This window comes from Saccostrea echinata, unplaced genomic scaffold (assembly GCF_033153115.1).
Source record: "Saccostrea echinata isolate AGI-Se365-2 ecotype Australia unplaced genomic scaffold, CSIRO_AGI_Sech_v1 ptg000003l, whole genome shotgun sequence".
Lineage (NCBI taxonomy): Eukaryota > Metazoa > Mollusca > Bivalvia > Ostreida > Ostreidae > Saccostrea > Saccostrea echinata.
Window position 1 is genome coordinate 2,384,209 of NW_026889752.1, and position 72,089 is coordinate 2,456,297.

Consider the following 72,089-nt stretch of genomic DNA (forward strand, 5'->3'; position numbering starts at 1 on the left):
TCCAGTATACATATGTTAAACCAAATTCAATTTGACTGGAATATTAAAAATATTTAAAACTGACAAATGATTTTAAAGAATTTCCTCTTCTTTCCGGAGTAAGGAGTTGATGTTGTTTAACGTCCCTCTCGAGAATTTTTCACTCATATGGATGTAAGGAGTTGATCATTACGTCATAGGTTCGAATCCACTGCGGGATATTGAGACAAGTCCTTTGGATGAGACTGTATAAATAGGGGTCCCGTGTCGCAGTAGGTGTTGGCACGAAAAAGATCCCTCACTTCTCAATGGCATGTGCAGAGAAATTTGCAGCCCTCCACCGTCAAGTGGTTTTGTCTCCATATGAGTGAAAGATTATCGAGAGGGACGTTAAATAACATACAAACAAAAAACTTCGAAATAAAACTATCATGTGGTTATTTTTTAATTTACTAGTTGGAGTTAATTCAAAATTTACAACATGATAATACTACAGCCACAATCCACCAAATAAAAAAAAAATGATCTGAATACCCTTACTCCAGATTAATTTCTAAATGGTCTACATGTGGCCCGTCTAATTTGTATCCTTATTTGCTTTAAAAGGACAGTGTCATTTTTTTCTTGTGAATTATTGTATAAATTTCTACTAAATGTCGTAAATTTTGTCATAGACGTAGACGTAAACGTAGACTTTACGACTGAATTTACGTGTGCGTAGATAGCGTTTTACTAAAGGTCGTATCTGCGCCCGTAAACGTAGTCCCGCATGTAAAGTTTCTCGTAACTTACGACAGGAACTCTTCAGTAAAAGGTAGAAAAACTAACCTAGTAACGGAAGCTACGCATGCGTATTAACTACTTTCGATTACATTGCGAGTCGTCTGCAAGATAATGGATAGAACGAAAGCGAGGAAGCCGAATTGGACGGACATCGAAATGGATGTGCTCATTGAGGCATATTGTAACTCCATAAGGATTATTCGAGGTAAATTCTCTCCATCTATTACCTCTGATGCTAAGAAAAGAGCAAGGGATGAGATAACAGAGAGGTTAGTTCTTATTTTGATATTTATTTAGGCCCCATGTTTATTTTTTGCATGTATCTGATTCTATTCTATACATTAAATTTGCAACAATGCAAAGAAATAAATTTATAAACGGCATAAAAAAGATTCCTACTACATGAATTCAATTGATTAATTATTCAAAAGACACTTCTGTGAGTGAAGACATGTCTATATTAATATATCACACTGTATGCATTAGGCCTAAATCTTTGAAATCGTGTAATGGAAACGTTCCATCAACTGACCAAGCCGTCATAAAATATCATTGAGATTTCACAGTTTTAATTTATTCTCAATAAGAGTTGATGTACATAATCCGCCACAATTAGATCCGCAGATTCATTTCAAATAGAAAGCGAAAGTAAACAAAAGGCGATAGTGGGCTAGTGAATCGAAGATGGAGAGAAACCCATAATTTATGTATGTTCTCTTATAAAAAATGTATCCATTTAGTATATTCTGATAATGATGATGAGAAATAATGTAATGCCTTTACATGCCCCTTCTTTCAGGTTGAACAATGTGCGCGTCACAGTACCGACTTTAGCATATGACACCCCCTGTTTGTAATGCATGTATGGATTAATACAGGGCGTACTATTTGTCAGTTTGAATATGAATCCTTATCCATGTTTTATCACCATTTCATACAACAAAACAAATATCGTGGATTTCAAAATTATGACGCACTGTAATTAACAAATACGAATAAAAAAATAAACAGCAATACCACGATTCATGGCAACCATGAATACTAAAGACGTATACACTGGTATACTGTATACCGGTACTAAATACATGTACATGTTATATGCCTGTATGCATCCTTGGCAGTGCAAAATTATTCACTGTATTTACAGTATATATATATATATATATATATATATATATATATATATATATATATATATATATATATATATATATATGACATATGGCTTTAGGAGACCAAGGAGGATATATTTTCTGGCTTAGGGAGACCACTGGATTAAGGCGACCTTTTTCGGTCTCCCTATTATTTTGACCTCATCAGTATTGCAAATGTCTTTTTATAGATAAATAAACAGTCTGCCATTAAATATTATTAATCTTTAACTCTGTTATTTAACATTCAAAAGTTGTCTAATTCCTATCATCTTCCCTAAAAAAGAAAAGAATGTATAACCTACGTATAATTTCAAAGGATAATTTTTCTGCATTTTGGAGACCATGAAAAACATGCAATTAAACAAAAAATCTAGCATATATATTTTTTCCGCTTTTGATATGTTCAAATGAGTGTTTCTTTAACTTAGTTTTCCACTTTTTATGTTAAAAACCTAAAAAGGAAAAATATTGTAAATTTATGGACCATGTTTTGAATTCTTAGCAAGTGCTTTCCGTCATTTGTTCCGAATGCCATCGGAATGCCTCTTCAGTTTTCAGAAAATGACCTCTGAACACCATGAATGTTGAGAAATTTGGGTAAGTAACTAAAATGATACAGTAATAAGTTGTAATTAAGAATACGCAAGACAAACATTCGTGTTTTTTTTGTTTTGTTTTTGTTTTTTGTTTTTTTTTGCCTAGTAATTTAGCTTTTAAGAGAAAAAGTATGATTTTAAATAATCATTAGACTATAGTTCGGTATATAAAATCCTGAAGGAAATTCGAAATAAAGTTAAATGATAGGCCCCTATATTTTTAATTCTTTTATGCAAGTCCACAAACAAATTGCAGAAAATATTTAAAGATTAGGCCGAACGTAGAAAAAAATAGTCTCGCAAGTTGACGCAGCTACATGTGTATGTCGAGCTTAAAAATTTAAAGTAAACTTTCTGTAAACATCATGCAGGACATGATCATCATGATATAGTATAAATGAAACAGACCCTGTAAGAAAAAAATAGCTGTAATTTAATAATTATTTATTAATATAATGTGGTCCTCTGCTGTTAAAATACATATGCAGTAAAAAAAGGGTGAAGCAGATTTGATACAATACATGGCTGAAGGAACGTACGAAATGAAATTTAGGTATACTATAGAAAACATTGCTCCTTTATGTTTGGACCCCCTCAATAATAACCTCTGATGATCTATTTTTTACTTTTGCTTTTGGCCCCCCTAAAAAATAACCTCTGGTAATGTATTTTTCTTTTGCTTATTAAGAAATTTTTAGTTTGTAGCCTCCCCCAACCTGAAACTGAAAAATGTTGTTTGGTTGTGCTCACCCCCCCCCCCCCCCTCTCCAACTAAATTACGTACGGGCCTATTCTCCATCCCTGAGGTTTTCTTTCACCAAAGAAAGATTAATTGGTAACAGTTCAGATATATAGCAATATTTACGGAAGGGAATATTCTCGTTTAATTATGAAGATGTGACAGTAACTAAATGTTACACAGTGAGTGTAACATTTATTTAATATTATTGTAACAGTTAATGTTTACAAATAGTGAAATACTGATACTATGAAATTTTAATGGATATATAGAAAATATACAAGTACAACCATTATTGTAAACCACATACACGAAAAGCTTTTTTTTTCCAAGCAATTGGAAATTCTTTACAAATCATTATCGCAGCCTAGTTCCCTTCATTATTTTCAGCAGTTCAGTGACTGAGATAAAATGATCATTTGGGGTTTATACCCCCCCCCCCCCACCAAATGAAACTAAAAAATGTTTGGTTTTGGTCCCCTTCAACTGAAATTGATTCCTACTTACCATGCTTACAGGCTTAACTATGAAGATGTGACAGGGAGTGTAAAAACAATAATTGTTCAGACGGATACATAAGTTGATATAAATATCAAATTTTAATGGATAGATAGAAATTAATATACAATTACAACCATTTATTATAAACTACATAAAGATAATTTTTCAAGCAATTTGAAATTCTTCATTTTTTAAGATAATATTGTATTTCGTATATATATGTTTATAGGTTTATTCGTATCAACAAATCTGTGTACGAGTTAATAACGCACCCTGGGTTCCCTGCATTTTCAGTGACAGAGAACCAGATATAAGAATGCAGGGAAACAAGCCTTGTTACAAGGTTTGAGGTTTGTTTATTTTATATTTTAATTTACACTTTTTTAAAATTATTATGCAAAACTCTGTGTGCAGATGAATATTTACATTTTAATGTTATAAGTCGTTTTGTGGTTCATTTATTTGCGGTGACTGTCCCACGTGTGTTTACCTGTTTACATTCACCTACTGACCTAGAGTCTTCAAAATATACCTTCTGTAATCATGACTGTTGTAATCTTGTTTTTATGTTAGTTTACCATATGTAACTTGACTGTTGTATAGATTTATAGCGATCACTGCAAGCTTTTAATATTTATGTGAAGAGAAATTTCAGACTATCAATCACAGGCACTTGTTTCATATACGGTGCACCCCTACTTATTTTTACCACAAGGTATCTAACTCAATTTTAGGCACCCTGCTTTAAGCTCGTATTTTGTTCATATATCAATCATTAACCTACTTTAAAATGACATTGTTCGCTTCATGAGACTTTTTTCTTGTCAAATAAATCGTTTCAGACGTCTCTGGTCGAGACTCTTTATTGTAAACCACTCATTTATTCCTCGAAAATTACCTCGATACATTGTTAAATTTAAGACTTTAGATGGGATACAACTTCCAGTTGGGGTAGAATAAAACCAGAGACTTCCAAGTATTCCATTCCGAGGTCTCTGGTTTTATCCTTCATTTATAACCCCAACCGCAAATTTGTTTTGAAAATTACCTTGATACATCTTAAGACTTTAGATGATACAAATTTCATTTTTTTCACAGGTCACAGGGTTTCAACTTAAAAAATAAAAATTCTCACCGTTAAGATATCTTGGAAATTTTAGCGTGATATGTTGATAATTTGCCAAATTATTATGTAATAAAAGGGACTTTATATGATCACCCGGCGCTGTCACTTTAGTTCAGTCTTCACAACAATTCTTTTTCAGCACATGCCCTTCGGGCATGTAGACCTATCATTTTTACCCAGCGCATTCAAATTTGTACATGCCCTACTCAAAATTCTTACATTTACCAGTATTGTGCTACAAAAAAAAAACATTAGGTATAAAGGTTTTATATTAATTTTTTCAGCATTGTATTTCTCCGTGACTGTACCACGTGTGTTTATTCACCGTGATTGCCATTTTCTAAAGCGTTTTTGTTCATTAATAACTTTTGAGTTGCATGCTGGTCATTTGTTGGCCGGTTTAGCTGAACTGAATTTCAGAAATGGGATCATGACTGTAGTGCCACAGTATGTGGCATCGATGAACGTCTCGTAATTTAGCAAGAAACTTCGAGAAAACAAATAGGTTAAACTAAACACTTCAATGATTAGATTGACAATCATTTGACAGGTCGTATCGAGAATGTAGACAGGCAATCCATCTAAGACATTACATATAGCAACGTTTACGGGAATAATGGGGGTAGGACAGAATAAATGGCAAGTAAAGATCGTACAATGAAAGAAGATTCACATATGCCCTCTTCGGACATGTAATTTGACAATTTTTACATGCCCAGCTGCAAATTTAACAGGTCCCTGGCATTGGACTCCCGGGTTATTTGGAAGACTGTTAGTTTAGTTTCATGAGGTCCGACAACATTGTTTCTCAATGTCTGCTCCCTCTACCCCATACACTTATCTTGATAAAATTATATAAATTATATTATTAATTACTCTGGTATATAAATTGTATAAACCGGTCTTGTTATAAATTATATAAACTGGTCTTGTTTATGTAATTTTACAATGTCATAAACAGCTGCTTAAGTGCATATAATATTGTATTAAATGGATTTATATATAGGATTAGGGAAAGATCCTCACTTGATTATGCCAGCATATTTTGCTCGTAGGAGTTTATTATCTACCACACATGATCAATGTCACTTTTGGACGTGAATGACTTTTGACACCCTAACTTCAGTTCAAATCAACGTTAACTTTATGTGACGTCTTTCTGAATCTTTTTTGGCATGTAACTTGGGTAAAAACAATTAAAGTACTCTCGATGCATTTGATTTCTCTTAGCCCGTTTAAACATTTCCTAGGTCTATACCAGTTTTTGCAGGGGCGAAACTATATAGAAGTTGGAAAAGAAACCTATCCCCTTTTTGACGTATTTGGTTTTCAAGGGGTGAAAATTTTCAATGTTACACTCAACTACATGCAACATTTATTATATTATACTGAATGTTTTATACAAATACAAATAATAGTGAACCTTGAGCGCATAAATCTGCGCAGTCACTATTTTTTGGAATATCACCCGTCGTCAAGCAATGTTGACTGTTGCGACACTGGAGGGCGTGGCTTCATTATTCAGTGGGTAATAGTGCTTTTTAACAAATGTTTCTTGACGAATCAGATTGATTCATTTAATATACCTGAAAGTACAATATTAATTAATTGTCATCATTTTCCTATATTAGCTTTTTACTGGTAATGGTTTTGAAATGATAGGAACATGCACTGTTCAAAAAGTCTTAAAATGTTGTTTTGGCTCAATTTCTTTGTTAGATTACTGTGTTGAACTAAGGCAGGTCAATTAAAGTAACATGATCCAATAGATTCCATGTACATTTAGTACTGTAAAGTAGACAAATTTATTGTTCTCACAAATATTTCTCAAATATTGATTTAAGTTGGTCTCCTGAAGGATGTATTAATGCAATTGGTCTGCTTAAGGTATAATATAGACATGCATATTTTATTTTGAATTTGTATTATGTCAATCATTAGAAATATATGGATCTTAATTAAAAAACATTGTTTTTATTAGAATTTAAGATATGTATAATAGGCATATATTCTTCATGCTTTTCCATAATTAAGTCCTTTTTTACAGGGTCTCTGCTAGAATCATGTGGACCCCAGTGTAACACATCTATGGAAAGAGAGAAAATCTCAGCTCAAGGGTCAACATGTCTTTATTCCAAGAAAGGTAAATTGATAATTTTTTTCTGCTAAAATACTCTTTTATAAATTATAATATCAATGCAAAAGAATGAACAAACAACATACCTAACAACATTTTGAAAATGAAAGTGCAATAACAGTTAATAATTATGATCAATTGAATGTATGTTAATAATCCAATCAAAGTCCTTGTTGTATATCATTTTTGCTAGGGCTGTGTATTGAGCAAAAAAAAAGAAGAAGACATTTTTTAATGCGATATGCAATATATTGGATTCTTTCACAATTCTGTCAAAAAGTCTTATAAATCATTATGCATGAATTTTATAAAAATAATAATTGTTTTGCAACTCATTTTTAATTTTTTGTCTCACTGTCTTTAAAAATTACACTTCAAATTCAAACTTTTCTTGACTGTAAAATCAACATGCTAAGTAAAGTTGTCTATGTATTTTTATGATTTTGTAATAATCATCTAAGATGTGCTACCTCCTTAACGATTATATCATTTTTGATCAGTTTTAATTCAAAACAGTTAAATATAATCTTTGGTGATTGAAATTCCCAACTTTTTCACAGAATTACATAAAAAAACTGCCTGCCCAAAATGTATTGGAATTAAGTTATTTTTTGGATACGATATATTCATTAATCTAGATATGTATCAATATATTTGGTGCAGCCCTAATTATTGCTGGTTCATAAATAACTAAAAAATAAACAAATGCCAAATGTTGGCATGGTTGGCATTGCAACTGTATCTTACACATTCAAATCAGGCCATTCTTACAAGTTTTGAAACATGTTGGATTCTTCACTAGTGCCGCTACTACAGAGAAGACAGCTTGTTTATAAACTGTGTCATTCAAAGTTTCAGTATATATATGAGAAACACAACAAATCTGAATGCTTAGCCATTACACTAAATGATGAATCTACTTTATTGTGTTATTTATTGACATTTGACAATCATGATTTATAAATCATTTTGAAATTTTTAAAAACAAATTAAAGCAATTCCCATCAATTCCTCCCTAGACAAATATATTAATGATAATTTTTACAGCAATACCTTGCTGTAAATTTCAATTCAAGTGATTTGATTTTTGATTTTTTTTTTGTTTGTTTGTTTGTACATTTATGGTTAATTTATCCTTAGAAAAAAATTAATAAGAAAGTAATTTTATTAAAATTTTATAACTTAAATAATGTCTAGATTCATGTATTGAATCATAAAATTGTTTTGAGAGATGTATCGTATCATAATGTCTGTGTATTATTCAAACCCAATATACCTACATATCACGATGTATCATTTCAGCATTTATTTGTTAGTGTTGTTTGATTTGTTTTGTATATGCCCTTTCCTGCTCAGAAAGCAGAAAGCAGAAGTTCTTGCTTCATAATTGTCACTCAAGACCTGAAACTGTATTAGAAATCTGTATGACGTGTGAAATTTCATATCTGTTTTGACATAGTTGTTAATTTGTATAACAAAATGCAATAATACAACACAATTGATTTAATAGCATTAATTTTTGTATCAGCAAAAAAAAAAAAAAAAAATATTTTCCCTACCTACTGACCCAAGTGTTTAAAGACTCAATCGGCAATGCCAAACCAACAATTTTTTAACTGTGGCCTTATCCACTGATATTTCTTTTGTTCTGATTCTTAGGTTCTTTTGTTCTGATTTTTTGTTCATTGAAAAAAATTAACGCCTTTTCTTTGATTCCTTAATTTTCAAGTTGAAGAGTGCATCCCGACAATCAGTTATGATGTTACAGTGTCCACTGTCCAATCCGACAACTGTGCAATCCAGCACACTGGACTTTCCGACCATTAAAACTTAAATATTTTATTCCCAAAAATTTCTTTATAATATATATAGAATAAAACACTGTATATTCCGACCACTGTACATTCCGAATTCTGGTGCTTTTTGTCGACAAGACTAGATAATTACCTTATGATTTTACCTGGGTAATTCGACATAATTATACATTTGTACCATAATTAGTCGCTAGTTCCATTTGGGCACAAGCTTGGTCTACTTAGTAGTTAATTACATGTATTAGTTTGATGGTGTTTATATAAACAATAAATGAACTGTGTTTGAATTTAAAAATTAGGCAATCAGTACTCTTCGTTGTTATCAATTTTATTCTCGCATTGACAAAATAGCATCCACGCGATAGAAAATAAAAAGGAGTACCTGATATTTAGATTGCCTTTACCTAACAGAATAAATAAGATTTTTTGCTTGAAATTGAAATCAAACATGCAGTCAGAGTCCTTTAAAGTCATGTCTCCCTAAAAAATGAGTACAGCAAACTACTGTATAACATGTAGACAACACACAATTTGAAGACAGCATCTCGTCTAATAGAAAATGTTTCATTTCCGGGTTAATATACACTGAATTAAGTGAGACTGTGCACATGAAAGATTTGCAGGAAGCAAAAAACTTCCACTTTAAGTAGACCCATTAAATTTTAAAATGTTAATGTTGTTTGATAAAAATTAAATCGCAATAACAATGTTTTAGAGGTACGTCCCATTTATTTGAAAAGTCACGAGAGGGTATTAATAGCACAGTCTATCTTGAGAAGTTAACAATGCAGAAAAAATCAGAGAGAAATGTAGTGTAGAAAAAAAAATAAAACCACTGTTTACAGAAGGTAGACAAAATATTTAATATCTACTGTTAGTAAGTAAAATGCTAAAAATTAAATTGCAACAACTCGAAGTGATTGGCAGTTCCATCTGTTTTGCACGTTTAAAAGAAATTATCGTATATTACTACAGAGTTTACTAGTGCTGTAACAAATGATGTGTCTCAAAGAAATGTTAATCAGCCGAAGGTATATTTTATACAACAAAGAAACACACACACACACATACTTTGACAATTAAATACACATGTACTCTAAACCTAACGAAAAATGTTTTTTTTTTTCTGTATGAAGTCACCTGACATTTATCATAATGCTCAGAAATATTCAACACTGGGTAATCCGACACACTGTCTAATCTGACATTGATTTTATTCCCCTTCAACATGTTGGATAAGACAGGTTTCACAGTATATCAATGACGTAATGTATGCAATATATAAATAACTGTCCCACCTGCCTGCTAATGTGGAAACAAAACTTCCCTCCATAACAAAAGAGTGCACCAATGGAGATCATTCGGCAAACCTCGGCTGATTCCGTCACCTTCATCAAACGTTTGATGAGGTACGAATCGGCCGAGGTGTGCCGAGTGCAATGGAGATAATCTCGAAACTTGTGTAGTAAGATCAACTCCTAACAATGCACCACTTTTCAGCATTTATATTCAGTGCTTAAGGGTTTATTCTTACTAATGAAATAAGTTGTGGTGATGCCTATATTTACTGTAAGACATTTGTAATAATGAAGCATTTGTGAGATGTACCCTTTATCAGTTATTTACAAACAAGGCATTTGAAGAGGATGAGCACAGTGCATTTTTTTTATCTGAAGTTAAGGTGATTTTAAGCAAAAAACATTTCTTGTCCATATTTAGAAAGCAAAATATTTTGACTTAGTTTAAAGTTTTATAAACCCATTAAACTTGTTAAAAAATTAAGTATGTAAACTTAATTTTGAATAAAGAGTTGGTCCTCTGTGTAAAACTTGCTCTGTGAGCAAGTTGGAATTACAATGCCTTTCACGATTCCTTCACATTAAATGGGGTGAAGACCCACAATATTAATAAATGTAGATTAAACATCCTATTTATGTCAGTTATTGTATTAAATGAGCTTTCAACCATTTTATGCTTTATGGTTTTAAATAATATTTTATATTTCATAAATTAGACAGTGAAATTTGCAAAAAAAAAAAAATTATTGATTTTTAAACTGTTGTTACATTTAGGAATGTGGGTATATGTACATATCCTGTTCAAGTCTTTGTGTATCACATTATATCATGATATACTTCAGACAAATTAGTACACCCGTAGTCTTGAATACAATTCATACATTGATTTCATTTGCCGCAATGGTCTCTTTAATATTGCAATAATGCATTTGGTCTTCCTAATGCATGTATAATGCAGGTACTGTATATACTCTATGTCCAACTTATAGGTGAGTCATAAAAAGATTAGTATTTTGAAACCAGGTTAAAACATCAGAGCATTGATTTGAAATTGTCAATTGATTCTGGCAAAAAGTTGTACCGATTTATAAGCGGGTCAATAGCAAATCCCTCCAAAATAACCTCAAAAAATACAACTGATTTATAGGCAGACCACCTTATAGGCGAGTATATACAGTATAGTTTTTGTTGAATTTTGCTAACAGCAAAACACTATGAATAATGAATTTTGGAAAAAAAGATTATTAAGTTTAATGATGCATGTATGTAGTATAGAAATATTGTTCATATGCCTGTACATGGTACAAATATGCATTTTACAGAGTGTACATATGCCAGAATCATATGGACCGCAGACTGGCCCTGGTGATTCCGTTAAGAAAAAAGAGGAAAAATCAGTGTTTGTGCTCATTGGTCATTGGACAAAGGTAAATAGATTTATTTCATGAAACTAAACATGTAAATTACTAGGATATTAAAATATCACAATTAAAATACATGTACTGATTTATATATATATGGATATCAGTTGTTCTCCTTGATGCAGTTATATGCATTTGTTATCCCTTTTAAGTGGATCTTTTAAATATTATGCAGTTTATTTAGAAGCTCTTTATTATCTGCACTGTTCACTTTTACAGGGTGTATGCCAGAATTTTTTGAAGAACAGTCTGAATCTGACATGGAAAAAATGAAGAAAAACAGCCTTCCTGTTTATAAATCTACATTCTGACAAAGGGTAATTTTGTTTAGTTCAATTAGAAGTGCACATTTAATTTCAGTTGCTTTCCTTAATGATATATTATAGCATTTTTATTCCCTTATGAACAATATGTATACTTGTAAAGCATGTATCACAAAATCTTCTGCAAACAAAGTTTTGGGTGTATATTGCTTGTTGCTTAACGTCCCTCTTGAGAATTTTTCACTCATATGGAGACGCCACCACTTGCTGGTGGAGAGCTGCAAATTTTTGTCCTATACTCAGCACTTACGGCCATTGAGCATTGAGGGATCTTTATCGAGCCAGCACCTACTGTGACATGGGACCTCAGTTAATACGTCTGTCTCATCTGAAGAACGGGTCTCCACATTCCACAGTGGGATTAAAACTCGCTATGTAAGGATCAGCTTCTTTCTCCGCGACTCTAGAGTAGACGCTCTAACCACTGCATCTGCTCTACTTTGGCAACTTTGGGTGTATATAAGCATGGTTGTATATAAGCATAGGAATCATCATGTCCATCTGTCTGTTCATGTGTTTGGCCACTTGTGTGACTAGCTTTTTTGTTCCAATTCTGGCTGAGATAAATTGATTTAGGTCATCTAAATACAAACAAATTAAGGGAAATTACTATGGTATTGGGATGAACATTTTGGAATACTGTCTCATTGTTCCATTGTAGTTGGTCTCTTTAATGTTGTAATAATGCATCTGGTCTTCCTAATGTATGGCATACACTGTATGCATGTATAATGTTGTTAAAGTTGGATGAATGTAAAACAGTTCTTGCGTGATGACAAAGGTAAATAGATTTAGTTCATGTAACTAAACATGTAAATTACTAGGGTATTAAAATCTCTCGTTTTGAATACTGATTTACATGTGGAGAGTAGTTGGTCTCCTTAATGCAGTAATAATACATTTGATCTTCCTTATGCATACTGCATATTTATTTTTATATAAATTTAATGGCTGACATGTATGAGGGTTGATCCAAAAGTTTGTTGAATTTCTTCATATTTTATTTATTTATTAGTGAAAGAGGTTGAATACTGATTTAGATGTGGATAGTAGTTGGTCTCCTTAATGCAGTAATAATACAGTTGGTCTTCCTTATGCATACTGTATATTATATAAATTTAATGACTGACATGTACGAGGGTTGATCCAAAAGTTCGAGGAATTTCTTCATATTTTTAGGTCACCTGAGTAACTCAGGTGACCTATTGCTATCCGTTTTCGTCCGTCGTCGTGCGACGTACATTAACATTTGAACATTTTTAGCTTCTTCTCTGAAACCGCTCAACCAATTTCAACCAAATTTGGTATATAGCATCTTTGGGTGAAGGGAGAGGGCAAACAAACATTATTTTAAAGATTGCCTTAGCATGTCGTTTATTCTGTGCATTTATGGCAATTAATATTAAAATCGTCCAGACCTGTTAAAACCCATGGATGTCCACAAAAATGTTACTCAAATCAAATTTCATGTTAAAATTCGAAGTAAATATAAATACCTGTGTAATTGTATAATGGTGTAACAAATGTTTAAGAATGCCATATTTAAATTTCAAAAATTGCTCTAAATGTGCATGAGATAAATATCTAAATGCTGTGAAGAAGCACTGTGCTACAATTACCATATTAAAGAAGTGATTTTAATGAAATCTTGTTTCTAAAAAACCTGTAGAAAATTTAAAGAAAATTAGAAATCACGATTCTTACCCCAAAACCATCAGATGGTATGAAAGCCTTCAAACAATGTGTTTTACATAATTCGCATTTCCAAAAACTGTGATCATTAATTTGCCGACCTATTATTGTATGTTCTAATGAAGGAGAATTCATGTGCAAACTTCTACATGAGAAGAATAAAAGTATTGCCGTGTCCTGCAAGAAAACAAAATCACATTATATTATCAATTGCAGATGGTGTCTACGTCTTTCAACTAATTTTGCAACGGCAAGAGTATCTTCTATGTAGTAACTGTTTTGAACCAAGACATCCTACTGACAACTAAGTCCATGATACAGAGCTTTCTACTGCCTTGTTTAGAATTTTACATGTCGAGAAATTTATGGTCAGTGTAATGACCTTGTTTGCAAATCTAAATCTTCATTACGTCGAGTTTAGACTTTCATGTGAATTTCATGGTCCCTGTCCCCCTGGGGCCTGAGGGGCGGGGCTAAAACCACCAAAAATAATGCAATCTTTAAAAATCTTCTTCTTTACTCCTGGACATCAAGCAGTCAAACTGTTCGCATCATTGTAATAAGCATTGAGCCCTCTACCAAAATTTTGAAATTCATGGCCCCAGGATCAGGGGTTCTGGTGCTAGGATGGGGCAATATAGATCATATAGTGAAAGTGCATTATTTCTTTGAAAATCTTATTCTCTGCTCCTGGGTATTAAATAAAGTAACTAAGTACATAGTTATGAAAAGCAAGACTGCCTCTTCCAAAATTGTGAATTTCATGGCCCCAGGGTCAGGGGTTCTGGTGTTAGGGCGGGGCTCTATTGATTATATAGTGAAAATGCATTAATTCTTTGAAAATCTTCTTCTCTGCTCCTGGGTATTAAATAAAGTAACTAAGTACATAGTTATGATGAGGAAGAGGGCCTCTTCCAAAATTTTGAATTTCATGGCTCCAGGGTCAGGGGTTCTGGTGTTAGGGCGGGGCTCTATTGATTATATAGTGAAAATGCATTAATTCTTTGAAAATCTCCTTCTCTGCTCCTGGGTATTAAATAAAGTAACTAAGTACATAGTTATGATGAGGAAGAGGGCCTCTTCCAAAATTGTGAATTTCATGGCCCCAGGGTCAGGGGTTCTGGTGTTAGGGCGGGGCTATATTGATTATATAGTGAAAATGCATTAATTCTTTGAAAATCTTCTTCTCTGCCCCTGGGTATTATTTAAACAAACTAAGTACATTGTTTTGATATTCAAGATTGCCTCTTCCAAAATTGTGAATTTCATAGCCCCAGGGTCAAGGGTTATGGTGAAAAAGGGTCAGGGGCTCTATTGATTATATAGTGAAAAAGCAAAATTTCTTTGAAAATACTCTTTTCTGCTTCTGGTTAAAAAGCAAAGAAGCTAAGCATATAGTTATGATGAGCATGATTGCTTCTTCCAGAGTAGTGAATTGCATGACCCCTGGGTCAGATGTGCTGGTGTAATGGTGGGGCTCTTGATGATATAGTGAAAATGCATTAATTCTGTTAAATAATCCTGTCTGCTCCTTAGTGTTAATCAGATAAACAAAGTGATTACTTACATGTATGATGAGCAAACTTCTGGTCCCAGGGTGAGAGGCTCTGGTGTTTCTAGGTGGGGGGGGGGGGGGGGGGGGGCTCTATTGATAATATAGTGAATCTGTAGTAAAAAATGCATTATTTCTTTGAAAATCTTCTCTGCACCTGGGCATATCAGAGGCAAAACAAGTAAAAGTTTTCATAAAGATTTTTGAACATCTGGCTTCGGGGCCACCAACGTATAAAATCTCAGCTCAAATCTCAACCTCAAATCTTAGATTTCTGCCTCAGCTGAGATTTTCCTAAAACATCATGCCACCAACATCTCTGAGATTCGATCATCTCACGTAAGCTGAGATTTGAGAAAAATCTTGGACTTATTCTCGTTGTTATATACGACCTTTTTTTCTGAAAATGCATGAATTTGTTGAATCAATGATTGAATTTACCTTTTAGTCAGTTATTTATGCAATATTTTAGTGAATATCACGAAAAAACACATCCCACACTTCCTTCGTCTTTTATTTGTTGTTTCGAGTCATTCAACAAAGAGGATTCCATTTCGACATTTGCGACAATAAATTTTCATTGAACCCCCCGTAAAAAATCCCTACAGAAGAATAACACAAAAACATATCTAAACTTTGTAGTCTTGGTTCGTCTGTCGACATAAACACACAAAAACATACACCGAGGCGTCACTTCCACCATTGTGACGTTACATGTAGCAGGTAGGCGGATCAAGACTATATTCCCCAGACTGATTAAAAGAAATCATTTTTCTTTGTTTGTTATATATGTTAGATATATCTGTATAATTCTTAATTCTCCATAGCAAAAAAAAAAAAAAAAAAATATGAGTCATAGGGACTATTTAAATTTAGAATAAACCTGAGTGAATTTTTTTTCTAGCAGATCCACACAAAAAAAATGCTCAGTAGGCTTATATCATGTAAATTTCTCACATGCTGTAATAAATTTTGCGAGTATACCATAATTGTGGAAAAACAGCAAACATATCCAGGAGCAGGTAACATACGCATGCTTAGTTTTACAGGATTTAATTTATCAAGGAAATTTCTCGAGGAACTGTTTAATTGTCGGTGAATTTCAGCTCATATCCCCCCAGAAGGAAGAAAAACCGGCTGAAATTTGAACTAAGGGCATGTATAGGGAAGCGGCAAACTAACACATCGCATTTTTCTACGATCCCCTGTGACAAAATGTCTCGGAAAGTCTTCTTTTTTTTTTTTTAGATAAATAATAAACAACGAATATAGCACCACTTGACAAATAATCATCGTTACATTGAAAACCAGAATCAATCTCGCATACGCTCATTGAGTAATGAGAAACTGATTAATTTCTAATTGTATCGTAAATAAAAGTTTCACTGCGTAATGATGTAATTTTAAAAAAAAAAAAAAGAACCTACGGATCATACTTTTTTGCTTCAAAATGTAAGTTGTCGTACTAAAAAATACTGTTTGTTAAAAAAGAATCTATTCTTGCAAGTACTATAGCTAGCAAGTACATTTGAATAGATGCAGTCCTTCTTGTGATTTATACATGTATTTCAGAATGGTCATAAGTCAAGTTTATTCTTATAAATAATATAAATGGTCAAGGATTTAAGTACGCACAATACATTGTGAGTATAAAGTCGATCCAAATTCTCAATCAAGAATTTTATAGATTTAATTAAGAACCAAATTAGACAGACTGCTATCATCTGTAATAAATAAATGGCGATTTACATATTATTTCGAAAGAACAGAAGAATTTGTACATGAAATTCTAGACACTATCAGATTTCTTTTAATATTTCGTATAATATTTACCTTAATAAATAGTAAAATATAACTTCCTGGGAAAAAAAATACGGGACCGAGGAGTTTTGATATTTTATCTAATCATATTTCCTTTTCTGATATACATGAACATTGTGAATTACATGTAATAAAAATGTCTTGTCACAAATAGCTCATTTAAATATGAATTAAATTAATTATATTAATTCCTGTACGAATGAAGATATAAATGTTATGTACGAACGTGCCACTAGAATATTCTATTCTTTATTTTTTCTTTATTTATTTTTTTCTTTTGGTAAAGTTTAAAGTGCTTGATTCCATGCGTGGACAATATTAATATAATAAGAATATTTACATGCGCGTAATTACCCCCCCCCCCCTTCACAGGGTAATCAAGTTTTGGGAGAAATTAACATCCTTTCTGTGCTTGTATGTTAATTTCGTGTATTTATTGATTAAAATGTGCACTGTCACAACATTTGCGATCATTTTACCATAAAAAAAAAAATTGTGAGATTTTGTTTGAGACTGGTATACATCAATCTCAAGATTTTCTGAGAAATCTCAGAATTTTTTCTCAGCTGAGTCGGAAAAAACGGTGGTGGCACGCATGTTTGAGAAAAATCTCAGACGTGAGAATCACTGTAAATAATGTACTTGAAAGGTTAATAGTATAAGAGAATTATGCAAGGTTTTTTATCATATAATACAAAAAGTACTTTCATAGTTTTAATGATCAGGTAGACTTGTAAGTAATAGATGAATAAAATTGAGACAAAAATAACTTGTCTTATTCAATGTTCATCAAAGACCAAAAGAGTCCAATGTAAGAGATTTTCAACAAGGAATTAAAATACCGGGTAGTACAGAAGCACTAATAGTTTGTTAATAACTGTATGGTGATAGTGATAAATGGGGAACAGATTAGAACCTAATTTATGAACTGTTCATGAACACTAGACTAATTATTTTGTTGATCCTGATCACCCTATTTTTCTTGCTTTTGGGCAACAAAGCTTCACCTTTCAGTTCATTTTATACTCTGTGGATCCTCTTAATTGTTGTATTATAATCAGATGACCGTTAAGGCCCTTGGGCCTCTTGTATTTATTTATTAGTGAAATTGGTTGAATACTGATTTACATGTGGAGAGTAGTTGGTCTCCTTAATGCAGTAATAATACATTTGGTCTTCCTTATGCATACTGCATATTATATAAATTTAATGACTGACATGTATGAGGGTTGATCCAAAAGTTTGTTGAATTTCTTCATATTTTATTTATTTATTAGTGAAAGTGGTTAAATACTGATTTACGTGTGGATAGTAGTTGGTCTCCTTAATGCAGTAATAATACATTTGGTCTCCCTTATGCATACTGTATATTAATATAAATTTAATGACTGACATGTACGAGGGTTGATCCGAAAGTTCATGGAATTTCTTCATTTTTTATTTATTTATTAGTGTAAGTGGTTGAAAATTACAAATAAGAATTATATAGACACTTGTTGAATTTTTTTAATAAACAATATTTTAAATATTTATGATAGGAACTCTATGGCAGTTGCCATAGCAAAGGATGTTTTAAAATGCAGGGGAGACATTTACTCGTTCATTATCATTTTAATTGAACAGTCAGGTAATCACTGCCCCCCAGGACCTGACATGCCTTGTTACTTGATTCTTTTCACACATACGGTCATCATGACCTTTCCTTGTTGCCAGCTTTACAATAGACAACAGCTGCATAATTTTCATTACATTTATTAAAGACTTGAACAAAAACATATACAATCTTGCATTACTCATAACTGTGATGGACATAAGGGAATTGGCATTAAATGGCCGCATTGCATAAATGTACAATCAAAAAATAGGGTCCAGGAGGGATAGCTGGCATACCGACTAATAAGTACCGGGCAAAACCAGTGGCCCTGTGTTGGTCACAGATGCCCGAGATCCCAAATTTAGGTACTAGACATTAGGGACCGAGAGATTTGCGAGCACATCTGTATACCCTGCTTCCGGAGATTGCTTCTGGTCAGCAGTACTTTTACACCCAAGTACTCCAGCACTAAGCCTCCCCTCCTGTTACAAGAGGTGGAGGGGGCCCCAGGCCTGCAGACTTGGCTACGACCCCAATCGAAAACTTTTTACTTGACTTTTTACTTGACTTTTATTACACATTGCCATAGGTTGGATACTTTGTAGACAACCTGTCTACCCAACAATGTGCCCACCAACTTGTCTGATGGCTGGGCAGGGAAACAACGAGCCAGATGTGTTCGCAACCCTCCCACTCATCCCTCCGGACCCGCCCCCCTTAAATACAATGCGACAAGGGTTTTGAAAAAGTCTTATAATATTGTAAATAGACTATAGATAGATGTGTTAACCACTGTCACTATAAGTTAGTTTAATCACAAGTCTTGAATCACTGTTCCGGACTAGTTTTTGTGCACAATATTGGATTGGCTGTCCTTTCTCCGCATCAATCCCTATGAGCTGGATTTCCTGCCGGTACCTGTTTGTTGTTGAATATCTGAAAAAAGCAAAAGATCTGACAGCAGATTACTGCAATTTGGTGACATTTTCATTAGCCAATGATTGCATTGGCTAATGACGGATAACTCTTTCATATTGATAATAGGTTTGGATATTTTGGTAGAATTTTCTTAAAGTTTTAGGGAATATATGAGATGGCATAAGGGAATGTACGAATCAAATAGTATGAAATTACATGTATATAAAAAAGGGGACGGGTGGGTGGGTAATTTTGATGTGGATCTCCTGCCTCACCCTGTTGCTGGATGGCGGGAAAAGGAAGTGCCATCAATTAATCAACTCGTACCAATACCAGTCTTTTGCCTTTTGGATTATAACCAATTCATTCCACTATTAGTTTTAACGACATTGTAATGTGCTTCCGTCAATTAAATGAGATTAATTTGGTATAAGGGCAAATTAATCTGCCTTAATTGAACAGTCAGGTAATCACTGCCCCCCAGGACCTGACATGCCTTGTTACTTGATTCTTTTCACACATACGGTCATCATGACCTTTCCTTGTTGCCAGCTTTACAATAGACAACAGCTGCATAATTTTCATTACATTTATTAAAGACTTGAACAAAAACATATACAATCTTGCATTACTCATAACTGTGATGGACATAAGGGAATTGGCATTAAATGGCCGCATTGCATAAATGTACAATCAAAAAATAGGGTCCAGGAGGGATAGCTGGCATACCGACTAATAAGTACCGGGCAAAACCAGTGGCCCTGTGTTGGTCACAGATGCCCGAGATCCCAAATTTAGGTACTAGACATTAGGGACCGAGAGATTTGCGAGCACATCTGTATACCCTGCTTCCGGAGATTGCTTCTGGTCAGCAGTACTTTTACACCCAAGTACTCCAGCACTAAGCCTCCCCTCCTGTTACAAGAGGTGGAGGGGGCCCCAGGCCTGCAGACTTGGCTACGACCCCAATCGAAAACTTTTTACTTGACTTTTTACTTGACTTTTATTACACATTGCCATAGGTTGGATACTTTGTAGACAACCTGTCTACCCAACAATGTGCCCACCAACTTGTCTGATGGCTGGGCAGGGAAACAACGAGCCAGATGTGTTCGCAACCCTCCCACTCATCCCTCCGGACCCGCCACAGACATCGATATGATGTTCCTCCATTACTTTACATTAAGGGATACTTTTCCCTTCCCTTGAATGAGGGACCACAATCCACTTTTTATGTTATTTAAGAAAGTTCTGTTGCCAAGCTCAGAGAGGTGTGTACCATCAAATCTAAACAATTCCGGATTAGCAACGGATATGTTTGCATGTGAAATTACACCCCCACCCATTTCTGTGACAAATTTTGAGATATTTTTGTTAATTCTTTTACGTTTCTTGTCTATCTTTTTTCCACTGTTCAATGGAGCTCCATGCCAATAACGGCATGGTAGAATGTGTGACCACACCAGTTTAGTATTTGGGAGAAGAGCATTATATCGCAGGAAGCTGCATTGAATCTCTTGTATGAATTTTTTGCTAGTTAAGTTTGGAGTTACCAAATCGTTGGATCCTAGATGAATTACTAAGTAATTTGGGGGTACTTCATGCTTGATGAGCTGTAGGATTTGTGGGTCTAATTCCTGCCAGTGCATCCCCCTGCGTGATCTCCATAGCAGTGTGGCAGGGAGGTTCAGGCTTTGTCCCCCTGGGCAGTGTTTGGCTGCTTCCCCTGCCCAAAAAGGAATGGATGATCCTATGATCCATACTTTTAGACCTGCAATGCTTTGGGTTGGTTAGTTTTGGATTTTAAATGGACTATACACATGTCCAAATATCCCCCCCCCCCCCCCCCCCCCGGCATCGATGGGTAGATGTCTGTAGTCCTAGTAGGCATGGGAATGTTGTTGTGAACCAAGTTACATGATCCTTATGTATTTAAGAAAAGCTACTGATTTCCATCTACCAAACTTCTGAATTTCAGAATCGGATGTGCCCTGTAATGCAAGGTCTGTTGCCCTCCCAATTCGAAAGCTGTGTGTGCCAAAATGGCCTGGTGTTGGTATTATGTTTTCAATAGCCTTTTGAAGGACTGCGTTGAATTGGTATCTCGTCAATGGTTTTGTATTAAGATGAATTAGAAAACTGTGGTTAACAGGGGTATGGGGCCTACGCTCGATAAAATCCAAGGTAGCTTTAACTGGGCACAGGGTAGCAAGTGGCTGGCTATGGATAATAAAGGTGGTATTCTTACCCACCTGGTCAGTTTTGGAGTGTGGTATGGTTAACCTTAAATAGGGCTTGTGTGGATGTGCTTGAATGTGTTTGAGTTGTATGCAATGGGATGAATTCGGTGTGTTTGAGTTGACTAAAGTGAATTCCCCTACACGAAGTAATGCAAAGTATGCTAATGAAAAAGCACATGTGAACAGTTTGACCTCGTAAGTGGAGCAACACACTGACTGTAGTGATATAACGAGCTTTTCCAAAATTGGTAGGGTTATTGGGAGGCGGCTGTCTGGAACAACTCTGTTGTTGCGCTTTAAGCCTTGAAGTGCTTTGTTAATTTGGAAGGACTTGGTAGGGTCAGGAAGATGGTTTATTTTGTGGAAGTATGACAATGCACTAATGTAAAGGGACACTGAATTGGCTGACATTTTTTGGATGGATAGGTAGGCTATAAAATATAGTAATATGTTGCTGTGCAGGGGCCAGGTTTGCTGTAAGCCATAAATGTTTAAAAATGATTGGAATTTATTCAGTGCAGCCCGGTAAGCTTTGTAGGTGTTTTGTGACAAGGAGCTATGAATAAGGCGTTTGGACTCAGCAATTAGATTTCCCATATCTGCTTGGGGAGCTGTGTGGGCCACATCTCTGCCTCTGGAGCCAGGTTGCGAAACTTTCCCCACTGTGAACGAGAAATACTGTCAGCTATTTTGTTCAGTTTTGTTGGGATGTGTTGGGCTTTAATTGTAATGTTATGTTGCAAAGTGAGGAGAACAAGTTTTCTGACAGTGTTCATTACCCTTGTTGACTTAGATGTCAATGTGTTAATGACTTGTACAACTGCCATGTTGTCAATGTGGAAAAGTATGCGTTTGTTTGATAACCATGGGTGCCATAACAGGAGTGAAACATATACTGGAAATAGTTCTAAGAATGTCATGTCACGAATAACGTCAGAAAACACCCAGTGGGTAGGCCATTTTGAGTGAGCCCAGCGGCCAGCAAAAAAGATTCCAAACCCCCCATTAAACCCCCCTGCACTATCTGTGAATAGCTGTAGACTGTTATCTGATGACCAAATACCGGAGCATATGACTGTGACCCCATTAAAGTGTTTCAAAAATTGCTGCCATACTGCAAGGTCTGCTTTCATACCTTGATTAACTCTTATCATGTGATATGATTTTTTGATGCCAATAGTGGCATCAACTAGTCGCCTGCAAAAGGCTCTGCCAGGTGCTACTGTTTTGCAGGCAAAATTGAGGAAGCCAATCAGTGATTGTAAGGCCTTTAAGGAGACCTTTTTACTTATCATGACTGTTTGAATGCTTTGTCGGAGAGAAACTAACTTGTCTTGCGGAAGTCGCATTACCATGTGGATTGTGTCAAATTCAATTCCTAGAAAAATTATTGTTGTGCTAGGCTCAGTGGTTTTGTCAAGAGCTATTGGTATTCCGATATGGCTACAGATATTTTTGAAAAGGTCGAGGGTAGATTGGCACTGATTAGAATTTGGTGGTCCTGCGAAGAGAAAATCATCTAAATAGTGTAGAATATGGGGGTTACGTGAGCTAGATTGAATGATCCAATGTAATGCAGTTGCGAACTTCTCCCAGATTGCGCAGCTAATGGATGCACCGAATGGCATCATTTTGTCAAAAAAGTATTTACCCTGGAATTTAAACCCCAATAGATCAAAATCATTTTTGGCCACAGGAATGAGCCGGAATGCAGATTTTATGTCGGATTTAGCCAATAAAGTACCTGCCCCCAGTGTCGAGATGATGGCTGCTGCGTCGTCCACTGATGCGTAGTGTACTGAACATGCAGCTGGATCTATAAAGGAATTGATCGATTGATGTTCTGGGAAGGACAGGTGATGGATGAGTCTAAAATCTCCATCTTTTTTGGGGACAAGTTCTAATGGTGAAATTTGAAGGGATGGGAATGGTGGGTATTCAAATGGTCCCCCTACCCTCTGGAGCAGGAGTTCTTTATGTATTTTGTGTTCCACTATACTGGGGTTTACTATAGCACTTTTTAAATTTTTTGATTCCCTGTAAATTCTTGGGCCATTGTACTGGAGTTGAAAACCATGTAGGAAACCGTTTATGAGAAAAGATTTAGCACTGTAACCTTGTAGATAAGTAGACAAATTGTAGACATCAATTGGAGTTTTTCCTAAACTGTTGATATCCTCGTTAGAATCGTGTATTTCTATTCCTGCATTTGATTGAGGGGTGTGATCCGCCACATGAATTGCACAAGTGGACAAACCTGCAATTTGGGTAGAATTTGCATGACTTGCCTGAATTAAAATCATAACAGTAACGATTGGGTGCTGAATTTACATTTTTCTTAGCTGCTGGTATATTGGGCTGTTTATGTTGGGGGAAAAAATTTTGTGTGGGAGATATGGGCTTTTCTTGGGCCTGCATGGTGTAATTGTTGGTGACATGGATCAACCAGAGTTCAGAGTTTATGATTCCCCAGGACGAGTGTGGGTCTGACGCTTTGCGAAGCCGAAATTGTTCATCATATGTGAACCAACCATTCCCCGATCTGTCTGCTGCCATTCTTACATCCCTCATATATTTCAAAAATTCTTGGGCTCTAGATCTATATTTTTCTAACATAATACTTGTGAAGATGATGAAGGCTGAAGTCCATTTTTCAATTGACAAAAAGGTGCGGGGTTTATGCTTCACAAGGCACATTGTGCCGTTGCGTATTTGTATTTGGCCTTGTGTATCTAAGTGATCTGAGATTTCCCGCGCCGATTTTAGAAGTATGGATAGATCGACAAATTTTCCCTCCCAAATTTTTTGTTTAATTTTTAGTGGAACATGGGCGCTAATGGGATCTAAAGAACTGGGGGTTTGAGCAGGTTGGTAATCCGCAATGCTAAATGGGGGGCCACCGAATTCACTATTGTTTGTATGGTGTGTTAAGGCATCTACTGTGGGGAGCAAAATGTCACACTCACCCGAGATGTTGCTCAACGTCTCCTCGTCTTGGCCCTCCCGACGTCCTGTGGGTTCGTATTCGTAAGCCTCGTGGGTTGATTCCGCCACCGTTACTGTGGCTGGGGACGTTGATGTTGCAGTACTGGTCCGGTTTCCCCTAAGTCGTGGTCTTGTGTAGGTGGGATGTCCCGCCTCGTGTGTGGACCGCTTGGATCTCCTTCCTCGCCCTCTGCCCGGCGAAACAAAATTACGATCGCGCTCCTTTCTGGAGCGTGAGGTGATCGTCTGTCTAACTGGCGGCATAGTTGAGTCCAGGTAGCGTGTAAAATTGGTTTGACTTCCGTCGGATGATTGCGATAATAATTTTGATGTGGATCTCCTGCCTCACCCTGTTGCTGGATGGCGGGAAAAGGAAGTGCCATCAATTAATCAACTCGTACCAATACCAGTCTTTTGCCTTTTGGATTATAACCAATTCATTCCACTATTAGTTTTAACGACATTGTAATGTGCTTCCGTCAATTAAATGAGATTAATTTGGTATAAGGGCAAATTAATCTGCCTTAATTCTTAATACGTGAAATAAGAAAAATCCTGCACTAAGTGGCAAATAAAACGAAAATTTTGTCATAATTACGATTGCTTGACCACTAATATACCTTTCTGTGAGAGTTTTACTGATTTAACTTGATATTTAGATTATTAGTTGATGATTTCTTGTTCATATTTTAATTGTTAGAGAACATCACATTTTGGTCAAGTTATAAGTTTTGTTAAAATCTTGGGAACACTCTGACTTAAAGGGGTATACTACTGATACAGGCTGGAGAAAAATGCATTAAGCAACTGATTTACCAGTGGCATTAGAAATTTAAGAAAAACAGAACTTCCATGGAGGTTGATTAAAGGTGTGGCCGCCTTTTGGAGGGTCTGTTTTTCTCATAGACAAATTAAGCGTTGACCGCTGACGTACTGTGCTTGACTTTGCTTCTGAAATTGGAACACCATATGCAAAGATGGGGAGTATTTTTGAAATATGAGTGTAATATTAAGATAAGTTGATCCATGTGAGAGGATACCAAGGCTTTTCTTGAGAGAGAAAAGGAGAAAAAGGCAGAATATTCTGTAGAATTACTTAGTCGAATTGAACATGAGGGTGAGATGCTCCTATAACGCTCCTATAATGTGACATGACATACTTAACTTGACGTTACGTAGAAGTCTCCCCCTGATTTTACAACTATCAATGTTCAGAAAGCTCGTGTGACCTTATTGGTAATTGGAACATGGTGAAAATTTCCAGTATTGTTGCATAAAGACTCCATATTATAAATATGCCTATTGTTTGCTTTCATCAAATCACAATAAAATTTTAGAGATAATTAAATTTCACAAACTTTTGGATCAACCGTCGTATTAGAAAAAAGATGGATCTATTAGATTGAACAGGTTATAATTCACCTGAGTCATTTAAATTACTTATTGCTATCTGTGTTTGTTCAGTCATCATGTTTCAAGTGTTGTCTGTAAACTATTGAACATTTTCAGCTTCTTTTCTGGAACCAGTTTCAACTAATTTCTCAGTTGAAGTATACAGACATAATATAGAAGTGATTTTATTGACTTTCTCAATCTATCCTGAATTTAAAAATGTAAATATAAGCATTTGATTGTAAATATTGAACATTTAGCATCTCATAACCAGAGTTGGAAATTACTGACTGCCCGAGGTAGCCTGTTTTTCAGGTAGGCAGGGACAAACTTTAGATTAACCTCGGTGGTCGAGGTCATTTAAACAGCTAGTTCCTGTTTTCCATTTTTTTTTTCAGGGTATAGTAAGTCTATAGAAAATAAGTAAAATATAGTATATCAAAGGAACACTTCTAGTTAAAAATTTGAGTTGACCTTAGGACCAATATTGGTTTCAGTCTTTAGAAAAAGCTTATCGATGTATGTTCCGATCACTGACTTTAGGCCACATGTGTGTAGTTTCTTGTTTCTCATGTATTGCTTTAGTTCTACGTTAATGGTAATCTAACAACCAAGCTTTATGACAAATGAGATGGCTTTAACTTTTCAATTGTCAACTTCCCTTACTTATTTAGCAATATACCTTCATCACCTGCATACAGGGTTTATATCTCTCAGTTGATTTGATACGAAAGAGCATCCTCTATGTTTGAAATTTTTTTAAAACGAGATAAGTTATTGACAAACAAGTTGCTGAAACAAGAATATCAGCAGTCTTGTTTAAAGTTATCATTTTGTAAATTCTATGGTCGATACAATGACTTTGTCAGCAAATACAATTTATCATTAAGTCAAATGCTGAGTGACGTTTTTCATACTTATTGTTAGGCCATTATTTACACACTGAATTATCGATGGATTTTTCCATTGTTTCCCAGTTGTGACAAGGAGCACATGGCGTGTGTGACCGGTCTGCAGGGGATGCTTACTCCTCCATGGCACCTGATCCCACCTCTGATGTTTTGGAGGTTCGTGTTTGCTCTGCTCCTATTTTGTATTTTTTGATGGGCTTTTGAGCTTGAATACTGTTTGTTATCTCGATATATTTCATTCTAGTCAACTGTGTGTTCATATGATCCTACCTCAGTATTTACAGAATTATACATCCTTTGTATGAGGGTCATTCTTGATGTCTGACTGAGTGATGGCAATGGGACATAAAACCTTAACTGACCTTACCACATTCTTTTCTAATCTGAAAACCCTCATGCATTTTTAGCATAACATATCGCCAATGCACACATTTTTCCCAAGGAATGAACTGCATCTACTCTGCATAGAACAGTATCTCTCCCACTGGCACAACAGTACTATTACATGTCATTATGTTCTTGAAAGGAAAACACAGCAGTTATTGCTCAGCAAGATTCTTTTTCCTGACACCTGCAGTATCGAGTAACACAAAGTGAATGATTAGTGTCCTCGAACAAAGTGTGCTTACAATGAGGTATAGTTCCGGTTGATTGCATTTAGTTAAAGAGAATTTATGATCTGCATTTCTGTAGATGTCTTTTATATCAACACCAAACATGCATTTAAGGAAGAAAATATAAGTAAAATGCAAAAGCCTGTATAAAAAAATCAAAGTGCAAGGACAAGTGCACTTAAGGAATGCTTAATGGGCCCTTTTTCAGTGCTGTATTACTTTAGAATATATTACCAAATTGTTCTCTTTTAGTAATAGTTAAACACAAGTGGACATTTCTAATTAAAATCACGCTAAAACATCAATCGGCATGGATTTGAAACAAATGAAGTTTTTTAAATGCCTATAGATCCGGAAAGTCATATCAAACCCATTTTGAGTTTCAATCGTTTATTTAAATCAAGGGGAGGAGGCATTTAAATCTTAAATCAGACACTTGAACAATCTGATGGTGGATCATTGACAGGCACATTTGCCGAATGATACTTCTTGCGCTATTTTACCCGAGAAAAAAAATTGAATGAAGTTGTATAGATGCCTGTATCCATAGTGATCAAACTATGAAATTGGTATGCTTGCATTTGAAATAATGCAATAAGTATTAACATTAGTTCCTTTATATTTTAAAATGAAAAAAGGTGTATTTGGGTGGCTTTCAATTCTGGTACCATTGTCTTGCTTGAATGTTAAAAATGTTTGACACTTTTATTTATGATGACATTTTAACGACACTAAACTCTCTTAACCCTTCTGTGTTCCTAACCCTCCCGTTTTCCTAAAACCAAATACATGTACATACAAACTTCTCTATGCGGCATGACTTTGATATAATGATACAAAACGTGGCTATGCTTTACAGTGAGCATCTTTGAGGAATGTTTACCTGGGTAGAACTCACGTGACTACCGGTATTTTAAATAATTTATTCCATGGGTGGGTTCAACATAGCTAGATCATACAGGTAAATCTAAGCTCTTACTTGCTATAGGAAAAACATTGAACTTTTCATACATTTTTTTAATATTTTAAGTACAAGCCTAATCTTGTACAAATTTCCTACTTTCACACAAGTTTTATAAATGTATAATGCATTTTTTGTCAATCACACAAGTTTGTACAACGTTAGGCTGACAATAAACAAAAGCTTTGAAATGAATGACTGTCCTCGATTTACTATAGAAAATCACGAATGTTGGCTGACCCCTACCACATTGTATGGCTTTGCTCTTTGTATATTCATGAATTTCAGCAATAAAATTTGTTGAATTTAGGGTTTAGATATCAATTAATGATCTGAGATGGAAAATTAAGCTTAATTTGAATCTTCATTATTTCACATTTTACCGGGGCCCATAAGTGCACTCGTTCTTTAGTGTTTATACAGGTAAAAAGTTTGAAAAAATAAAAATGTGCCAACAAATGGATTTGAACCAGGACACTAAAAATGTTCATGGTGAGAGTCTGCGGTCTACCATTCTGGGCTATGCTGACTATGAGGACATTTGTAATAAATATAAACCAGTAAGATAGAAATAGGTTTTCACGTTTTTTGTAGTTTTTTTTTTTTTTATATAAATCTAAAGCAGGGGTACGTGCCCCTAAAAAAACCTTGTTTTATAATAATTGCTTAAATCAAAATCTATCAAAATTTCATAATTTAATTTTGGGGCAGGCAAAGGGCGATTATATTGCATCTATCGGGTATAAATTTTCTTATCAGAAAATTGTAGAGATATGCAAGGTTAATTAATGACAACATTTATTTTTCATTTTTGCCTAATACTTTTATGATTTTCACTAATAAATTGATGATTGAAAAAAGCCTTTAATATGACTGCTGATTTTATCTCCATCTGTTAATTTTTAACACCTTTTCTCGTGATTATAGGAGATAGAGAACAGATTATGATTTCTAACATTTACTGTTACAGATCATTTCCTTGAGATAGGTGGAACCAACAGTCAAATCCAGACACCTTTAAGAAAAGTAAAAATCTGACTCAGGTAAAAAAAAATCATTTACAGTTTTATCAATTAGTAATTTTTACCTTAATTAACTGGACAAATCTCATTTGACGATATACAGGTCAAGAATGAAGAGTTTAAAGCCTAGTAGGGATTTTGGTCAATCATAACAGGTAATCTGCAGCCCCTATTGGGAATTTTACACTCATATGGAGACGCCACCACTTGCCAGTGGAAAGCTGCAAATTCTGTCCTATACTCTGCACTCACAGCCATTGAGCAGTGAGGGTCCTTTTTCCTGCCAGCACCTACTGCGACATGGGACCTCAGTTTATAAGGTCTCATCCGAAGGACTGGTGTCCACATCCCACAGTGGGATTCAAACCTGTGATGTAAGGATCAATTCCTTACTTCGTGACTCTAGAGCAGACGCTTTAACCATGGCGCCACGCTTGTGACTAGCTCAGTTTTAAAGAAATCATTCAAGATATTTTTTATCAAACTTAATATGCTGTAAGATTAGTAAGACCTATTCAACTATTTCAAAAATTTTTTACCTTTCCTGTGACCTTGACCTCACTTTTCTTTAATTTGCATCTTGCATGGTTTTAAACCATTTAAGATATTGTTATCTAAGGCTATGCATCTATACATAATTTGGTGAGAACTTATCATCTATTCATTTTTTTTTAAAATTTTTATTTCAATTTTAAAGAAACTTTTCAAGATATTCTCATCAAACTTCATATACTAACACAAAATTTCATGTTGCATTACTATACACTCGGCGGGGCATTCATGGCCTATGGACATATTTCTAGTGTAATTTGCTATTTCTGTTGTTTGTTTACTTTCGGTCAGTAAGTGCCCCCAAAGGGCAAGCCCCAGTCCTATTTTCTTTTCCAGGGTTGCAACAGCGCCCCCTAGAAAAACAAGTTGCACCATCCAATCAAATCTTGTTTTGTGCTGCTTTATGCCAATGAAATTAAGGCTGGACAGCATATGTATTATATTCTGACCAATGGGGTTGCCGTATTTTCAAATAATTAGGATAGACTTACCACTTCAGCATTCCTTTCATCACTGAAGTGATATGCATGCTCAAAAATTGACTAAGTTTCATTTTTGTGTCAACTGCAGAGCAGAACGACACTTAGAGATCACTTTACCTGGTGTCTGTCTGTCCGTCTGTCACACCTTATATCTCCAAAATTTTTAGAGGCAGGGTTTTGATAATTAGCATTTATATATGTTTTTGAGCTCATGATACTATACTTTGAAACTGTATGAAATTCAGTTACCACAAACTTATTTAAATACTATGAAAATACATTGGGATCAGTATTCTACAATGAATCGTGTTGACTGACAAAGTGACAAAGTAAAGACAGTCTGAAATCTCTTTCCTCCGAGGATTGTTGGAAGCACCTACATGTGTATTAATAAAATGATAAATAGTTATTCATCATAATTTCAATTTAATTATTCATTTGAGGACTGGGGAACTATATTTTTTGATTGCCAGATTCTATCCCAGTCTTTTACTTTTGGATCCTTTTTTTTCCTTGCAGGCAAATGCATGAACCTCCATGCTAATATTAAATTAATAGCTGACCACTCTTAGATTTATTTACCTCTTTAATGAAGATACCTAGCAGGCGACATATACATTCCTTGAAGCACTCTAGTTCCTATTTTATTTTCACTAATATAATGATTATTGAAAAAAGACTAAGGTGCTCTATAGTGATCAGTCTATTCATTCATCTGTCTGTCAAATACACATATCCCTTGTTCAGAATACAGGTGACTCTAAATACTTCAAACTTTATATTTTTTAATAAGGTACATGTAGCTGCTTTGGAACATCTGAAAGGTCTATTACATTATCGCTAGTTTTACTAGTTTTCTTCATGTAAGTTGAATATATTTCAAACTTTTAAATTTTTATTTTTGCCAGGTAAGAAAGAAATTCAGGAGTTCTTAAATTGCCCTCAGACTTCTTGGATTGCATCAAACTGCTAAAAGACCTCAACAAAAACAGTGTCTTGAAAAAAAAATGAAAATATTCAGTGAAAAAAAAATTATGAGAGAAAAAGCCACTAAAAATCTTCAAGCCTTTGAGCTGAAATCTGGAAGTCAATCTGTGGACTTTACTGGTATGTCTTACTAATTAAGTCATCATTTGTGTATAATAAATACACTAAACTGTAAACACTTGTTAAAATGTATATAATTTTTAGATATAATTTGTAGCTCACAGACATCAATAGTTTCATGTAATTTAAGTAATAATGAAAATTTCCTGTTGTCTGGCTAGATTAGAAACTATATATTATTGTCCAATTTTGGATATTGTGAAATAATTCATTTAGTAAAATTGGGTATGCATACATGTGTATACACTTACATGTAAATTAATTGTTATAGCAAATTTAATCTATCATTAAGTTGAATGTTGACTAATGTTTTTCATCAAAATTGTTTACACTGAATTGTTTGTGGATTTTTCCATTTGCCCAATTATGTCAAGGAGCACATGGCAGAAAATGCTTTCTCCTCCATAGCACTTGGTGTTTTTAGAGGTCTGTGTTTGCTCTGCTCCAATTTTGTATTGTTTCAATGGACTTTAAAGCTTGATCACTTTTGGTAATCTTCATATTTTATATACTATTAGAGTACTTGAAGAGAACTGTAAAGATTTAACATACAGTATAATGCATGTATATTGCACTTTAAGTAGAGTGTATGTGGTTTAGAAATGTAATTCATCTCATAGTGCATTGAATTTGTTGAAAATTAGAAACTTTGTTGAAATTGTTTTAGAATAATGTTAGATTGCAGATTTTTTTAAATCATGCAAGTAAGATATTGCTAAATATTCTTAAGCTTTTCTGGACAGTCTAGATGAGTTCTTGCTATATACCTAGCATTGTCATCCCAGTTAAAATTTAAGGAGCAAGGTTTATTCCTAAGCTCTAACTGGACAAACTTGCATGGATTAAAGCACATTAACAGATTTACTTCAGATGCTTGACCTGATCAACATTTTCTTCATGTGTTTTTTGTTTTTGTTTGTTTGTTGTTTAACATCCCTCTCAAGAATTTTTCATCCATATGGAGATGCCACTACTTACTGGTGGAGAGCTGCAAAATTTGACCTATACTTAGCACTCAGGGTCATTGAGCAATAAGGGATCTTTTTTGTGCCCACATCAACTGCGAGGTGGGACCTCGGTTTATACGGTCGAATCTGAAGGACTGGTCCCCACATCCCCAGTGGATCTGAACCTGAGACTTAAGGATTAAATCCTTACTTGCGACTCTAGATTACACACTCTAGCCTTTGCGCCACATGGGGGACTCCACAAGAGTAAGTGTTTTGAGCAGTCCTATTCTCATGTAATTATAAACTGTATGTTGAACAAACCTGCAAAGATAATGTATGTTAATGTTTCAGGGTACCAATCCTTGATTTGACTTAGATTTTCTGGATTAATGACCAGTTTTTAGAGAAGGTTCATTCAAAGTAACAATATACTCTTTGGTGATCAGTAAACATAGATGATGCATCCTGCTTCTGATGCTGGATGTAACATACATTTTCAGGGTTATTGAGCAGTTAAATCTAACCCAGAACAACTTGCATAGATTTTGGATTCAGGTGATATACATTACCAGAGTGTTTGTTGAGTGAGACTTTGCCTTACTAGTGGATAACATTTATAGAAGTGAGCTTTGTATTCTTTGATTATACCATCAGTGCCAACTACCATACATTTTATATAATAGATGTAGCTGTTGTTCAACTGAATATGATAAAACTGTGGATGAAAATAATTTGATTTTTGTACCTTTGAATGTATTGAATTAATTTGTAAAAGCTGTTATGATACAAAGTTTGATATTTTATCAAAGTTTTTAGCATATGCAATCAATAAATGTATCAACATTTTTATTTTATTATACTTTTAACCCTGCAAACTTCTTAAAAACAGAATAGTAATGATCCATTCAACTGATACTAGGTTAGTGTCACACTGTACTTGTATATCATGTATATTGAACTGTAAATGAGAAACATCTAAATATGTCAAATCACAGCATGAATCATTGGATTATGTAAGAAGTGCACTATCTTGTGCTTTGGTATGGTATTAATAATAAATGTTAAACTATCATTTTTTTTTCAAATTAACAAAGGATATGCTTGAGTGACTGTATTTTGACTAGCAGTAAAAATAAAATGATTTTGAAGCATTTGAATTATTTTGATTCATGGTCTCTGCAAGTTTAATGATAGCAAATATGTATATTGAACATGGCATCTACATATTGCTATACTGGATCTTAATCACAACATTGAAATTTTATGTAGTACATGTACTCTTGGTTTCAACTGGTCAAACATATTCTTAAATCACAAAGAATTTAAACAAATATAGGTATGATTCAGAACTTCATCAATTAGTTGGAAAGTGAATGCACTCAATGACTATATGGTTTAAAAGAAGCTGGGTATAAATAGCAGGAAAAACTACTTGATTTCCACTGTGAACTTTGTGTCCTCAACAAAACAATATGGAGTATACTATACTTGGTCTAAAGAATAAGTCTAATCTATGTCTGCATGTCTATGTCTGCATTCACTTTCAGGTTAAACTGTATTGGACATTGAGAGTTTGTTTGTTGTTTAACGTCCCTCTCGAGAATTTTTCACTCATATGGAGATGCCATCACTTGCCGGTGGAGAGCTGCAAATGACCTATGCTCGGCACACAGGGCCAATGAGCAGTGAAGGATCTTTTTCATGCCAGTATCTACTGTGACACTGGACCTTGGTTTGTACGAAGGACCGGTCTCCACGTCCCACAGTGGGATTCAAACATGTGACATAAGGATCAACTCCTAACACGGCAACTCTAGAGCATAGGCTCTTACCACTGCAACATGTGGGCGACAGCATTGAGAGTTAATTGTGGATATCAGAACAAGCTACTCTGGGCTTATACTCTCTATATATTGATTGATTGATTGATTGTATGTTGTTTAGCGTCCCTCTCGGGATTTTTTCACTCATATAGAGACGCCACCACATGCCAGTGGAAAGCTGCAAATTTTGTCCTATACTCAGCACTTACAGCCATTGAGCAGTGAAGGGATTTTTTCGTGCCAGCACCTACTGTGACACGGGACCTCGATTTATGCGGTCTCATCCGAAGGATCGGTCTCCCCAGCCAACTGTGGGATTTGAACCTGCGATGTAAGGATCAACTCCTTACTTCTCTACTCTAGAGCAGACGCTCTAACCACTGCGCCAGGGGGGCAACTACTCTCTATATAAGTCACTTGTGCAATGACTTTAGTTTTATATTCAAGATTTTGTACTGATCATGTTGAGTCACATTAACACAAATATCTTTCTGCTGAGCTTGACCAATGACCATCCGCAACTATTCTGGTTGGAAACAATATGTTAATTAATCCATAATCAGTGAAATTACTATGAAAGAAAAATGGTCTACTTAAACCACAAGTTATATGTATAAAGGTATACACTGGTCTCCTTAAGTCATATGAGAGAAACATAAAATATTAGGGAGACCATTTTTTTCATATATTTTTAGGAGGCATTTATAATGAAAAAATAAAGCAAGAGTCGACTAAATGGTGTTCTATAGAACATTGATCTGGTATTTCTTTTTAGAAAAAAGCAAATTTAAAAAATCTGTATATTGTCTCCTTAAGCCATATATAATGGTCTGGTCTCCCTAGTCCTTAAATCAGAGTTATATATATATATATATATATATATATATATATATATATATATATATATATATATATATATATAAATCACTAAAAACCAGCAACACTGTATATCCTAAGTGTCGGATCTACTAAGTAGATACAAGGTCACGGATGGAAATTTATATAAAGCACTAAAAATGACCAACGACACGAACAATAATAATTGTCAAATTTTAGGGACAACCTGTCCCTTCCTCAGGACAAAGAAAAAAGTTAAGAAGTCACAATGTTACATGTTTAATTTGGAGTTTATAAACAGTTGTTAACAAAGAAATCCGGAGCGCTATGAATTGCGTCCGGTCTATCGGGTGTAGTCTGGTCTTCACCATTATTTCATTAGGTACTTTAAATATCTTAAAATAACTCTTAGCATTAAAATAAATGCAGAGTGAATGCTGTAGCAGTATCATGCAACAGAACATTGGATGAAACCAAAAAGAAAATACAGGATAGTTTGTCCAGTGTGAAAAAGAAGGAGCTTTCCGAAAGAGAGAAGCATCAAGAACAGGTGGAGGACCCTGTTCAGAAGTGATTTTTAAGCCATGGGAGGTGACTGTGAGTATTTGGTAGTGGATAGAAAGCTTACAATAAAAGTTAAGTAAAAGTGAAATGAGTGAATAAAGTTTATACACAGGATCAATTGAAATGTTCAAAGAACTTGTCTTTCAAGTTTCGCATTTTTAAAAAATTATATCACAAAAGGAATATTTCTAGAAAGTAGTCACTTCAATAAATTGGAAACAACATTCTTATGTTTTTTATGGAAATAAATTTAAGCTTACATACTAATGTACTTTGATTTTTTAGCTTCTTGGAACAATTCCACAAGAGATTATCCATGGCTTAGAAGGGGCAGCAGATATTAGATCAGATGCAGATCAATGTAATCCCATATTACTATAGTATATACACATTTACATTAGAAATCACCGTATGATTTGATATTTTAGGGTTTAAAGGGTTAATTTTTTATGACACCATGAATCTCAAACATTTACTTTCATATACTTAATACATGTACAAAGAACTATATCTGTATGATAAAATTGTTGTATGATATTGCAAATCTAGCTGTAGAATTTTGTAAACATACTGAAATATTATTCTTTTTTATATCTGATGTACAGGTCAACCAAAGAAGACAAACTTTGATTTGAATTGTCCCGGAGCAACAGGAGATTGCAGTGCGACATCTAAGAATGCTTCAGGTCATTGGACTGTATAATACATTTTATCATATGACTGAATAATTCCCATCTCTCTGATTGGCTGAGATCCAACAATTTTAGAAAAATACTACTTTATATTGACCTGCTGGTGATCTTCCAGGTTAATATAAGGAGTTATTTGTTCTACATTGGACCAGAAATAGATAGGGAAATTCCAGATTGATGCAAATAGTTTAGGAAAGTTATTTCACTTGCACATGACATCCACTGATATGAACATAACATTAAGGCACATAGATTCTTGGGTGAGGGGGGGGGGGGGGGGGGAGGAGGCCTGTACCTCTCCCCACCTTTTGAGAATTTTAAGTTTTAATTTAAATTCTAAGGATAAAAAATTTCAATGTAAGCCCCCCTCCCCTCGAAAAATTTATGGACCTTTACATCCCACCAAATAAATTTTGATTTGGGAGAATTCTTTTCCTTTTTTTTTTGGGGGGGGGGGGGGGGTAGTCAAAGATTTGTTTTAAGATAAGTTGTAATTTTTTTCTTCCTTTTAATGCCCCCTTTTCAAAATCAATCCCATATATGTGCCTGATATTTATTTTTTCTACATTGCACCTAAACTAGAATTAATAATTCCAAAAATAATACATCTGTGTTTTTTTAACCCCGTTTCTCTCATTATGTTTGGCTAGTACTTCAGTAGATGTGAACAAGTAAGATGGCACGGATTGCTTAATAAGTGCATGTCATTTAATCATTGAATAAAACAATTATTCCTGGGGTTTTTTCGGCCAATACGATGATTTAGCCACCTTCGAAGTATAATATTCACCTCGACCTTCAGGCTCTGTGAATATTGTACTCCTCAGGTGTCTAAATCATTGTATTGACCTCAAAAACCAGCAATAATTGTATATTGTTTATAGTAACTGGGTTTACAGTCATTGTTGTTTTATAATCAAAATCTACATCCCCCCCCCCTCCACCATGAAATTTCCCTGTCCAACTATCATGGTCTATTATTCCTTCATTCCATCATGTTTAGTTTTTTAGTATTTAGTTAAGTATGAAATTAGGAAGGGGGCCTTAATGTCACACTGACACATTTAGTTTCAACAAGAAATAATATTATGAATTATACATTGCTTAAGTTGACTATTCGCATAAAAAATATCTTTTTTGATAAAAATTGAAAAGTTACATATACTTGGAATTATCCTTATTTATGAAAGATACATTTTATTTTAATCACATATGCTATCTAATATATAACATCATGATCTGGAAATTTTAGAATGTGTGGTTGACATACATGTAACTTCTGAAGAGCCTTCAACTCCATGTACAGGTATGTATGCATGTATACTTGATATCTGATTCCGACACTAATTCATTCATTATTAAATGATGTTACAACTATTTATTTAATTATCAGGATTTGCATATAGCATTAATTGAATATATATACGGTTTTAAGATAAACCACCAAGGTTTGTGGTTGGATATTCAATCAAGGGTTTATGGGGATTTACCCTGGGTTGTATTCCATACACCCTTCGGCCTAGGAATAACGAATTTATTTCCTATGTACCAAATAAATTCTTTGTAAACATAAGTCCTATCAATGGTGCTTCAAACTATCGATAAGATTTACTATGTGCTACAAGGATATCATGTTGTCTGCTTTTTCATAGAGAAATGATGCATTGTGACGTCATGTTACTTAACCCCGCTCAAGCCGGATGTACAGAAATTTACACCTGGGTTGCTAACCAATTAAATATCATGTTATAAGCTGGATAGGAAATAAGATTTTTTATTCAGTCAGTTGTGTGTTTTATCCCCAAGCCTTGGCAAGTTGATAAAAATGATACATTAGGTTTAGCAAAAAAAAAAAAAAGTTTGTTTCCACTTTCGTTACAGTCCCTTATTTTTAGTTCTGAACAAAATTTTCTGCTGTTCCCAAATTTATAAAAATTCAAACTTTAAATTTATATCATGGAAATGCTTTTAAGCACTATATTCTTTTGTCATTAGTGTTACTTGTATGTTTTGTTTAAAGACGTAAAAAAATTGCCTACACGCTACTCAATTCCTAACACAGTTTGCAGGCAAGAAAATTTTATAGACAAGATCTTTCACATCTGTTTTCATTTTTATTTCAGCCTTGCCATCACAAGCATGCAAGAGAAAGAAGAGTATGGAATCAGTAGGAAAGAAGAAGACTGAAGACTATGGTAATAGTTAGCAAACGAATATCCAGAGTGCATAAATCATAAAAACAAAACATCAAAATTCAACTTTGTGAATATTCTAGTTATTAAATTTCTGAAATAAAATATATATAGCATTAATTGAAATAAAATAAAACCAAGTACAACTATCACAATTTGTAAGGGAAAAAGGTCTCAATTTTATGAGTTTCAACTGGTCAACATTTTTAGCACTGACATCAATCTAATGGATTTATTGTAATGTTGTTATGCTAATGAGCTGGTTTTTAATATGCCCTTTTTTGCAGAAAATGGCATTAAAGAACTTGTCGATTTGAAAAAGAAAAGATTAGAACTTGAGGAAAGGAAGGCTCAAGCGCTGGAGAGAGCTGTAGCAATATTGGAGGGATGGCAGAATTTAGAATCGGGATTGTCAGTTCCTTCAGTTATTCATTTTTAGCTCACCTGAGCCGAAGGCCCAAGTCAGCTTTTCTGATCAAAATTTGTCTGTTGTCTGTCGTTGTCATAGTTGTTACTGTCGCTTTTTACATTATCATCTTCTCTAGAACCACTGGGCCAATTTCAGCCAAGTTTGGAATATAGTTTCCTTGGGTAAAGGGGATTCAGATTTGTTAAAATGAAGGGCCACACTCTTTTTCAAGGGGAGATAATTAAGATTCAAAATTGTTCAAATTATAACCCCCAGGGATAGGGCCAGGCCACAACAGGGTGTCAAAGTTCAACATAAGAATATATAGGAAATATCTTTAAAAAAATTCTTCTCAAGAATAGCAAAGCCACGATTAATTATATTGGTTTTGAAGCATCCTCAGGTATTGAAGATTCAAATTTTTCAAATCCTGACCCCGGGTCAGGGTGGGACCACAATGGGCAGTTACAGTTTTACATAGGAACTTTTCAAAACTGAATGTTTTTTTTTATTTTTATAAGCCAATATGCTCAGGTGAGCAATGTGGCCCATAGGCCTTTTGTTAAATTTTTTGTCATCAACATTTGATTACACCCTGTGTATTTTGCCTAAATAGAAAAACACTTCTCTGTAAAACAATTTTCAAAAAGTTGATACAATACATGTATATGGTATTGTTTTTCTCTTCTAGAGTACCAGATACTAATGTGAAAATAGATAAGAAAATAATATTTACATTGTATAGATTATTTATTTTAACTTTAAAATATTAAATTCAAAGGCAAAATACAGCGAGTTCTTCGTTATTTCAGTTTGTCCTCCTTTCTACAAAGTAAAACAAATTTTGTTATGAAATAAAAGTTACTTGAACTAAAAAATAACCATCAAAGGCAATTAAATTTTATGCACTTACAGTGCTAAGTTATATCCCGGACAATTTAAGGAGGCTCTAAACACCAAGGAAATTGTGTTTTGGACTTTAAAGAAATATACATGTATCATCTAAAGGTGTCCATGAATACTGAATTTATCTAGTGGGTACCTGTCATTTCCAGGATATGTTAAAAGGTAATGAAGTGATAGTGAAAGAAATCACTGCTGTTTACTTACATTTGGAAAATACCTGCAAATAATGCATTCAATTGCTTTATATTACAGTGTAGTATAATTTACTTTAATGATACTTAAATCTAAATCAAATGGTGATATTCACTGTGTATTTCCGTTTAATTCACATTAATCTATGGGTAGATCACTTTAACTGCATAAAACTAACATGAAATTAGAACTCTCCTGTGCGCAGTGTTTAGAGTCTCCTTAAATGTTGCCTGTTATTAAATTTACTTAAAATCTTGATGCAATGTGTTGTCTCAGGTCTCTGGCTGACCCCAGAGGTGCTCCTCCATAAACGTAGTTGTTGTGTTGTAATACAACAGGACCACCTTGTTGTAAGGGGATTCTCTCCTCAATGGCCTTGTTATGAAGTCTGCAACACGTTTCAATGACAAGTGCACATTTGGTAGGTGTAAATGGCAGACATCCTCCACTCTTGTGAAGACATCTGCAAAGTATGAATGATATGATTGATCAAATTCTCAATTTAGCAATTATGAAGGCTAAATTATGATGTTAGTATATATTTTACTGTTTTTTTCATTTCTATATTGTTCATATATGCTTTTAAGGTAAATATGAACACTCGTTCTTGATGGAGATAATAGGGAACTAGTTCCTCACGTAAACTAATGATACTTATACAACTTTATGTTACAGATAATATCTAATGGAAGATAATTATGATGTTTTGAAATCTTATCACATGCCTAAACCTGGATTTAAGCACGCCAAATGCCCTCTCTATAACATTTCTTGTCTGGCAGTGAGCATGATTATATCTTTCCTCCATTTGAGTAGAAGGGTTACTGAATGGTGTCATGAGGAAATCTTTCAAAGGGTACCCAGAGTCACCCAGCAGCCAACCACCTTCTGTCAGGTTAGCCATAATGCCTGGAATGTTGGAGTTTGACATGATGTATGCATCATGCGCACTGCCTGGGAATCGGCAATTGATGTTAAGAAATCTGAAATAAGAGTATAACATCGTATGATCGTAAAGAAAATTAAGCAAGAAGAGAAACAAAATGTTCTCCATTTTAAAATGAATTACAGTAAAACTTGTCTAATCCGGACACTACTGGTTCCAAAAAAATGACCGGATTACACAACATCTCGGATTAGACAACATTTTAAACAAATAAATTCACTGAAATGGACATAAAGTTAACATCGTATTAAGCAAGATTTTGGATTACACATCATCCAGATTAGACAAGTTTCACTGTATATTTGTAGATGGACTGCATTGTACAAATCGCTAACAATACTTGGATAGACCTCATCTCTGCATCCACTACCCCTTGGATATTTAGGGCATGAAAGTTCTTTCTTGACACATAGATGTGCTCATCATCGCTACTCATTCCTTTGATAGGGATAAGCGTCCCGTCTATGGCTCCTACCACGTTGGGAAAACGGGCGATGCAGTAAAATTGTTCTTTCATTTTCCTTAGAGAGATCACTGATGATGGAAATTTAATGTTCTGCAAGTGCTCACAAAGGGCTTGACACACCCTTGGTATACATACAGAGACGGACGATTTTGAAACCCCATGAATGTCTCCAACTTCGGAAAAGAAATCAGCCTTTGCGATGTAACGCAACGTACATAACACCTGAAAAGGAACCATGAGACTTCCTTTTAAAGAAACAAGTCACATTTTTATGCCCCGCCATGAATATGGCCGGGGCATATAGTGTTTGTCATGTCCGTCTTCCGCCCATCCATCCCTCCGTCTGTCCTTCCGTCGCGCTTTGCGTTTAGCTCAGTTCAAAGCCCATTATCAAAGAAACTATCCAAGATATTTTCATCAAACTTCATATGTTGATAAATATTGATGAGAGCTATGCAACTGCATCAACATTTTTTGACCTTGACCTTTCCTTTGACCTTAACCTCACTTTTCTTAAATTAGTGTCAAACTTCATATGCGATACATACTGATGTAAGCAATTCAACAACATTTTAGACCTTGACCTCACTTTTATCGATTTGTGTTTAACTCAGTTTTAAAGAAACCATTCATAGTATTTTTAATTATCAAACTTCATATGCTAATACATACTGATGTAAGCTTTTCAACTGCATCAATATTTTTTGACCTTGACCTTTCCTTTGACCTTTACTTCATTTATTTTAAATTATTGTTTAGCTCAGTTTTAAATAAACCATTCAAAATATTTTTATCAAACTTAATATGCTGATACGTGTATGTGAAAACTATTAAACTATATCAAAAATGTTTGACCTTGAATGTTCCTGTGACCTTGACATAACTTTTCTCAAAGGGGGAGTTTCGATAAGGCCGCTTATCGGCCCACTTATTTTCATAAAAATAAATTTCGTTTTATTTTTTCAAAATTGGTTTAGAATTCAAGATATATATGTTAATTTTTGTTATTTATATTCCAAGAGTTTATATGAGATGAATTCACACCGTAGTTGGCACATTCTTAGATGTACCCTCAAATGATTTAACATTAGGCTAATGGGAAAATATAAGAGGGTGGCATTTATAAATCGATGGTTAGAATATGAAGTGCATGAGGGACACTCACCTAGTTTTCTTCAGTAATTAGATATACTCTGCACACTAATATCTTAAAATATGATGAGTGTCGCGTGTGCACTTCATATCCAAAAATTGAAAATTGTCTAAAATTTGCATATCTAAAATTAGAAGCTCCTGGTTACTTGATCTGACGCCGTGTTAAAATACAAAGCCAAAAGTAGCATATTTTTTTCTAAACCAAAGAGAACTCTCGAAAATATTAACATAAGAAAACATAATCGTATCCTATCGTTATTTCCATACTTATTTCGTCGCCCGCGTATTACTATAACGTCACATATTTAGCTCACCTACTCGAAGTTGGGGGAGCTTTTGTAATACCATCGTTATAGGCGTGCCAGGTTATTAAAAGTTTTAATCATTTTCTTCATATCATCAGAGTCGCCTGATCTAGTGTGTTTTCTTGTCATCTGTCGGGTTTCAGATGCTGCATTTTCAGTTAAAGAATGTCCAGGTTAATGTTCTTAAAGCAGGTTAATGTTTATGGAGCAGTGCAGCTATAAGCACTTGTTGAGAAGACGTGCTTTATGATGCATCTTTGGATGCACACTGTCAGACTTGCTTCAGACGCTAGATCTGACTTACATTTTCTTGATGAATACTCAGGGTATATATTTTGGAGCATGTCTCATTTTCATGTAACTATAATCCCTATCTTGAAGAAATATGCACCGATGATGCTACAGATGCCGGATCTTACATTTTCCGAATGACTGACTGAACTAAAGAGAAGTTTGAGGATTAGTCCATTCATTAACCTTCTTTATCAAGGATATGTTTATAGCCATTCCTTTGAATAGAAACTCTCCTCGCTTCAATCTGTTAGAGAAGGTTCACATATAATTCCGTGTGCTACATGTAGGGAACGTAGATTACTTTTAAGACTGGATGTTGATTTGTACGTTTCTGCAGGATATGATTTAACACATACATTTGGTATTTACAAATGTATTTTAAATTGCGGCTATGGTCTAACAAATCAAATAGTGACTAGAGTTGGTGAAACAACATAAGCTTCAAAAGGAAGTTGGGAAGCGCGAGGAATTACATGTAGGTCCTCGCTTGCCTGAATTGTCTTATTTTTGTTGAAAACATAATGCACCTCTTTATGTGCGTAAATACTTTTAAGTTTAAGAATGAATAGAAGACATGCACTCAATGTATTTTAGTTTTTTTTATCATTTGGCTATTTATTCACGCATTCTGTAAGCATTAGCAATAATAGTCCACTATCGGCACACCAAGTATAACCTGGTTTCCATTAAAAATTGAAAATGCCCTATTTGAAAAATCATTGAAGCGGAAGAAAATGCAAACTTGATCTATAACTCAAGTTTAGCACATATACCAAAACAAAAATCAGCTCAATATATGCGATTTTTTTTTTTAGAAAAAACAAAACAAAACAAAAAAAAGCCGTACCCCCCCCCCTTTTTTTTTTTAATTTGTAATATTCCGTCCAAAATCAATGAAGCAGAATTTCAAACTCGAATTCCAAACTCATCAGGATACACTATAAATACCAAAGCCAGCTCAATATCTGCAAGCGTTTAGAGAAAAGTGCGAGAAACCAAGTGGAACAGACTGACAGATAGACAGAGGGACGGACGGACAAACAGGCGGACAGACGATGAGGAAACCTATAAATCCTCCGGCTGATAAAATATTTTGACTGGTAGTAATACGCTTGGTATTATTAAATACAGTGTACGTTGCAGACTATGATTTTTTTAAATATACTTTAAAAATATAAATAGCTGCATTTTTTAATCGCACCGAATTCCGAAATCTACTAATTTCAAAATTTTTTTTTTAAAATTCAATTTAATGATATTACGGTACATTTTTAATACTATATTTAGCACAATAACTTTAGTTGACAAAAATGTGTTGCAAACAGTGTCAAACACCTGTCAATGACAGTTTAAGATTATCTATCTCTTGTCTATATATCTTTACACTTGCTTTTCTACGTACGGGAAAATGTTATATATTGATTATTAAGTCTAAGTATAAACTGTCGATTAATTCATTTTTTGAAAATTCCTGTCTTTATTATTCATATACGTTTTATATGTTACATTCATCCTCTTTGAAAGAAGAGTTACAATTAAAACACGAGAAAAATCTTGCACCTTAAAACGCATTCAAATTAAATAAATATCATTAATTTTCTGTAAAGAAAAATATTGAAATATATTATTTGATGCCTTTATTCACATTTGTAATATTTCATTTATGATTTTGACGTTAAATAAACTCCATTACCCCCTTTAAATATGACCCCTCCAAAAACATAGGGAAGAAGGTATACTTAAATTTTTAATTATCACGTGACCAGAAAATGTGCAGTATAAATTTTTTTCATATTTTTAGGAAGATAACACTTTTATCTACAACATATCACAATTTCATTACATTTCTAGAGGGGCCAAAAAACAGCCTTATCGAAACTCCCCCTTTGCATTTTGCTTAGTTTTAAAGAAACCATTTAAGGTATATTTATGTAAGCTTTTGCACTCATACATAATTTGGTGAGAATTTATCATCTATATCCAACTTTTTAGATTTCAATTTTAAAGAAACTATTCAAGATATTTTCATCAAATTTCATACACTAATACAAATTTTCATGTTGCATTACTAATATACCCTCGGCGGGGCATTCATGATCTATGGACATATTTCTAGTTACATTTATATACGTATGGCACCGTGGCATATTTCTGCCCCCTACATGCAAGATAAATTATTCAAATAATTTAAGATGAGTATTTTTACTTGCACTCAATTTGTATTGGCATTAAGTTTATTTACATCTAGTGTCATTACAATGTACAGTTTTCCTTTGATATGTGTAGCATATCAGAATTTTGTTAATGTAAGTTTAAAATTATGTTTTTTATTCTTATGCAGCTTTAATAATGAAATATAGGTTGATAAATAAAAGTTATATAAACAAATTAAATTACAAAAGTAAATTACAAAAGTGTCTGTGTTACTTTAATTGACAATTTTGTTAATTAGTTATTTTCCTGTTAAAACTCTATTTAGCGATTTGTGCAGACCTATCACTTGACTGGCAGGCGCGGATGCAGGAATTTTTTTCCGGGGGGGGGGGGGAGGGGGTCCATCCCAGTCAAAAAAAAAATTCCAACCGAAAATTTCTTGACAAGCAAAAAAAAAAAAAAAAAAAAAACAAACAAAAAAAAAAAACAAAAAACAAACAAACAAACAAAACAAAACAAAACAAAAAACAAACAACCCCCCCCCCCGAATTAAAAAACAAACAAACAAAAATTAAAGAAAAAAATTAATTCCCTTTCCAAACGTATTAAACCAGAAATTAAAAACAAAGCAAAACAAACAAAAAAAAAAAAAAATAAATAAATAAAATAAAATCCATATTCCCCAAACGTGAAAAACACCTATTTCATGGTAGGTGATGGTGGAGTACGTCCACGTTTTCGGGGGGGGGGGGGGGGGATCCAAAGTCATTCTTTTATCAGTTTGCTTCAGTATATACCTTTAATAACTATGCAAATTCAAGGAGGGGTCCGGACCTCCTACCCCCCTCTAGACTGGTGACCAGTCTATTTTATTTTTAGAATTTTTAGATTTTCAGTCATTGTATTTTTGACGTTTTGTTTGATATTTAACTTGGAAGTTAAAGTATTGGTTTAGGATGAGATTTCGGCATTTTATATTTTCAGTAGTTAAAATCTTGCATGTTTAATTCTTTTAGAGCAGCACAGCATGCACTTTATAAAATATATCTAAAAAAATTATTGGAAAGCCTAAATTCCATAATTTTGGGAAGTCTTTTGTTAACTGTACTTTGTAAATGTACCTGTAAATAATTTTTAAGTAATTGCTAAACTTTGATAAGAAATCAAATAGGTTTAGTTGATATCACTTTATAAATTAAATTTATACTGTCTAGTAAGCTTTTATGACATATGAGTTCATAAGTTAAAATACGCATTTAAATGAGAGAGAAGATATTTTATGACTGGTGTTTCCTATTATTCTGAAGCACAAGAATAATGTATATTTCTACAATGTCTTGTGCATGAAATTTTTGCAAGGCCAGGCATACATATATCAATTTATTTATACAGTTATATGGATAATGAGTACAACCTGCTTTGAACTTAACAACATGTGTTATAGTGTTTTATAACTTGAATATATACAAAACCGAGGTTTACATGTAAAATAAAAGAATTTATGTAAATAGGGCCAGAAAAAAAGAACCTTGTAATTTTAATGTGGTTTTGCGTAGATTGTGAGCCCCAACTCAAACAGCCCCCCCCCCCCCCCCCCCAAATGTTTGCCGTCTTCGTGAAAAAAAAAAATTCAATACAGAAATTGAACCCACTTAAAGGTTATCTTTGCATTGAACGAAACATAGCGTTGCTCATGTAAGCCTAGATTTAAACTTAAAAAAAAAAACACACACACACACACACAGTGCATGTATAAGAACACGTGTGTACATGTGTTATGTAAAGAATGAATGCTCTATCAACAAGAAAAACAGGGTTTTGTTTTTTCCTTTTATTTTTAACAACATATAAGGGCACTATTTTTTTTCTTAATGATTTCCTTGAAATATATTCTGTGGGGTAACAAAAGTGAAACATTTATCCGTAAAATATATAAATATCTAGCTACTTCTGCCGGAATATTTGTTTCCTAGACCTAACGATTCCTTGTTTAGAAACTCCCGTTGCCATAGATGTGACATGGATGCGCTTTCAGATTCAATGTTTACAATATAACCTGCAACTGAGTGGGGATGGCATGAGATCTTTGCGTATATGGTCGTAGTTGCTCGTCCACCCCATCAATCATGTCAAAAATTACTCTTCGAGGGAAACGATACCTCGAAATGAGCTCCGAATCATTCAAGGAGTCCAGTGGTTGGCTCCTATCGCGGAAAACTCGCTGTTGTCTTAAAGAACGCTGCATAATTATAAAAGTGTCGCCATTTTTATTTATGCTACGTGTTTTTCTACGACTGCTGTAGGGCACCCGTAGATTTTGACGTAAATCTACGTTAAATCGTAAGATACGATCTTTAGTAAAACGCAAAATCGACGTAAGTTACGGCTACGTCTACGTTTACGTCTACGTTTTGACTTACGACCTTTAGCAAAACTGCGTACTGTTTCATATGAATCAGGACTTGTTCAAGCTTGACAATGACAACAAGCAATTTTTCTTAGGGTCTCTTTTATTATTTAATTTCAACTTCTTTCTGAAATTATGATTATCTTCTAATATTTCTTTTCAAAATGAAACACTTAATAGGTTTATAAATAAATGAAACATTAAAAAAAAATCAATAAATACAGGCCCGTAAGAAGCAATTTCAGTTTGGGGGAGGGGGGACAGCCATGCATTTTCTTTGGGGGGCACTAACAACCAAAAATTCCTTGACAAGCTTAAAAAAAAAAAAAAAAAAAAAGGTCATCAGGCGTTTTTATTGAGGGGGCACAAGCATATAGTAGCTATGTTTTCTTTAGTATTCTATATTTCGGCAAAATTATTGGGGGCACCCCCACCCCCCATCCCCCCACCCCCGTTCCTACGACCATGAAATAAAGTTTTACATGATTGTTAAGTAATAAAGACAATGCAATAAATCTGCAAAGTAATTCAAATAGTTGAAGTAATTCTTACTTATGTGTAGGCTGATTTACTAGTACTTTCATAATCATAAATATATTCTCCCATAAAATTAGAATAAATTCATGATAAAGGAAATAATTTACCCTGAACATGTTGAACATGCAATACATTTTTGAGTCATTTAAGTTGTTAAAGACAAAATTCTCATTTGCCCAATTAAATTTGTGATACATGTACTAATTAAGTGACCTGTAAAGGTACTTGTAGATCTCTAATAAAATCTGAGAAATTAAATCAGCAGTGCTGTAGATCGAAACTCCTTAACGGTGGTGATGTTAACTGAGTCTACTATTATAGAAAAAATATTGCAAGAATTATACAGTATATCTTTTGTTACTCAATCATGGAAAGTGTAATACATATAACTATTAACTGATATGCTCATCTCTGATATAACCTGTTAATTAATCCTCCATTCATGCCAAAAGGTACAGTGTAATAGATTGTTTAGAATATCATTGGCGTATAATAATATTATTACCTTCTACTACATGTAATGTGTCGGCTAGTGTGATGTCACAGATTTAACTTGAGGCGCAAATAATGGGTAAGCAAGGAGGCTGATGCAGACCTAATATAATACTTGAATTTTGGCTTAATTTTTATTTCCAGTAATAGGAATATTTTTGTCATTAAACAGAAAGTTAGACTGTAAGTATGGGTACAAAAATGAGCATTGTCAAAAATGCTTCTTTTTTTGGCATTTGCAACAAAATGAAATTAATAGATAACATTTATCATCAACTTTTCTCCCCCCTTTTCAACCAAATTTCTATCATTAAAAAAATGAACGGTAGCCTACAGCCTTTTTGCCTATATGGAATATACACAAAATATTTCCACACATCCTGCACCCAAACCCCACTTCTAACCCGATCAAAAATATTAATCTGGTCCCTTTGAATTTTTTTAGCAGTTTGTAGCCCTTAATTCCTCTTTATTTTTGAAGATATTTCAAAATTGTTGCTATATTGGGCTTGTCCAAATCAACTTTATGTTTTATGTACAAGAAATCTAAGGGGGGTGCTGTCAGATACATAAATTTGTATGTACATATATGCATGTATGTATCCGCTGCCATAGACATCAGAGATGTGGTATCGTGGTTGGAGGGGGGGTCCTCCCCTCCCCCAATTAATCTTTTACTATTAAAATTGTTCAGGAAAGGCTGGTTGGATTAGGCTGTGAAAAAAGTTTGAACCTAGAAACACCTTACTCCCATTTCCAACCCAACCCTACCCCACATATAATAGGAAATTAGAGTTAGTATTTCAGGTAAATTATCGAATATTTAATTTATCTCCGCAAGAACGATACCACCAGCCTAATATTATGCTATTCAGTATATATTTATGAATAAGCAGAGATTACAATTATTTTGTTCAAGTACATGTAATCAAAATTTAGGAACAAGTAAGTTGTAAGAACTTGTTTCCGATCCATTTGCTTATGTCAATAAAATATGTTCAAAACAAACAAACGATCTGTTGAAAACACGTTGTTGGTAAACTACAATTCGAATTTCCTCCATGCTAATAAGTATACGTAAGTCTTTATCAATGAATAAATACCAGACGTTAACCGCAAGATATTGGGTGCATAATATATAGTCAATATATCATGAATAAGTATTTTTAAAAAATCATAATTTGTTATTACTTACCAAAATTTTGTCTGACTCCTATTTCTCCGAAGGTCGTAAAGGATACCGAGGATTTCCGAAAATTTTCGGAAGGCATTGCGCACGAAAACCTTGAAGTTGATGAACACGAAACTCTAAAGCTCATTTTCTCGTAAAAAGTTTTATTCTATTTAGCAAATTGTACATACCCAAAATTAGTGGGAGAACAATATCTAAAACTAAATACTAGGAGAAATAAGACATATATAGCAGATCTTATTTAATTTTGCAAGTTTTAGCTGGTCTACATAATGACGATATATAATAATACCAATATATACGTGCTTGAAATTTAAATTTAAAAATTTCTATAATCATAAAATTTTGGCATATTTTTTGTATTTAAGGGACAAAAATATACTAAACTAAAATTAACTATTGTCAATTTAATATTAAAAAGTCATTAATTTTCTGTTCAGAGAGGGTCAAAATGTTAAGGCGACCGGTTTTGGTCCACTTATTCTACGAGGCTACTTAATGCCAATATATAAGTATGAGCGGTCTCCTAAATGGCAAAATCATATATATATATATATATATATATATATATATATATATATATATATATATATATATATACAACGAATCTCCTAAATTGCTTCTGCGACCCTTTGCCTCCCTGAGTGCGGGACACTTATTTTTTCTCAGAATTTAGACATTGTGTTTGGCTATTGCTGCGTAGTCCTTCCCGTTTGACTTTTCTTGATCCCTGATAGATTAGAAATAAAAATCTGCCATTATGAACTGGGCTGTCTGAGAATTTGAAAAAGGAGATACACAGGGCAAACTAATACCACAAGTACACGTTTAATTTGTGATTTCTTGTGATCATAAATGATGCTTAAAATTGATTTTTTTTTCAAATTTATATTTTAACTAGAATAACTACGTGGTATTTTCTTCTCAAGTGTTAAATAACCTAAATCATTTTTAGCATTTAATTTAATTAATTAGAAATATTTACAGAACATATAATTCTGCTGTTTGTGGACAAGCGCCTTTTGTGCTGCGTCAGTGAAAAAAAGTATATAGACTGTTTGTATATACTTGTGGCTAATCGCGAACAAAGGAAAATACATGTATTTGTTCTAAAAGTGTTGAGCGCTGTACATCACGACTATGCCAGTGGTCACTCCAATAAATCATAATTAGAGTCCCAAACCTGTCTGTGAACCTCCCTTTGCGAAAACTACATAGACTCAAAGTCTGAAAGGGTCTGAAACGGTCAAAGTATCAATCAACTTTGATCCCCTTTATCCCCACGATTAACCTGTAATATACTTTGGATCAACTTGAAGAGCCGATAAAAGATCTTTTCAATCATTGGTATGTATATGATTTCTAACTTGTCATCATTAAAATTTATTGTTCTTCATCTATTACCCTTGCACCTCATAGAGATGCATATTATTCTATTATAAATGCTAAGTAAAGTACAATCATTAGTGTCAAATGAGTAGAAAACTTTTTTCTATGTAATTTTTTTAGCCTATTAATGAGTTTAGTGCAAACAATGAAACTTGAAAGAAAGAACTCAACACATTATTTTAAAATAATGCTTTACATATTACTCTGTGTTCATATACACTTTTGTAATATTATATAGGGTAAATACACCGTTGGCAGATGAGGTCCCGGGAACAGCTGAGGAAGTCCCAATGAATTCAGAAAGTTTATCCTCAAAATACGAAAATGAAAAGAAAAATCCGGTGTTAAGATATGGAAACGTTGTGTGCATACGTTTTTTTTTTTTAATTTTTGTGTTCTTTATTTCCTTTCAGTTATTAAATGATGTAAAGTAACATAGAAATGCTTAAGATACCATTTAAGAAATGAACAACGTTTTTCAGTGAACTTGGTGTTATGAACAACATTAGCTCTGTAGATATAATCCATGATCTGTTAGGACGTCAAGGTAAATATGCCTGCAAAACTTGAGATGTTCATAACACCATGTTCACTGAAACAACGTTAACGTTTATTTTTTATATTTGCATTCTGTGATGTTGTCAAGAATGTCAAAGGAAATCTTGACCAGGATAAGGACACGACTGCTTGTCTTAATTGGACAAAACTGATGAAAGTAAAATCAGCAGAACTGATTAATCCAATTTTTTTCAATAAAACGCATACAATGTGCTTGCCATTTGCTTCTTAATGCCCATTATCTGGCTGCAAACCGCGCGGTCTTTATTTTCTCGTAAACTTTGTTTTGATGCAGTTGTGACATCATCGTTTAAAGTATCTAATTTAAACAATATTTTATTCACAGATGTAAAAGTGAATAGGATTGGGCAACAGGCTCAGCCTGTTTAAACCCACTCCCTACATCAAGGTTTCGTTTAAAGTATTGAGTCTCCGTGAGAAAAATAATATTATTATGAAAAATGAGTAGGCTTTCATATTGATTTTAAGATAAGAGCTAGTGTTTATTTTAAATCATTTTACGAGCTCAAATCAATCTTGAAGTAGATAACTTTACGGAAATTTCGCTTTGTCTGAATTCAAGCATCCGCGTGTGAAGAGTTATTGTTCGTGTTATTGTTATATGCATAAAAATGTACAGATAAATCAAGGATAAAGCAGCTCTATTTAATTTAGAGAAAGTTTAATGATACAATCGGTTACATTGATCCAAATTTTAAAAATTCTAAATACACCTCGAACAGAATTTTAATCATATTGAATATCTATATATATATATAATAACGAGTTTCTTAGTTGATGAAAGTTGGATCTGTGCTAGTGTGAGAAACGAACTGCAATCATAGCAGAGAATGTTGCATTCATAGTGTAAAGCATAATATATATCATATGCATATAATATAATTTTTCAGTACTCTAAGATCTGTTCGTTTCATGAATTTGCAACTAGGGGGATAAAGATATCAATGTCAACAAATTTATGATACTTTAGATATCAACATCGATCTCTTCTATTTATACAAGAAAAACCAATTATAAAAAAAGTAAGATACTTACTGAAAAATTGGAACACAGTATTTCATTATAAGAAGAATCTAGTGGAGCAGACCAATATTTTATTATATAAAACTATGCCAATAGAGTAAATTTTAGTCTAATGTACATGCATATTAAACAATATGACAATTATGTGCAAAAACCTTTTCTTAGAGGACTTATACAATTCATTACTGAATGCGGCAAATTGGGGATAGAATTATGAAATTTTTACTGATACAAAAACAATATAATAATACACTTCATTTAAAAAAAATTCTGAAAATTTAGTGTAAAGGGAACTTGTACGACCTTGTGTGGTACATTTTTTTGCAGTCAAGAAATGGGATTTTTTATGAAGAAGTTAAATGAATAAACTATCCATCCTCCCTAAAAGGAAAGGTAATTATTGAAATAGAAACCAGGACATTGTTAATATATCAGATCAGATTTTGCTTTGTATAGGAATCTGATGAACCAAGACTGAGACGAGAACATGACTAATATACTTAACTGCAAGATGAGGTTGGTCATACGGGTCTCCCTTATTTTGATTTTGTTGTTTAGTCTTGTACTATTTTCAATGAATGAATTATCTTTGAAGCATACTTGAATCTGTTATGACACAAAAGCTTGTAATTTTCTATTCTGGAAATGAAGTTCTAAAACTAGCCATAGCTTTGTAATACATGATTGCAATATGTAAAAAAAAGTGTTTACACGATATTTTCCTTTTGAATAGCAAATCAGAGTTTATATGTTTAATTTTATATAATTACGTGAATTTACAACATGGCCTGACTATTATCAATTTCGAGAAAGTAAGTTAGTTTAATTTTTAAAACAAAAGAATCCATTTAAAATATGAATTTTAATAATTGATAATGGATTTCTAAATCTAAAAAAAAAACTGTCTGCATAACTTAGCACCTTGAAAGCAAAATACTACGTAAAATTTTTATGTATATATGTGTATATGTAGGGAGCAAACCTGATAATTTCCTCAGAGGGCCAGCACTCTCTTCCAGACACCATGAAGAAAGCTTGACATAAAATAGAAACTCAAACTCGACAAAAAGACGAATATATATATTTATATAGGAAAGCACACAGAGGAGTACCTGAGGGAATCAGCAGGTCTGAACTGCAATTCACAACATGATACAAATAATGTCAAGCCGAAATTTCAAGTGTTTTTCACTTCAGAGATTGAAAATAATGAAAAATATTCTTTTTGATGGACTGGGGGTAGCAAGTAGGTAGTGGTATAATGGAATTTCTTTGCATTGGTTGCCAGTGGAATTTCGGATCCAGTACAAAATATTAATAACTGTATTTAAGGCACTGCATGGGATGTCACCGTTATATATTCAAGACCTTGTAAATTTGTATTTCCCAGCGAGATCATTGAGAATTACAGGTGTTCAACCTCGTGCTCGAACCAAGTCATATGGAAATCGACGTTTCGATGTAAGCGCAGCCGCACTCTGGAACAGTCTCCCAGCAGAATTGAGACATGAACAAAATTTACATAGTTTTAAAAAGTGTCTTAAGACTCACCTATTTAAATGGCTTTTTATCATTAATATAGTAATTATTTAAAATTTTATGTTCTCTTTTATACACACACTTTATGGACTCTCTTTGTTTTGTAATTCTTTTTTTATGCTATTTTTCCCAATTCAATAATGTATATAGTTATAGCTACTTTAGGATCTAATTTTAAAATAATAATAATAATAATTATTATTATTATTATTATTATTATTAAATATCTATATGTCTATTTCAGATTCTTAATTATGTGTTAATTATATTGTATATTTTTATATTAATGTTCAAGCGCTTTAGAGTATATTTAACGCTATACAAATTTTATAATAATAATAATAATAATAATAATAATAATCTTTATTATTATATCTAATAGTGATTAATTGCTTAATTGCGAAAAATATACATCATTAGTACATATATACACACATACATATATGATTCAGTTTATGTTAAATTTTTGTCATGTTTACTATTTATGAGTGATTTTTTTTATATAAACAATTCACATATGTAAATTATGCTTGTTACATCTTATTGCAGATACTGGGTGCCATTTGTGAAGCATTAAATGTACATAAGGGAGGTCCTAGGACAGATGAATGAGTATTGTAAGTCTAAAGTCAAGAGATAAGATTTTCATCATGGGCTCCAATTGTGGAAATGTTTAAAAAATGAGAAAAAAAAATCAAAGATTTGTATCATTGAAAACTTACGCGGAACTGTAGTAATTTGCAAAGTAAGAAATGCAGGGGATATTTTTAAGCCTCCTTTTTTTATTGCAGCTGAGAATTTCTTCACGTTCATTATATTTGGTAGTACCTAAAGGTATTAGCAGATATGTACATGTTCTGCTCTGTACTTTGGGTGAATTTAAGTTTAAAATATTAAAATCGTTTCATTTCGTTAAGGCCTTTAAAAAGTTCTATTGCAGTAAGAGTGTTAGAGTAACAGTTATGGACATCAGAATATACTTTAATAGTAAATTCCCTCTCCACAAGCAGGTCTGTACATGTATTTTTTTCTGATACACATTCTGCAATATAAAATACAGTAGATTTTCTATCAAAAGAAATAAATAAAATAAACAATGCTCTCGAAACATTGAACTCCGCCTTAGAAGCAACTACTGTTTGATTCACATGTTAATAATCTGTAGAGCTAACCACAGGGATTTTCCACTGCCCCATGTAGGGCTGATTTTTTTCCCCATTCCCAAACTCAAAAATCTTTTTTCCAAATACATTAACCGTGTGATACTGTCGGATTTGAAAATCAATAGAATTCCTAAGATTTTAGGAGGAATTGTTCTAATAACGTGTGATTAATCTACAGTAAGTGCTCTTTGTTTGAAGGCTTTAAATAATTAAATTCGCAATTCCAAGTGCCCAGGACCAATTTCCAAAATGTAGTACAAAATCCCTGAACCATAAATAGCTACATGTACATAAATATATGGGTTATCAGTGTTTAGTTTTTTGAATAATGAGCAATAGAGATGACCTTTTAATTTCTTTTCCATCTGTAGCTGGAGTTGTTCCCGGGATGAAGGTTTTCCTGGAGGCTATTACAACTTCCTCGAGACAGGAGAGTGTGTCTTATGTAGAGTTTGAGGTATATTACGAGGGACTCAGTCTGGCAATGAGAAAGATGAAGACTTTGTCAACATTCTTCATAATACATGGAATGTCTGAAAATTAGGATAGTTACATAAAAAACGATAGTAATAATAGTTCTCTGAAAAATGATAGCAGTATTTGACTGTAACTAGATGTTTTCTAGATGAATAGATATATCGGAAGAATCAAGAAAACTTATGTGTAGCTCTTTTAAATATACCAGGAATGTCAGAACGTTGAGTGTAAATTATAGAAAGATGTTTGAAATTTGTGCAAATTTAGGAAGTGGAGAAACATTTATATTATTTTATGGACTTGAGACTAAATAGTTCAGAGTAAATACATGCGAGTAGTTAGTGTTACCTTAATCATTAAATTGATGTATATTGCAATTGTTTCCACAAACGAGCAGTAGAGAAGATTAGTCATGCCAAATATTCTTATTAAAGGAAGACAAAAAAATTTAACTATTATGAAAATAGGAAAAGAGTAGAATATTTATTCCAGTGATAAACATGTTTTAGAGAATCTTAACTATTCAAAAATGTATTATTTTAAAAATAGGAGAAACTGCAGTCTTGACATTTTGAGGAGAATTAGGGAAAATGAAAATTATCCATATCTGTTTGCTACCAAATACAATTTGTAATATATACAATGTATAAATTATGAATTTTATTGCCTGTAAAATGTATTCTTACTTGCTTTGTATCAAAACAGGTATGTATGTGTCTCACAAAAACGTTCTTTTTATTTGATGATAAAATTAGAAAAAAAGATTTTATGGTATATTTTGAAAAAAACAACAACACACTATTATTCTTTGTTGTAAATGTAGTTGTAATATGTACACTGTATTACTCACCGTGATATCCAGTGTTTTTGTTTAAAAATTAAAATGTAATATGATTCTTTGCACAAAAACTTTGTATTTTTGAATCAAAGACATTCCCAATTTGTCACTTTTTAGCTCTGATCATGTATATATAAATTTTACATACCATTGTTTTAGTTTATTAAAGAAGAAGGATTGTAGTGACCTTTTCTGATCAGATTTGTCAATTGTACCTCTGATGGTCTGTAAATAGTTTGCTCTTTTGAATTTCACTAACGAGAACTACTTGGCTTATATCTACCAAACTTATTACAGAACATTGACAGGTTAGATTCAAGTTTGTTGAAATGAAATGGGACGCATCGTCCAAAGAAGAGATAATAATTTATAAATCTATTCTGATTGTTATTTATAGAAATTGTTGTCAGATCAAATATTTAGGACTGTGCCAAAAATGACATTTTCTTTTCCAATTGTGGTACTGTTATGGGATGGGACTGCAGTAGGGGAACAGAGTTTTACAATGTAGTATACAATTTTTTTTTCTGCAGAAACAGCCTTTTCAGAATTGATAAATAAAAAAAATATGAACACATACTTGTTTAGATTCAAATCTGTATCGATCCTGGCTTCCAAGGCTGAGGAGACAACAAGAGTTGTTAAAAACTAAAATGCTACAAACTGGCTTAAATTCACTCAAAAAATTGAGATCTTTGCATATAACTTGGGTGTGTAAAACAATTTCGAGAGACATTAAAACGGAGGGATAAAAACTACAGATGATCTTGAGAACATGACTACATATTATATCATTAATATTGTTCAAGTACCTATGCACTGAAAATTAATTTATCAGTTAACTGGTTAGGTTTTGACAATAACAGGGGATCAAAGTTTATTTTTGGTCTGATTTTAATATCTTGACACAAATGTAGGCTCTATTAAGACTTTTCTAAGTCTGTGTATCGGTTTATAATTTTGATGAAAAGTGATGCAAGGGTTAATAAAAACAGAAATTTTGTGAAAAACTTTCAAAACACTACCCCACCTATAGTTTTGGTCTGTCTTTAATATAATTTGGTATACAAGTAGATTACAATTGAGATACATGAATCTTTATATCGGTTTTTGATTTTGGTTAAGTAATATTTGCATGGTTACTAAAATATAGAAAATTCTGTGAAACACTTTCAAAACATACTCCTCCTACAGTTTGGTCTGATTTTAATATAACTCGCAACAGAGTTAGGGGCATATTGTAACTCAATTGTGTTTGTATGTTTATAGGCGTGTTAGTTAGTTGTGTTCGAAACGTAAGTGACGTTACTTGCACCGTGATTGAATGTTTCCTTGTTATTTGCATATTTTTAATTTATTCATCTATTGTCTGATCTTCTCATATTCCAATCACATAAGTAAAACTGAACGAGGAGATAATAAAATTTATCCCATGTGTACCCCTTTATCCCGTGGATATGACTCATTGGATAATTTTTTCATAATCCACAGTTGTGACGTCACAATGGTTTTTGCGTTAGCGCGATGAAGTAAAATAAAGTGGAGTCCTATATGAAACAGTGTAAAACATTGGTTGTGAAGTATTAAACATGGATAAAAAGAATCTCCCATGATTTGTAGTTGGATATGACTTTTATCCAACTCGTTGTGTGTTTTTATCCCCTCGCCAAGGCTCGGGGATAAAAAAAAAACACAACCTGTTGGATAAAAATCATATCCAACTACAAATCATGGGAGATCCTATATATAAAATGCAGTATTTTGCTTTTCCAAGTGCAAATTATAATTGATTTGTGTGTAATCGGGTTTGAAATTTTTGTTAACGTCATATTTAGCTACATAGCTTGAATCAACTCGTAAATTACAGGTTTACGTATCCACGATTATTGTTGGTATTCTTTAAGCATGTGAACATTTATTTCTTGACAGAGCTCGTCCAATCAATATATAATTAGCTACATACAAATAGCTTACCTAAGTACAGTGAAGTCGACAATTACGGGTTGTCTCAGTAATCCTATTCATTCCTATGTATGTTATGCCATATTGTTTAAATTGAAGCACAGAAAAAAAAATTATACACACATTGGTCAAGAATTGATTTTTCTGCCTGTAATCAGTAACAGAATTTCCAAAATCAACTTTTTTTCACTACAGCAAGGCAAAAGTTCTAGATAAACAGTAATTGTTGCAAAGTATGGCACTTTCATACAGTTATAACTCAGAAATCATACATAATAATCACTGCTCAAATGAAATTACACTGATTAATAAATCGAACTATGGCAGCGATCCACATATCAATTGACATGGAATCTATCAAAACTCAACATACTATATATTCAAAACCTAGTGTCAACTTTTTATTTACTATTTTCCTTGAAAAAAATTAAAAATAATACGGAATAAAATGTATCCCCTCGCCACGAAATCAGAGAGGATAGAATTAGTCAATATAATAAGCACCTATTTCTACGCTGGCGTGTGTGTGTTGGGGCGGAGGGTGGGTGGGTGGGTGTGTAACAAATGTAAAGCAGGTAATAATTTATATCAGGATTGACATGATCTTTTGTGAGGGAATGCTGCGCTTTCCGGTGCCCTTGCAGGGTTTTTTGATATTGATGAATGATGTTGCCATGGTTAGTAAAAAAAGAAATATCTGTAAAATTCTTTCAAAAAAGCTACTTCTCCAACAACCTTAGTCTGATTGCAATAATTCTTGTCAAAAAAGAGACTAAACCAAGAGGATCATTATTCTATTCATCGTTGTTGAAAAGTTTCAAGTCCAAGTGTAACTTTTCTCTTCCTTTGTTATAAGCAGAAACCAGTAGAGCTACAGGCTCGACTGAGACTTCTGATTTTTACTGTTTTTTCCGTCCTGATTATTGTGCATGTATGATGGTTGTATTTTTAAGAATAATTTTGCAACTTAATGAAGAAGAAATAAAAGAAGATTGGCTTCACTTGTACTGAACATTCAAAACTTAACTGAGCCCAATGTAGGCCCTATCAAAAGGTACAGTATAACTATAGCAAACTATAATTTAATATCGTAAGTAATATGTAATTTTCTATACTCGTAGTATCACAATTTTAATAATAAAAGTAAATTTTTAATAACAATTAATCCAAGTTTTTAATAATTATTTCAAATTGTTATATTTCATTTTCTTGCTCTTTTGTCATATGTCTGTTTTCCTTTGTTGTGGTATATTGTCTTTCGCATGCCAGTCCTAATGGTTTGATATTTTCAGCTGCTTTTCTGAAATTGCTGAAGCTATTTCAAAAAAGGACTATATCCGGTATTGACCATAATATTTGCCCCCCCCCCCCCAAATCAAACTTTGATGGGGAAATCGAAAAATTATGTTCTAAACCATTGGGGGGGGGGGGGGGGTATTTGCAGACTTCAAAGCATTAAATATTTTTATTAGCCATGAAACCATATGTTAGAAATGACGTCAGGAAAATGACGTCAATTCAAAACATATGTTCATGATTTATTAAGAAACTTTGTATATTATGTCGGCATCCTGAGTAAATGTCACTGAGTGCAGGTCTGCTCCAACTCAATGTTTTATATTATGTGTAGAATTATAATATCTATGAAATGTCTGAATAATGTTATGGAGAAGGTTTGTGCTGTATAAATTATATAGTAAGAATTGAACAATTTTTTTCCGCTTTCTGAAAAAAATTTCAGATTTTGACGTCATAAAAACTAATTGCCAAAACATACTTTGAAATTATTATATATTTTGTTTTTTTTGTTAATTCAGATTTTTCATGCAATATATACAGTCATCACATTTCAAGAAATTTTCAAACTGACTTCTATGGGGGTAAAATTATGCAAAGACAGCACAAAGCTCTTTTGTATTAGTATGTATTGTAAAAGGCAGCAAAAATAGAAAATTTTATTTTTCTGCTTCCCTGGGGCCTGAGGCAAAAACTTAAAGACAATTTTCAAAAACGTTTTGTATCCTATGGCAGCAATTAGTCAAATGTTGCCATGCTTTTATGAAAAGAAATATACCATTTATCAACATATTAAAATTATGTCTCCTTGGACTCATGGTTCACGCTAATATATTGAAATTGCAAATATGACGATAACGAACAGTGATCGATCTCATTTGCCTAGTATAGAAATAAGCATCCTTTGTCGAGGGTTAAAATCAGCTGCGTGGACTATGTATTGATTAGGTAGACAGCATAATCCGTAGTCAAAATTAGTTTAAAATTCAGTGCCTAACAACTGGCAGGAAGTAAGTCAATCAAAATACAATCCAATAATAGATCATTATAACGACCATAGAATTACCGACATACTGATATTTACACTCTAGATTGGTTCGAGGGGTCGGCAAAACGTATTTTGCCCAAGAACACAGTCAATAAATGTTTTGATATACCTTTTACTTTTTATTTTGACATAATTTTACGCTGGCGTCCATGTTTTCGATAATTGATAAGGTATAGGTCATCCCGCCTGCAGTGTGACGTAAAAAAGTCATAGCGGCCCAATATCTCATCGACAGGTCCAATATCTTACTCAGCGGTCTAACATCGATTTTTTTTGACCGCTCAGAAAACATTGGAAATGTTACAATTTTTAGTATGAATTAATAAAGGAACAATTTTAAAGGTATAACAATATGTTGATGTAACGTTTGAGAAAAATGAAAACGAACCGAATGGAGTTCAATGTGCAGAATCCTCCCTTAAATAATTTACAGTGCAAGGGTGGTCAAAATAGATCATGGAATGCCCCCTTTTGCCAATCAAAATATTAAAAAACATACTTTCAATTATTCCAAAAGATAATCCATTCTTATCAAGATATTTTATCAGAATCTCCTTTTTTCCAAAGCTTCCATGTGTGTGAGGGTGTGTGTGTTTGTGTGAGGGTGTGTGTGTTTGTTTATAAATTTTGCAAATATAATCTGTAGCTTTATTACATTAAAATAGTCACCTCATGCCTTATAGAAGATTTGTAAGTTGTGATTTCATTAATCAAACACAATTTTTAGTGAACATATTGCAGCTATACAGCACTTTATTAGATGGAAGAAGATACTTTCTAAGCAAGAACTTTGATATCGGAAACGTACAAAAATAAAATGTAATCTATTAGTCGTGAATTCTCATCATCCCTTGGGAAAGACTTGATAAATCATAGATTACATATTTGATTTCAATTGCAGAAAACAATTGAAGCATAGTAGTATTCAAATTTCTTAGTGTGCATTATTTTCTTTTCAGTGAAGAGAGGTGACATAAGGCCGAATGATAATTATTGATAAAACACATTTTACAGCTCAGTTTTCGTCTTAACGCCTATATAACCCATCATTAGAGCTTGAATTTAAATACAGAGAAATCGTTTAAATTTTCTTGCATTAAAGCATTACTTACAGGTATAAAATAAAATAAAGATGAGAGTACTCATTGCTTTTGTGAACATATGCTCAGCCCAGTTTCTGTAGATATCTCTTAAGCAATTTTGCAGTCCTTTCCACTTTCAAATTTTCCTCTTCTTCGATTGATTCTTTAGTCTCTGTTTTTTCTGATACTGATTCGTCTGTAAAGGCTTCTTCTGACTCAGACCTTTTGCCTTCCTCTTCTTCAAGTGAATCTGAATTTGAATTTGAATCGGAAGTAAATCTTTTGGCGTCTTCTTTTTTTCCTTCTTTTTCGATTGATTCCCCTAAAAGGGATTCATCCAAATGAGACCTTTTGGCTTCTCCTTCTTCGATTAACCTCGAATTTGAATTCAATCTATTGGCTTCTCTTTCGATTGACTTCGAATTTGAACTAAGTCTGTTGGCTTCTTTTTTCTCCTCTTTTTTGATTAATTCTTCTGTGTCCCATTCTTCAGATACTGAGGCTTCTGAAAGGGATTCGTCCGACTCAGACCTTTTGGCTTTTTCTTCTTCGATTGACCTCGAATTTGAATTCAATCTATCGGCTTCTCTTTCGATTGACTTCGAATTTGAACTAAGTCTGTTGGCTTCTTTTTTCTCCTCTTTTTTGATTAATTCTTCTGTGTCCCATTCTTCAGATACTGAGGCTTCTGAAAGGGATTCGTCCGAATCGGACCTTTTGGCTTTTTCTTCTTCGATTGACCTAGAATTTGAATTCAATCTATCGGCTTCTCTTTCGATTGACTTCGAATTCGATCTAAGTCTTTTGGCTTCTTTTTTCTCCTCTTTTTTGATTAATTCTTCTGTGTCCGATTCTTCAGATACTGATTCATCTGTCTCTGATTCTACTGATACCGATTCCCCAGATTCTGATCTAAGTTCTTCAAGCAGCCGATCGATGTTTTCTTTCAATGTTTCTTGGAGAACAGCTTGTTTCCTTCGTTGTAATGGTATGTTATCGTGTCTTCTCTCGGTTTCGGAAAGGTACACATTTTTTGATGATACAGAAGCAACAACAGCCACAAGAAGTAAAATAACGTCTGCCTTCATCTTGAAATTTCGGCAGAATGATTTTTCTGTGATTGAAACAGGTGTTTTGATTTATAGAAGATTTCCCCCCAAAATATTTAATTGATTTAATAGGTATGAAAGTTAAACCAACCGTAAGAAAGGCTTCGTCACCATGAGTAATATTTAAATTCCACGTATCATTCTTGGTAGTAAAGGAAAAGATGATCTTCAATTAAAAAAAAAAATATTCCTAATGTTTGAAATTCATTGAAGTAAAAGATGAAAAGAAAAATAATTGGAATCGACATTGTAACAAAATCATATAAAAAACAAAACCGAGTTTCAACTATTTTCTGGTTTTTACTTAATGTAGGTTGAACGGTCTATAAAAAAGATTAAAAAAAAAATCAACAAACTTCAAACTTCACTGACATATTTACAAAAAAATTATTTTCCTTCCCATTTCAGATTATTCTGCACTGAATGTGATAAAAGCAACCAATATTTAAAATATAATTACTGCAATTATAGTTACATAAAGTAGTCACCTTCGTATAAGATCTAAGACAAAAATTATCATGAATATGAAATAAGATTAAAGTTTCAAGATCAACAAAATGATGGCTCCAGCACATCATTTGGCAATAATAAACATCATTTATTTCTTTGCTCGAATGACGTCAAATGGAATTAAATTCTGTAATTTGAAATATATATATATATATATATATATATATATATATATATATATATATATATATATATATATATATATATATATATATATATATATATATATATATATGCTTTTGTCATATCATTTTATAAAGTTAAACGAGTCTTACCTGGAAAGTGAAGTTTGACAGTATTTTCCCTCCTTTGAGAGACCTGGAGATCAAGATGTAGTTCATGGTTACATTATCAAAATTCAGAGGCGTAATAATAATGATTATTGGGGCATCAAGTTAACACAGTATATAATAGGTTCGGGCATTTGATCCCTATGTCTCACAGTGGAAGAAAGGAGATGGATGAACAAGGAGTGCAGAATGCCTATGCTTCAGATATATAAAGATCATATTCAATTTGTGTATTTAGCATTTAGAGTAAGGTTCTCATTATTGAAAATTATGACATTATGTTCGTGATCCTTAAGTTCTGTATGAGTTTGGCGTTCTATTGAGTGGTGTAATCCATCATAACAGATTCCTCTTTCATCGCTTTGCGATGTTTGATAATAGCTGTTTTGGACTCTGTGCTGATCATTCGCACTATGACCGATCGAGCTCCACTGTTCCGATTTCCAGGGATTCGGTTAATTGCAAGGATGTCTCTAGGGTGCACATCAATTGCAAGATCGACTTTTTGTTTAAGAATTGCGCAAAAGTCCGTTTTGAGATTTTTCTTAGGCTGTTCACGCCAACCCAGTATTTTAATATTGCGTTTTTGAAAATATTGCTGGTTAAACTTTGCCATTGATATTGCTTGTTGAGCGTTCCTAGACGCTACACCTAGGTCATTGCTCAGTTTTTGTAAATCTTTTTTTCTTTTGCGATTTCCTCCCTACATCAGTAAAGTCTTAATTCAAGGCATCAAATTTTTTTTTGAATTGTCAATATTAGCACGCTTCATTTTTTCATCATCATCTCTGTGTGTGAATTTTTCTAACTCGGATATACATGTAATTTCATTCTTAGTTTCCTTTCGCAGGTATGTTAAGGCAGCACACATATCAGAATTCGGCGAATTTACACTTTTTGTAAAATGTAACATTGATAAAGCAGAAGTCATAGATAAAACATTTACTATCATTATCCGTTCTATACACTTCAATGAGAGTAAGATTAAAGGAAGCACTCCAACACGACGTCATCATGTGATGTCTATAAATAGAAAAAGTTGCCTTAATGAAAAAGAGAAAAGTTCAACACTACCCCAGGAATAATTAATTTGTATTTGCAAAAATAGTTAGGTAAAATCATCTCTGGACCATGAAAATTGCTCATAGAATCCTACAATCTTATCACAGAAATAATTATTCTACACTTTCGGATGAAACCTTACTAAACTTTTTACATTTTATACACACGATCGAACAAATTTCATCAATTCCCCTTAACCACACGATTCTAGCAGCACTTTTGAGGAACTATAGAATAAGAACTTTCGATAGAAACAAAAATTGTTTTAAACTAGTAAACTAATTGTTCACAGAACAATTAGAGGTCTTTCTACCTTTTTAAGTGTTTCCGTGTCATTTGGGCTGAAAAAAATGAAGAAAAATGCAATAAATGCAAAAAAAAAAAAAAAAAAAAAAAAAAAAAAAAAAAAAAAAAATTGCTCCTCCAGCAGGGCTCGAACCCAAAACCCTTGGTTTCAAAGGCAGGTGCGCTAACCACTGCGCTACACATTCCGATAAAATTGGTAAGTTAATTGTTTAAGACTATAGAAGAAATGAAAGCGTATTTTTAGAATCGGTAGGGGAAGAAAGAAGTTCCGTAAAAGGAAATAGTTCCTGAATTTGCAAGCAGTATATTAAATAATAAGGGACGGGCTGCGTGAGAAAACGTTAGCACTGTTCCCTAATGAAAATGTATTAATGGACTGTAGCCCGATTCATCGATATTGTGCGCTTGCTGAATTTTTTGTAAATAGCTTCCTTGTAAGCTTAAAAGATCGGGTTCGGATTTTAACATTTCTGACTGAATATCCTGAAATAAATATGAAACATTTAAATAAGCATTTCTTTGGGTTAAATTAAATATGTGTATCACAAATTAAACTTCCAGCATGCATTTTTAGAAGGGAAACACGACAATGAAAGCGAGAATTGTTTTTAATATACCGAAAATCGCTATTTCTGGAAAGTGATTAATTCTAAATAAAAATCAAATAAATTCCAAATGTAAAAGAAAGAGAGAATGCTTGGTATTAAAATGTCGTATCATATCAGGAGAATCGAATGCTACTAACGAAATCGGAAGAAATAGCCGATAAAAGGTTTAGATCATTTCTTCGTTCACCTGCACCTTAATTTCAAACACAACAGAACTTGTAGTTTTTGCCGTGAAACTTCAAGACTTCTATAAAATTATAGGACTTACCGTAAAACTCTCCAGAAAGTTTCTCTGAGGTCTATACTACATTTGTACCAAATTTGGTGTCGATCCGAGGTCTGGTTTGAATTCTAGAGTAATATTCTACGTTGTTGATGTGATTTTTTTTTGTTTTAAGAAGGGGGGGGGGGGAATGAATTATTTATTTTATGCCTCTTTTAAAGTAAGAATTGTAACTACTTCCACATCCTTAAGCCTTATTATGACCTTTGGGTCAAGGTCAAAGGTCAAAGTCATTACAAAAAAAATCTTTACTTTCTATGTTTTTACCTGATACTGGAGCTGAATGTATGTCCTTACTTTTCCATTTGACCCAATGGCAAGGTCAAAGGTCAAGGTCAAAGTTCAAGGTCATTTGGTGAATTGCTATATTTTACACATATATAAGGAATTTCTTATGTTTTTAAATGACCTTGACCTTTGACCTTGACCTATATTTCAAGGTCAAAGGTCACATATGCCGATGCAGTTGGTCCAATGTTTCTAGGATACACCGATTTTTAAAAAAAAGTTCATTAAATGTAAGCAGCGTAAACTTTCAGGGGCAGTAACTCATACAAGGGACCAAAGAATGTTTTGGCAATGATAGAATGAAGAGAGTACTAAATGAGTCGAAGACACTGATGAAGGTTTGGAATCTCTACGGTTTACGGTTTCGGAGGAGTAGCGATAACAAAGTTTTGTTGCAAAAGGGGTGACAACTTTTGAATGGGTCAAGCTCGGGGAACAAGAATGAAATCTTTGAAATAGTTTTAGAAGGACATATTATAGATGCAAAGATATTCAGTATATGTTGAAAGACAAAAGAGATATTAAAAAAGCTAATTTTCTCATATTTTGAATGACCTTGACCTTTGACCTCTATATAAATTTCAAGGTCAAAGGTCACACATGCCAATGCCATTGGTCCCATGTCTCTACGATTAATCGTTTTAAAAAAATTAATTATTCGTAACCATCAAAAACTTTCAGGGGCAATAACTAATTAAAGGGGTTTTTGCAACCTTTTGCACTGAATAGATTGAGGAGTCTACTAAAGTAGTCAAAGACATTAATGAAGGTTTCGTATATCTACAGTTTAAGGTTTCGAAGGAGTAGCGATAACAAGCTTTTATTGCAAAAGGGGTTGTAACTCCTTGAGGGGTCAAAGTTCATATACGCAGGGTCAACTATAAAAATCTTTTACGAAGTGCATTCTTATGGACCATAAATCTTTTCGATAACTTTTGAAACAAAAAACCATTCGGCGGAAAAATAATAAAAATAATAATAATAATAATAATAATAATAATAAACAGAACAATTTCAATAGGTCTTTCCACAGAAAGGTGGAAAGACCATATTATGCAGCTTAGTGTTGAACTTTTGCATCTTTGTTGTTACGAATGACAGAGGAAAGGCTGATCGGGATGTAAAAAAAACACAACACTGTCTGCCTATATTATACGAGGACATTGTTAAAATAAATCAGCATACCTTATTCATAATTAAAGACAGATGATACAAACAAATTTTTATCAAATGTCTTGAAAATAACAACTAAAGTCATGTTTATATAAGTAAATTGAATAAGTTTAACCGCATAAAATTTCATTTTTTCCTTTGAAATTTCACAACAATTGGATTTAAAGTGACAAAAAATTATATATATTTTTAAGGATAATTGCAAAAAGGTGCACTTTTGAAGATCGTAAAAAGTTTACAATTTCTTAATATTTTAAAAATTTAAAGTTCTAATCATTTAGAACCAAAATAAGTCAAAAAATATATAGTAATCCAGGCATCCATTTTTTGTTTGTTTGTAACATTCGTCCTTAAGCTTGAATTCCGCATAAATCCCACATGATATTCATGTTAAATGTTTTATGTTATATTCATATATACATTATGTTATATTCATATTAAATGTTCTCATCAATATCATTTTTTCTTACCATCCCTTGCTTTATTTCGTCAAGACTTTCTTTATTGGATGTAGGTCATTTTCACTTGCGTTGTCTGGGGCCCCGACGGGATTTGGTCGGAACTCTTAGCCGAGGTGTTTTTGTAGCTTTTTTGTCAGACACAACGGTGTTCTTCGATTTAATGTTCAATTGAATTATTTTTTTTTTCTTTTTACTGTCTTTACTGCCATCTGCTTGTGGTGTAAGTGAGAGACGAGTAACTTTACTAGCATGCTTGTTTGAACACTACTAGGCGCACGCCGAAATCAAAAACTATAAGCACACTAGGAATTTTTACTTTAAATTGCAAAAAAAGTCACTGACAACTCACCGTGCCTTGTCCACTGCCACCGCAACTTTACTCAGATCAAATACACACTGATATACATGTATAACAATAAAGTCTATAATAGTTCCACTCAAAAGTGCTCGTAAAAATGCGTCCTACGCCATGTCTTGTCAGGTGACGTCTCCAAATTTATGAAATTATGATAAACAAAACTTTTCGAGGAAAATTTTCTCGGCAAAACTTATTCTGTTCTTTAAAATTGATGTGGTATTCGTGGGGTTTGAACCTTAGCAATAAAAATCACTTTCCTTGAAGACCCCACACAATTAAGATCACCCCTGTTTTTAAGTCATCTTATTGAGCTGGAAGCTTAATTCGAGTGTAAATCTGTAATAACTTCTATGATATGCAACTGATCTTACCTATATAATTATCCCCTTCACAACATCAGTCTATAATTTGATGAATACACAGTACTGAACTCCAGGAAAGCTCAGGGGGCATTGAAATAACTATAACATTACTCAAATATGGGCAGGATAGGTGGTTTCGATCTCCCTTTTATGTAAATCACAGGATAGGGATATGACATAGAGGTTTGCTTATGGATAACAAAAGGAAGATCCTAATACTTTACGATGTTTATTTCTGTTGTTGATTTTTTCCAATAGTTTAGTGATCTCACATTAATTACAAATTCTTACATTAAATAAAAATTTTAGGGCTTTCTTTGGTTCTGGTGATCTCATAAATTGTTTCTCCAAAATAATCAATGTTGGTTCAGTCTGAGCCATGTTGTAAGTAATGCCTATTTTTTTTTTAATTTCAAAGATTCACCAAGTTCTACATCTTCAATTACACAGATCATTGTAACTGTAATATTACATATTACCTAAATTTTCTACAAAAACTAAATTTAATTATCTCACAAAAAGAAAACTAATGTGAATGTGATTTGACTTTACATAATAAAATACTGATTAAATTAAATGTGATTGTATAGGTCCAGAATACTCTACTTATGTACCCTGACATATGGCAAAGTTAAGGCTGCTGCACAATGTGCACCAAACAAAAGCATCTATCCACAATATATTGAATTATTTTAACCAATGTTTTGAACAATTTTCAGGCAACTGCAAGTATTTTGACCTATTTTGAGAGAATACTATGGTTAATTTTAGTATGATTTGAATGAACTATCAAGATACAAAACAGTGTTTAATTTGGGAGATTATTTTATTGTGACATAATTTTATAGGATTTAGTGGTATTTATGTCTAAAGTTCTTTTGTTTTTAGCTTGAGTTCTGGTACTTTTATTTGAAATTTAACTTAATTTTTCCCTTATAAAACCCCTCCCCCTTTCTTTTAAAAAAAATGAAGATAAATTCTTCACTCCAAGCCTGAAAGGTAACACTTTAAGGAAAGACTTTTAGAAGCAATATCTATGTACTGTGTAAGCCGAAAGTTATATTTTGCTCTCGTTTTACTATGCAAAAAGTTAATCAAGTATACAGATCCCACTAATTCGTGTTTCAAAGGTGGTGGATGTACCTGTTAAATTGGACTGTGATGATACATATATTCAATGTCTGATTTTCCATCTCGTTCACAGATTATTTGCTATTCTTTTCATTGACTTTTATGGTTGAAAACAATATATAATTGGGATATTTTACGATTTTTTTAAATAACAAAGCAAAATTACGTGTATTTTTTACAAACATTTTTTATGCGTCTTCACCTTTGAAAGGTTTAGCAGAAAGGAAGGTGAAGAAAAAAACCGACCTTTTATATATACAGCACTTGCTATGTTTTCCACCCCGGACTCCTAAAAGTCAACGTACAAATAAACAAATTTTAGGGCCTATATACTAGTATATAGGTCCCTGCAAATATACTTTTCTCGTAAAATGAAGGCATCTATTTTGTATACACAAATAGATGCTGGTATTCTCGGAAAGATGCAAATATTTTTTTTTCATAAAACTGTATTTTTATTTTAAAGTATAGTTAGTCTTTGGTGCCATTGTTCACCAACAACTGTGTATTTTTATGCAAAGTTTGAGGATAACCTTTCAAAACATGGAGCGAAGACCTACTCATTTCGAAAAATTGTTTTAAAGTATACGAAAATTGTCCTTTTTTGCCCTTTTAAGTGTGTGTTTCTTTAGTGATTCATAACAAATAATTTCGATCTTCGTGAGATTTTGCAAATTGTGAAGATTTTGCATAAGGCGAACTTTAAAAAAAAATGATTTGATGTCCCCGCCCGACCGACTGGCCAAAAATAGCCCTACTCAATTGTTTTTTTTTTCTTAATTTCATGGAAACAATTTTTTATGCATTCAGGAAAATAGATTTTGGGAATTCAGCCTTGATGATGAAAATTATGGAGAAATAATACTCACACCTACCTACCGACCCAATGTTATTTTTTACTTCCAGATAAGTCTTGTTTATCTTTATAATTTATTCATAATATATAAATGTAAGAGCATTCCATGTATTTAGATCTACTTACTTAAGTAATTATTTGGATATTTTACTAGAGAAAGGTACTAATGGCAAATGAACAAAAATACTATGATAACCGTGATGACTTAATTTTTCTATCGTCCTTTTACCTTATTTATGTAGCAATATACCATTATCACCTGCATATGGATTTTATTTTTCCCAGTTGAGTTTGATACGCGAGAGCATGTTCTACTGACGAACAATTTCTAAAACGAGGCAAGTTATTAAAAATAACTTGATAATAAAAGAATTCCAACAGTCTCGTTTTGTCAACAAGTCTCAATTTTTTATGGTCGATACAATGACCTTGTTAGCATACACAATCTATCGTTAAGTCGAATGTTGACTGACTTTTTTCATACAAATTGTTTAGCCACTACTTTTACACTGAATTGTCTACGGTTTTTCCGTTTGACCGATCATTCCTATGAGCAACAGCCGGTGTGACCGGTCGACAGGGATGCTTACTTCTCCATGACACCTGATCCACCTCTGATGCTTTTAGATGTCAGTGTTTGCTCTGCTCACAGTTTGTTTTGCTTCAACT

The 72,089-nt window shown here is 33.4% G+C and overlaps 1 protein-coding gene, 1 long non-coding RNA gene and 1 pseudogene across 2 annotated transcripts; 2 read left to right on the forward strand and 1 right to left on the reverse strand.

Annotated features, from left to right (window-relative positions):
* The first annotated feature begins 873 nt into the window (after nucleotides 1-873).
* Nucleotides 874-39,211, forward strand: LOC133178660 (uncharacterized; annotated as a pseudogene).
* Nucleotides 3,947-32,088, forward strand: LOC133178740 (uncharacterized). The gene is made up of 5 exons (XR_009720016.1): nucleotides 3,947-4,102; nucleotides 6,926-7,021; nucleotides 11,450-11,554; nucleotides 11,768-11,865; nucleotides 31,516-32,088. It is a non-coding gene; the product is annotated as an uncharacterized LOC133178740 (long non-coding RNA).
* Nucleotides 39,212-39,960: 749 nt separating the features above from the next.
* On the reverse strand, nucleotides 39,961-50,306 carry LOC133178661 (putative nuclease HARBI1). Its single transcript, XM_061313382.1, has 6 exons — nucleotides 50,231-50,306; nucleotides 47,656-47,927; nucleotides 41,576-41,913; nucleotides 41,005-41,262; nucleotides 40,526-40,742; nucleotides 39,961-40,006 (listed from the first exon to the last, which is right to left on the reverse strand). The coding sequence occupies exons 1-5, from the start codon at nucleotides 50,304-50,306 to the stop codon at nucleotides 40,526-40,528; spliced, it is 1,161 nt and encodes a 386-aa protein (XP_061169366.1). The 3' UTR covers nucleotides 39,961-40,006.
* Nucleotides 50,307-72,089: the final 21,783 nt, after the last annotated feature.

Bases quoted from the DNA above. Each gene is read 5' to 3' on its own strand.
- LOC133178661 (XM_061313382.1), bottom strand. From the start codon at position 50,306: ATGCCTTCCGAAAATTTTCGGAAATCCTCGGTATCCTTTACGACCTTC. The intron at 47,928-50,230 runs GTAAGTAATAAC...GATTTAACGTAG, and splicing joins AGGAGTCAGACAAAATTTTG to ATTTACGTCAAAATCTACGG. The intron at 41,914-47,655 runs GTTATATTGTAA...GTTCCTTTTCAG, and splicing joins CCATCCCCACTCAGTTGCAG to GTGTTATGTACGTTGCGTTA.